General features: G+C 34.5%; 8 protein-coding genes and 1 long non-coding RNA gene across 12 annotated transcripts; 4 read left to right on the top strand and 5 right to left on the bottom strand.

Moving 5' to 3' along the window:
• Window positions 1–2,817: 2,817 nt before the first annotated feature.
• Window positions 2,818–6,464, top strand: LOC114176817 (sulfite exporter TauE/SafE family protein 3-like). Of its 2 annotated transcripts, none has more exons than XM_028061986.1 (12): window positions 2,818–3,073; window positions 3,265–3,424; window positions 4,186–4,386; window positions 4,478–4,542; window positions 4,645–4,672; window positions 4,778–4,839; window positions 4,922–5,008; window positions 5,119–5,169; window positions 5,268–5,489; window positions 5,577–5,670; window positions 5,861–6,001; window positions 6,083–6,464. In XM_028061986.1, exons 1-12 carry the CDS (start codon window positions 2,909–2,911, stop codon window positions 6,172–6,174), a joined length of 1,368 nt encoding a protein of 455 aa, XP_027917787.1. In that variant the 5' UTR covers window positions 2,818–2,908; the 3' UTR covers window positions 6,175–6,464. The 2 variants fall into 2 exon arrangements, with proteins under 2 accessions (XP_027917787.1, XP_027917786.1); XM_028061985.1 differs by having other exon boundaries at window positions 4,760–4,839.
• Window positions 6,465–9,545: 3,081 nt separating this feature from the next.
• LOC114178680 (sulfite exporter TauE/SafE family protein 3-like) lies at window positions 9,546–11,199 on the bottom strand. The gene is made up of 8 exons (XM_028064726.1): window positions 10,977–11,199; window positions 10,740–10,899; window positions 10,363–10,563; window positions 10,208–10,272; window positions 10,077–10,104; window positions 9,907–9,989; window positions 9,738–9,824; window positions 9,546–9,629 (listed from the first exon to the last, which is right to left on the bottom strand). The coding sequence occupies exons 1-8, from the start codon at window positions 11,145–11,147 to the stop codon at window positions 9,546–9,548; spliced, it is 879 nt and encodes a 292-aa protein (XP_027920527.1). The 5' UTR covers window positions 11,148–11,199.
• A 12,433-nt stretch (window positions 11,200–23,632) lies between these two features.
• Window positions 23,633–33,005, top strand: LOC114178101. The gene is made up of 3 exons (XR_003603265.1): window positions 23,633–23,979; window positions 32,548–32,591; window positions 32,734–33,005. It is a non-coding gene; the product is annotated as an uncharacterized LOC114178101 (long non-coding RNA).
• On the bottom strand, window positions 28,988–30,877 carry LOC114178099 (sulfite exporter TauE/SafE family protein 3-like). The gene is made up of 7 exons (XM_028063811.1): window positions 30,848–30,877; window positions 30,509–30,760; window positions 30,349–30,399; window positions 29,960–30,181; window positions 29,792–29,885; window positions 29,471–29,611; window positions 28,988–29,383 (listed from the first exon to the last, which is right to left on the bottom strand). Exons 2-7 carry the CDS (start codon window positions 30,599–30,601, stop codon window positions 29,292–29,294), a joined length of 693 nt encoding a protein of 230 aa, XP_027919612.1. The 5' UTR covers window positions 30,602–30,760; window positions 30,848–30,877; the 3' UTR covers window positions 28,988–29,291.
• Window positions 31,361–32,541, bottom strand: LOC114178100 (sulfite exporter TauE/SafE family protein 4-like). Its single transcript, XM_028063812.1, has 2 exons — window positions 31,777–32,541; window positions 31,361–31,699 (listed from the first exon to the last, which is right to left on the bottom strand). Exons 1-2 carry the CDS (start codon window positions 31,945–31,947, stop codon window positions 31,499–31,501), a joined length of 372 nt encoding a protein of 123 aa, XP_027919613.1. The 5' UTR covers window positions 31,948–32,541; the 3' UTR covers window positions 31,361–31,498.
• Window positions 33,006–35,864: 2,859 nt separating the features above from the next.
• LOC114178667 (sulfite exporter TauE/SafE family protein 3-like) lies at window positions 35,865–37,041 on the top strand. The gene is made up of 6 exons (XM_028064707.1): window positions 35,865–36,021; window positions 36,198–36,398; window positions 36,492–36,556; window positions 36,660–36,687; window positions 36,775–36,857; window positions 36,940–37,041. Exons 1-6 carry the CDS (start codon window positions 35,865–35,867, stop codon window positions 37,039–37,041), a joined length of 636 nt encoding a protein of 211 aa, XP_027920508.1.
• Window positions 37,042–37,102: 61 nt separating this feature from the next.
• Window positions 37,103–38,100, top strand: LOC114178660 (sulfite exporter TauE/SafE family protein 3-like). The gene is made up of 3 exons (XM_028064689.1): window positions 37,103–37,186; window positions 37,305–37,526; window positions 37,601–38,100. Exons 1-3 carry the CDS (start codon window positions 37,103–37,105, stop codon window positions 37,730–37,732), a joined length of 438 nt encoding a protein of 145 aa, XP_027920490.1. The 3' UTR covers window positions 37,733–38,100.
• Window positions 38,101–43,057: 4,957 nt separating this feature from the next.
• Window positions 43,058–47,873, bottom strand: LOC114178098 (sulfite exporter TauE/SafE family protein 3-like). The gene is made up of 12 exons (XM_028063810.1): window positions 47,607–47,873; window positions 47,247–47,406; window positions 45,042–45,242; window positions 44,887–44,951; window positions 44,758–44,785; window positions 44,581–44,660; window positions 44,412–44,498; window positions 44,272–44,322; window positions 43,962–44,183; window positions 43,794–43,887; window positions 43,485–43,625; window positions 43,058–43,402 (listed from the first exon to the last, which is right to left on the bottom strand). Exons 1-12 carry the CDS (start codon window positions 47,775–47,777, stop codon window positions 43,311–43,313), a joined length of 1,392 nt encoding a protein of 463 aa, XP_027919611.1. The 5' UTR covers window positions 47,778–47,873; the 3' UTR covers window positions 43,058–43,310.
• A 785-nt stretch (window positions 47,874–48,658) lies between these two features.
• LOC114179456 (sulfite exporter TauE/SafE family protein 3-like) lies at window positions 48,659–56,951 on the bottom strand. Of its 3 annotated transcripts, none has more exons than XM_028065803.1 (12): window positions 56,660–56,951; window positions 56,011–56,170; window positions 54,084–54,284; window positions 53,922–53,986; window positions 53,819–53,846; window positions 53,612–53,703; window positions 53,452–53,538; window positions 51,912–51,962; window positions 51,074–51,295; window positions 50,902–50,999; window positions 49,505–49,645; window positions 48,659–48,907 (listed from the first exon to the last, which is right to left on the bottom strand). In XM_028065803.1, exons 1-12 carry the CDS (start codon window positions 56,843–56,845, stop codon window positions 48,880–48,882), a joined length of 1,359 nt encoding a protein of 452 aa, XP_027921604.1. In that variant the 5' UTR covers window positions 56,846–56,951; the 3' UTR covers window positions 48,659–48,879. The 3 variants fall into 3 exon arrangements, with proteins under 3 accessions (XP_027921604.1, XP_027921602.1, XP_027921603.1); XM_028065801.1 differs by having other exon boundaries at window positions 50,902–50,995; XM_028065802.1 differs by having other exon boundaries at window positions 50,902–50,995; window positions 53,612–53,694.
• Window positions 56,952–57,714: the final 763 nt, after the last annotated feature.

Here is a 57,714-nt window from a genome sequence, read left to right as displayed (position 1 = left end):
TTTCAGAGTTGTAATGGCTAAGAAATTGTTGGGACCCACGTCAAACATACATGCATGCTGTATTTCTGTGGTTTGAACTTCGGAGTCCCACATCGCTTCTTTTTCTTCATGAGCAAGTTGGTCGGAAAATTGAAGAATATTGGAAAAGGAAAAAAATGACAAAACTAAAATTTTTGAATAATCAAATGATATTTTTTAATAGAACTCCATTGAATTGAAAATACAAGTTTATGATACTTAAAACTTAAGTCATTAATATGTAAATACAATGTACCATAAATTATAATTAATATCAATATTTACAGTACATACCGCCATAACCATGATTTGAATTAACAAATCTGTTAATGTAGAAATAATTTATATTATCATGATACATATTTTTGGAAATATGTGCAGATTGTATTTCCCATAAACGTCCACATTTTTTTCGGGAGGTGCAAAGAGGGAGGTGTTATTTGAAGAGAATAATATAAAGAAATTCACATTTTAGAAGGGGTTATTTGGTACATGCCAAAGAATGAAGTTCTCAAAAGTGAATGTATATAAAATATTCTCATATTATTTGACGTGTGGAAGAAATTATGAGGTAAAGAAAGTTGCAGCCTTAGCCTATAAACTAGGGTCACATTAGGTTATTACGTATGGATAATTGTCCATATTCATGTTGATTTATTTTTAACTATAGTAAAACAAATTTAATCACGTTTATCTCTTAATTAATCATCTCTTTTTCTTCCATAATGCAGTATATATGTAGTGATCAGAGTAACTTCGCCGCACCTTCGATCTCTGTCATATGACAGCAAAAGTAATGAGACAAAAAATTGATAACTAAATTAAGCAATTCAGCATCTCGATGTGCTGGTCTTTGCTGTTTTTTTTTTTCTTTTGATGTCCACTTGAGATTAATTTATGACCAGTCTCTATAGAGGATTCATGGTATATACACAATACTACTGATAATACAGTAATACTAATAAGATATGAGTTCAATTTCGAGATATCATTTTGATGTATGATTTGAAGATAATGAGTTTATCGGTTTTCTTCATGTTCAAGACTTAAACTTACACTTTGATTTCTAAGAACCTAAAACACTCATGATGTGCTGAAATCTTGAAACTGCTACATGATCATCAATTTATTTATTTATATGGTTTTCACGTGTATCGAGGATGATGACAATGTATCATGATTTTACTGATATAGTGTGAAGCTTGTAGATGCTTGTGATAGGTTATATATATTTCATATAGGTTATGGTCATGGTCATGGCATAGTTATGGTCATTGAGAGATTGTGGTTCTATATGGTTATATGACATTAGTCTTACACATATAAGACCTTAGACACCACTTTTACACCAAAACCTTAAGGCAATGTTGTTATGGGTCTTTATTCTTATATAGTGTTTAACTTTGTCTTTTCTATCCAATGTGGGACTTTTTGAAAGGGTGAGTCCCTTGTTTTATTTCTTTTTTTTCATCCTTCAGGTGTGTATGAGTGGTATATTTCCCTTCAGGTGTGTATGAGTGACCCCTTTGGTTATGGTTATGTGGTCAGTCACTTCGGTGACCCCTTTTTGGTTATGGTTATGCGGTCAGTCACTCCGAACCATCGGCTCTGATACCACTGATAGGTTATATATATTTTTTCATATATGGTTATGATTAGTCATTGTCATGGCATAGTTATGGTCATTGAGAGATTGTGGTTCTATATGGTTATATGACATTAGTCTTACACATATAAGACCTTAGACACCACTTTTACACCAAAACCTTAAGGCAATGTTGTTATGGGTCTTTATTCTTATATAGTGTTTAACTTTGTCTTTTCTATCCAATGTGGGACTTTTTGACTCACACTTGGACTATTCCCAACAGCTTGCACCCTTTCTTTTCATATTCTTAACTGTTATATTGCTCTTAAACTTTTCTTGTTCTGAAAAGCTTACTGATATATACTTTTTTATTTACTAAAGAAAAGCAATTGAGAATGCCGAGACACAGGAAACACAGAACGATGAAACAAGAGATGGAAGAAAATCAGAAGAGTTCTCACTCATCACATTCATCTTCATCATTACAGAAACACTGATAATTAGTCCTCTAAGAGTTCTCACTCACCATATGCTCCTTGCTTTTCATTAGTTCTTGTTTTGAGCCATAGAACAATGACCCCATCAGTTTAACATCAGAACAAAAATTAACATACGAGTTATACAATAAAGAGAAACAATCTTGGACTAGGCATCAAAATCATTAAAATGGGAGGGTTAGCATAAAAGGGGTGCCAAAAAATGTGTTGTTTGTTTTGGTAGAAGTACATGTTTGTCCATATGTATACTTGCAGAACAAAAAGACATTCTGAGATAGTGAAAAACAATGAAAATTCAAGGTTTTTTGACATATTGTTGTTTAATTCTATTCCAATGTTAAGCCAAAATAGTAGGTAACCACAAAAAGAAATATTTCAATGGAGGTATGGTAGAAATCACAGTACAATCCAAAATAAATAAAAAAAAAAAACACAATTATTAAAACCAGGATTCAGAATTTGAAGTACAAGAGATAAAAGACGAGATAGAGACCATTAAAAACATATCAGAGGCCTGCTTATTTTGACAGGAGATTTGTTTTGTTACACCTAAACTTCGATATAATTAAAAATAACATCATCAACCAGGGAAGCTCCTATCTGAAGTGAAGATTCTGAAAAAACCTATTTAACTGTCATGGTATCATCAACTAGGGAAGCTCCTATCTGAAGTGAAAATTTTGAAAAATTCTATTTAACTCTAATGGTGTTGCTCATTTGAAGCAAATTAAGCATAGTAACATCATAGTACTAAAAGGACTAAGATTTTGAATTTTGAAAAAATCTCAGTATCTGAAGAGACACAATGGGTGTCCATGATGTATCACAAAAATGGGTTTCTGGAAAGGTTCTCATTGCTATGCTTCTTCTTGTCACAGTCTCTGCTGAGAACATCACCTCACAATCCAATCACACTATAGGGGTTGATACCAATCATCATGCTCAAGTATTTTACCATCACACTTGGCCGGTAAGAGAGTTCACAAATACTTTGACAGCAACTTTCATAAAAAAATATGTTATTATAAAATCATGTCAAATTCAAATAATCACTATAGTAAAAACTTTATTCAGATCAATGCATGTGGCCTAGTGTTTGTATGTGAAGAACATTAAATTGGGATTAACTCTGTGTTGTTTTTACTTTTGTGTTGTGTGCAGAGTATGAAATTTGGATGGAGAATAATTGTAGGAAGCATAGTTGGATTCCTGGGATCAGCATTTGGGAATGTTGGAGGTGTTGGTGGGGGTGGCATCTTTGTGCCTATGCTTTCTCTCATTATAGGATTTGATGCAAAATCAGCAATAGCAATATCAAAATGTAAGAACTAGCATCATGTCTTCTTTATAAGTAAATATTAATATTTTCATGAAAATCTGACTGCAGAAAATCTGTTGATGTTATTAGTAACATAACATTTAAGTACTTGTGATTCCATTACGAATTTGTTTAGAAACACTTCATGATTCACCACACAAAAAGTGTTTGTACATTAATTTTCAAGAAGAGTTTAGATATGATGATCTTGACAGCGTCTATAAACTTCAAGTAGGAAGAAACAATCCCTATAAAACGTATATTTATCACATGATTTAAATGTTAATATTCATATGCATAGATAGTTATCTTTTCGTTATAAATATTTATCAGTGGCACTGACAGTGACAACATTCATTCCATTATGTGCCTTTAAGTTAGATTCAGGTCGTACTTCAAAACAGCATTGACATGACCACTTGGTTGAGATGATGATATATAATATTTTAAAACTTTCTAAACATACATAATAAACAACAAGACATTTTAAATTAAAATATTTTGCTGACATGACCTTGACATGCTATTGGTTAGTTAAGGTATATGTCCATTTAAATTCTGATATAGAAAAGTGGAATGGTTGAACTTTCTCATGAGTTCTCCATGACTCTTGACCTCTCCACCACAGGGGTGTTCTAAACATCAAAAACCACCTTGAAAAAGGCAAACTTGTCCATGTTGCTGTTTTGCTGTTTTTCAGATATTGTTTTGAATATAATTCTTTTCAAGCTGAATATATGTATGTTTTCGTTCTTTCGGTGAAGGCATGATTACTGGTGGAGCAACAGCAACTGTTTTGTACAATTTGAGGCAAAGACACCCCACACTTGATTTGCCCCTCATTGATTATGACTTAGCACTTCTCTTCCAACCCATGTTGATGCTTGGAATCAGTATTGGAGTTTCTTTCAATGTCATTTTTCCTGAGTGGATGCTAACAGTTCTGCTAATAATATTTTTCGTTGGTAAGAATTACTGCTCAAACTTCAAAATTGAGACACTACTTGATTTTCTCAATTAGTTTCTTTCATCTGATGTCATCTGAATGTAAAACAGGCATTTCAATTAAATCCTTCTTGAAGGGTGTTGATACATGGAAGAAAGAAACCATTATGAAGAAGGTTAATAAATTGTTTCATTCAACTTCACCATCTTTTATGTTTTAAATTTCTTTCAAGTTTTGCTTTATGATGCTTGTGCATGCACCCATGTTATGATTCCAGGAAGCTATGAAGAATTCACGGATTGATGGTAAGTGGTTTGGTATTATTTCTATTCTACCTTTCTGTATATAAAGTGTTTATCAGAAATGTCACGCTAGTTTTTCATTCTAATCAGCCATTGCAACTCCTGAAGGTGCTGCACATTATATTCAAACAGAAGACACTGTCAAAGATATTAATGAACCAAAGAAAAAGGTTGTACAAAATAGTGAAATTTATTGATTCCACATATGTGGAAAGTGTATTCTTCCTAATGAATTCTAAAACTGTCATGCAGGTTTCTTTAGTTGAGAACATTCGTTGGACGGAACTTGGTCTTCTTTTCGCTATCTGGATCATGATACTTGCATTAGAGATTGGAAAAGTTGGTATCCTATGAGTTTTTCTACTAAAAAATTGAGCTTTTCATTTCTTGCATAGTGGGTCATTGATCAACATAAAATGATGATAACATATGCCTGTGTTTTGCAACAGAGTTGCACAACAACTTGCTCTGGATCATATTGGTTATTGAATCTACTCCAGGTAGGAACCACTACAAGAGAATTCAATTTCTGGAAACCATTGTTGTCATTATCATGGTGAATGTTTAATTCACTTGTTTATTTATTGTTGTGATTTAGGTCCCTGTAACTTTGGGAATGAGTTCATACCAGGCCATGAGACTATACAAAGGACAGAGAACCATAGCATCAAAGGGTGATCAACAAACACATTGGCCAGTGTGCCAGTTAATTCTTTTTTGTAGTTGTGGTGTACTTGCTGGCACCATTGCTGGTTTGTTAGGCCTTGGTGGAGGATTCATCTTGGCACCCCTTTTCCTTGGAATTGGAATCCCTCCTCAGGTACCTTTCATTCTTCTTTCTTTTATCAACTTTTTTTCTATGTACATTTTTCTTGGAAACACTCTGATTGAGGAATTTTTGACAAAGGTGGCAAGTGCTACATCCATTTTGGCAATGTCATTTTCTGCATCTGTGGCTGTGGTGGAATATTACCTTCTCAAACGTTTTCCAATTCCTTATGGTAAGTATGCATGAATGAATGATTCAATGAATGAACAGTGTGGTAGATAACTAGTAATTTTGCCTAGTTCCAAGGGCATGTGCTCAGTACTATATATATAATTTTAATGGACTAAGAGAAGCTTAATGAAACAATAAGTTGTGATATTTTATGGAGATTTTAGTGTTAAAGTTTGGATATGGTGTTGCAGCCCTTTACTTGGTAGGTGTAGCCACTGCAGCTTCACTTGTTGGACAGCATTTGGTGAGAAAGGTGGTTGCCATATTGGGGAGAGCATCTGTGATCATTTTCATCTTAACCTTCACACTCTGTGTTAGTGCATTTTTACTAGGTAAGTGTAAGATGGTTTCATTTGCAGTTTGTGTTAGTGCAGTTTTATGAGAAAGTGTAAAATGCTGTTATTTGGTGACAGGTGGAGTAGGAGTTGCACACATGATTCAAAAGATTGAACACAAGGAGTACATGGGATTTGGAAACCTTTGCATGTACAAGGTTAAACACTAGGGTTCATCAGGCCTAGCTAATATTAAAGGGCAGTGCTCTTTAATGCAGTTTTGTGTTGTTTTTTGTTACGTTAGTGGCACAGTTTTGTATTGTTATGTTGGTGTATACTTCTAGTTCAGTTGAAAAACAAAAGCTCACTGTATTAGTTTTTAGATTTCAACAATTAATACGTTAGAAATATTTAGGCCAGAACATTGTTTTCTCTGTATATGTATAGATATATGTATTTCAGTATGTATCTGTATATGTATATGTTTAAAATTGAATCGATGCAATCTTTGATTTGTGTATGTTTTAAGAGCTTGCATGAAAAATGTTAGTTGTTACTTTAATTCTCTACCGTGGATCCTCTATGCAAGTTCGCAAATGAAGTTCCATTCTCTGCCGTTTTGGTTTCTTTTTTTTGCAAGTTTAGTTCTTTTTTAAGGACTTTGCCAAAGCTAACAAACCCTTCTTTAAGTTAATACACCTCCAATATGGTGTTGTCTTCTTACCTTATTAAAAAAAATATGTTTTAATGTTTTAAATAGTGTAATTTCGAATGAATTTTTTATTTTGTATTTTCGATTATAACATCTAGAATATAAAGTTATATTTTAGCATATATAATGTCAAATACAATATTGTGATCGTACATTCTCGAATCAAATTTGTTTTTGTGTAATTTATAATGTATTTTTTTATTTTGAATTTTAGATTTAATCTATAATACAATTATTATTTTTTATTTTTTATTTTATAATCCAAAATATTGATAATTTGAAATACAAATTTCCATGTATAGATCCATCTTGAGCACCGACTCGGACATCGCCCAACCTGTATAGGCTGTTGACCCTATCTAACCCATCTCGACCATCGGCTCGGGCTTACATGTCTCAATTGTCGACTCAGCTTGGCCATCCAATCCGGCTTGGCCGTTGGGGTAGACGAGTCTGTCTCGACCATCGGCTTGAGTTGACCCAACTTGTCTCAATTATTGGTTCGTCTCGATTGTCGGATCGACCTGACCCATCTAAATTGTGGGCCTTGAGCCGATCGATTTGTGTCATGGGTCCGGGTCAGCCCGTATCATTCACAGGCTCGAACCGACCTGTCTCGACAATTAGCCCGTCTTGACTATAGTCACGGCTCATCTGGGTTGTGTGCTTGGACCAACTCGTTTGGGTCGTGTGCTCAAACTAGATCAACTTTGTCGTCAAGCCGAGCCGACTCGTCTATGTTGTCGGACTAGGTAAGTTCGTGTCGACCTTTCGCTCGGGTAGGATCGTCTTGGCCGTCAGCCTAGGCCGACCCATCAATCTTGATCTTCGGTTCAGACATGTCCGAAAGGGTTTAGCTTGATCTTTGACACAGACTCGAGTACTATTTTTAGGTGGATCAAACCTAGCTTAGCCTTGGTCTTGACCCGTTTGAGAGTGGGCTTTGGAGGCCGAGATTTTTCTTTAATCCCCTCATTTGGGAGACCCCTAAAACGGACTTAATGAAGAGTCGGTTAGAGATAGTTCATTGACCATTGAACAAATTGACACCTCTAGTTATGTTGTCCCTCTCCACCAATATGTAATATGTCGGGTTAATAGACCAGAAATCAGAATCCCATAAGATATGACGCAACAAAGAAATTTATTCCTTAGCCACCAAGGTGACTTCACTCAAATTTAACCTAAAACACTTGAGTAAGAAATTCAAGTTGTTATTATTTATATAGACCGATATTAGTATTATATAACTGAACTTAGTAATATAAAACATTTGATGTAATATTAATAAATTTAATAGTTGTTTTATTATTCTCCAGCTCAAATCACAGGAAATGATTCATATTAGTCATGTCAATTTCTTTTGTAAGAATTTTTGCTTCTTCTTTTAAGAAATCTGCTAAAATATATCCTAGGACTCATATACTGCACCTTTGTCACAATAACAAAATATGGATAACCCTCGCATGCAATGCAACTTTTTTATTCTTTTCTCATACAGTTTCTTTTATTGTTTTCAAATTCTGGGAATTTAGATTTCGCTTAAACACATACATTTCTAAGAAATTAACATGCACTAAGGGACAAGATATTGACTACATACAGGCTCTTAAACATACAGAAATCAAAGACTGCTTCGATTGAATTTCAAGGATAAAGAAATGAAATAAATATACAAATACAGAGAAAAAACCTATTCTTCTGGCCAAAGCCGTGGCTCCCTGAGAATATGAACTCAAAATATTTCTACAGGATCAATTGTTGAAATTTGAGGACTAATACAATGAATTTTTGTGTTTCAAGTGAACTAAAAGTATACACCAACAAAAAAATACAAAAATGTGGCACTAACGTAACCAAAGACAATACAGACTGCATTAGAGAACCTGCACCTAAAATATTAGGCCTCATGATTTCTAATTTTTAGCAGTGTACATGCAAAGATTTCCAAATCCCATGTACTCCTTGCGTTCAATCTTTTGAATCATGTGATCAACTCCTACCCCACCTGTCATGTCACCAAATAAAACCATTTTACACTTTCCTCATAAAACTGCACTAACACACTCTGCAAATGAAACAATCTTACACTTACCTAGTAAAACTGCACTGACACAAAGTGTGAAGGTTAGGATGAAAATGATAACAGATGCTCTCCCCAATAAGGCAACCACCTTTCTCACCAAATACTGTCCAACAAGTGAAGCTACAGTCGCTACACCTACCAAGCAAAGGGCTGCAACACCATCCAAACTTTAACATTATAATCTCCATTAAATATCACAACTTATTGCTTCATTATAAGCTTCTCCTAGTCCATTCAAATTATCTGGTACTAAGCACATTCTCTTGGAAGTAGGCAAATTACTCTGTCATTCAGCACATTTTGCATTCATTCATTCGTGCATACTTACCGTAAGGAACAGGGAAACGTTTGAGAAGGTAATATTCCACCACAGCCATAGATGCAGAAAATGCCATTGCCAAAATGGATGTAGCACTTGCCACCTTTGTCAAAAATTCCCCAATCAGAGTGGTTTCCAATACACAAATTTGATGAGAGAAAGAAGAATGAAAGGTACCTGAGGAGGGATTCCTATTCCAAGGAAAAGGGGTGCCAAGATGAATCCTCCACCAAGGCCTAACAAACCAGCAAGTGTGCCAGCAAGTGTGCCACAACAACAGAATACAATTAACTTCCACACACTCCAACGTGGTTGTTGATCACCCTTTGATGCTATGCTTCTCTGCCCTTTGTATAGTCTCATCGCCTGGTATGCGCTCATTCCTACAGCTATTGGGATCTAAAGTACAAGAATAAACAAACAGTTTCAGAAATGACATTGATGGCTTACCACACTTTCAAATATATGATGACAACTATGGTTTTCAGAAATTGAATTCTCCTATAGTAGTTCCTACCTGGAGTAAATTCACTGCCCAATATGCTCCGGAGCAAGTTGTCGTGTAATTCTGTTCCAAAATAGAGGCATATACTATCATCATATTATGTGATCAATGAATCCCAATGCAAGAAATGAATAATTGAATTTTTGAGTGGATAGCTCATAGGGTACCAACTTTTCCAATCTCTAACGCAAGTATCATGAACCAAACAGCGAAAAGATGTCCAAGGTCCTTCCAACGAATGTTCTCAACCATAGAAACCTGCATCACAATTTTACATTTCGTTAAAATGACCAGACGTTGCACATATATGAAATAAATAACTTTCAGTATTTTGTACTACCTTTTTCTTTAGTTCATTAGTATCGATTTTGACAGGGGCTTCTGTCTGAATATAATGTGCACCATCTTCTGCAGTTGCAATGTCTGTCAAGATTAAAAAATAGCATGACACATCTGGTAAGCACTTATATATACAGAAATGTAGAATAGAAATAGTGTCAAACCACTTACCTTCAATCCGTGAATTCTTCTTAGCTTCCTGGAATTATAACATGAATGCACGCATGAGCATCAGAATGCAAAACTTGAAAGAAATTTTAAAACATAAAAGAGGATGAAGTTTAAAGAAGTAATTAATTAACCTTCTTCATAATGGTTTCTTTCTTCCATGTATCAACACCCTTCAAGAATGATTTGATTGAAAGGCCTGTTTAACATTCAGATCACATCAGAGGAAAGAAATGAATTTAGCAAATCATGAGTGTCTAAATTTTGAAGCTTGATCAGTAATTCTTACCAACGAAAAGTATTATCAGCAAAACTGTTAGCATCCACTCAGGAAAAATGACATTGAAATCAACTCCAATACTGATTCCAAGCATCAACATTGGTTGGAAGAGAAGTGCTAAGTCATAATCAATCACGGGCAAGTCAAGTGTGGGGTGTCTCTGCCTCAAATTGTAGAAAACTGTTGCAGTTGCTCCACCAGTAATCATGCCTAATTCATCAAACAAAGTTTCAAGAGAATTATATTCAAAACAGTAGCTGAAAATAGCAAAAGTACAAAGCAAATATTGTGATGTTACTAATAATATCAACAGATTTTGTGTTATCGGATTTTCATGAAAACGTATTAATGTCTAATTATAAAGAGGGCAGAATGGTAGTTCTTACATTTTGATATTGCTATTGCAGATTTTGTATCAAATCCAATAATGAGGGTAAGCATGGGCACAAAGATGCCACCGCCACCAACACCTCCAATGTTCCCAAATGCTGATCCTAGAAATCCAACTATGCTTCCTACTATTATTTTCCATCCAAATTTCATACTCTGCACACAACACAAAGTTAAATGTACTTGAAATGAAAACACTAATCCACATGCAGAGTATTTGTGAGTTGTCTTACCGGCCAAGTGTGGTGGTAGAATACTTTAGCATTGGTATCAACCCCTTCAGTGTGATTGGATTGTGAGTTGGTGTTCTCGGCGGAGACTGTAACAAGAAGAAGCACAGCAATGAGAACCTTTCCAGTAACCCATTTCACATCCCATCTTTGTGATACATCATGCACACCCATTATGGTTCTTTAGATACTTAGCTCTTCACCTCTCAAAATTCAAAATCTTACTCCTTTTAGAACTATGATGTTGCTATGCTTAATTTGCCTCCAATGAGCAACACCACAACACTTATATATATCTTTTCAAAATCTTCACTTCAAATACGAACTTCCCTAGTTGATCATGTTATTTTAATTCAATCAATATTTAGGTGCAAGAAAACAAATCTCAGGTCAAGGTATGCAGAATTTGGATTCTCTGTTATGCTTTTATTATTCTCTATCTCGTCTTTTATTTATGTCTTGTGCTTCAAAGTAAATGTTTTTTTTTTTTCATGTTTTGTATTATAATTTCTATTATGACTCCATTAGAATATTCCTTTTGTGGTTAGTACTGCTTGGGTTTAATATTGGAATAGAATACAAATAAGAATTTCAATAGCTAATATTTTTCTTTTCTCCAACATGTAAGACATTTTTTGGCACCTTTTTTATGCTAACCCTCTCACTCTATTGGTTTTGACGCCTAGTTAAAGAATGATTCTCTTAATTGTATTACTCGTACGCAGTTATTTCCTGATGGTAAGCAAGGAGCATATATTTGCCACTCATGAAATGCAAAAGGTCTTCATATATCCTTTACGATGCAAAACTTAGAATGAATAATTATCTCTTCTTCAACCCAAATATATTTGGAGAAAGAGATGATTAATTAAGTGTATAAATGGTATTAGATTTTTTTCACTAGTGTTAAAATTAAATCAAGATCAATTCAGACAAATTATACGTATGCAATGGACTCGTGTGATGTGACCCTTCTCACATAAAAGCTAAGACTGCGACTTTCTTCACCTCATAATTTACACTCCAAATAAAATGACAATATTTTTAGATCAACAGGAAAAACTTAATTTCAATGAGATGTAAATCCAACCTTCATAAGTGATTGATATTATCTGAAACCTCAAAATTTTAAAGTAACAAGTTTACGTGTTTTTTTTCTTATATATTACTCGATTTTCCTACTTTTACTCAAGATTTAAACTTACATTTGAACTTTCATTAGTTGAAAACTCTTCGCTTCTTCCTTAAGAATTTAAACCTACTACTAAGTGGAAAAGATTTGATTAACATGTCAACAGCTTGGTTTTCTGTATGGTGGTAAACCAAATTTGTATCGCCATTTTCTTTAACATTTCTTAAGTGAAATAATTCCAAATTAAAATGCTTGGTCTCCCATGAAACATAGAATTATGTGAAATTGAAATTGCTGTTTGGTTATCAACAAGAACTTCCATGCTTTTATCCTGCTTCATATTCAAGTATGTTAAAATATTCCTCAAGCAAATAACTTGATTTACAGCTCCCACAATTGCAATAAACCCACTTGGAGAAAATTGACCGAAAACATTGATATTGTGATTGGATGAGATAATTTAAGAGAGTAATTTATTTATTTGAAGAATTTAAAATTCTTTGAATTAAAATGACTTGTTTGGATAAAAAAAATTAAATGAAAATTGAATTGAAAAATTTTAAGAAAGTATTTCAAATATTTTAAACAATAGAATTTCAAATTCACTAAAAAAAAATAGGAAATTGAAATTCTACAAATTGTAGAATTTCCTCATTGGTTAGGATAAAAACAGTCCAAAAAATAGACTCATATTGACCTTCAGCTCAAACCCAGTCATCTCGACATCTAATCTGAGCCAACTCAACTCAACTATGTGTTTGGACTGACTTAGACTCGACCTTTAGTCAAAGTCAAAGGTCAAGTTGAATGGACTTAAGTCAAAAGTCGACTCAAGTTACCTGAAGGTTGAGTCTAGGGGTGATTATGGATTGGATTTTAATGATCCAATCCAGATCCATTTTGGATCCAAATAATTGGATTAGATTTTCGATCCAAATCCATTTTTTCAAAAAAAGTAGATTGGATTTTTAAAAATCCAGATCCAAATATTTAGATCAAGTTTAAATTCTTGTCTAAATATTTGGATCAAGTTCAAAATCCAAAATCTATTTTTCATAAAATAAATTCAAATTAAAATTTTAAAACTTGTGTCCATAAGGTTAACACCATAGAATTTGGTAGATTTTTTGTCGGGGCCAACGATGCCAAATTTCAACATGGGATGAACTTGGATGACTTTCGAACGAATTTCGGTCGGAGACAACGTGACCACATTTGGGCCAAGGTCGACTCGACAAAATTTCAGTCGAGATTGACTTGACTGGATTCGACTGAATTTCGGCCAGGGCCGATTTTGCCTAATACGACCAAATTTTGGCCAGAGCCGACTTGACCAAATATGGCCACATTTGGGTCAGGTCCTGACCAGTCAAATTTCGGTCAGGGTTGACTCCACTAAATTCGTCGTTCAGGACCAACTTGACTGAACATGGCCAATTTTCGATTACAACCGACTAAGTTAAATATAATCAAATTTCGTTCAGGACTTACTCGACCGAATACGGCTAAATTTGGGCTAGTGCCGACTCGACCAATAGCCTAAATTTTGGTCATGACCAACTCGACAGAATTTGGCCAAATTTAGGTTAGGACCGACTCGCCTAAATATGACCAAATTTCGGTCGCGATCGACTCTGCCGAATACGACCAAATTCAGGTCAGGACCAACTCAGTCAAATTTTTGTCGAGGCCAACACGACCGAATTTTGACCGGAGTCGACTTGACTAAATTCGGCCTAATTTCGATCGTGGCCGACTCAGTTGAATACGACCCAATTTTGATCGTGACCGACTTATTTGAATACGGCCAAATTTCATCCTAGGCCGTCTCAGCCGAATACGACCATATTTGGGTCAAGGCCGATTCGGCCAAATCTCAATCAGGGCCAACTCAATTGAATTCGACCGAATTTTGATTAGAGCCAACTAGGCTAAATATAGCCAAATTTTGGTCACGATTGTCTTAGCCAAATACGGTCAAATTTTGTCTAGGTCGACTCAGTCCAATGCAGTCAAATTTGGGTCGGGGTGAACTCAACTGAATACTTCCAAATTTTGTCCAGGAGCAGTTGGGCCAAATTTCGATCGGGAATGACTTGACAAAATTTGGCCTAATTCAGCCAAATTTTGTATAGGGTCACGCCAACTCAATCAAATATGACTAAATTTGGACTAGTCCGTCTCAACCTTTAGCCTAACCTAACCAAAAATATAAACTGAAAATTTGGATTGGATATTTTGGATTATCTATTTTGAAAATCTAGATTTAGAGTATGGATATACAATCCATAAAATATATAAAATATAGATCAGATTGATATCCAAATCCAATAAAATGGATTGAATTTTTAATAAAATGAATATTAAATGGATTGGATCATAGCAAAAATGGATTGGATCATGAAAATTAGATTTTTTGTCCATCCTTAGTTTAACTTTTCAAATCATCCTCTGCTTCCTTTTGCTCATTTAAGAGTTCAGTAAATATAAATTATTGGTTTTATCCTCATAATTTTTATTTTTATGTGTTAAATAAAAATTAATTATTACGTTTACCCTCATATTTTTATTCTTTCAATTTTATATGTATTTAAGCTCTTTTTATTAATACATTTTTTTACAAGAGTATAATTTAAATTTGTTAGCACAAATTTATGGATACATTAACAATTCTTTTATTAAACTTCTAAAATTTTCAATTTGTTGAGAATAAAGAAAATAGGGATTGAGATTAATCTCCCTTGTGTATAAACCACACATAGGATAATCTATTTACAATAGAGAGAGGTACAAGTAAAAAGAGTAACTGAAAATAAAAAGATTAAATAGAAGATATTGTTTGATATTATGGTTATCAATATCTAACAATATCTTAATAATATCAAACAATATCTAACACTCCCCCTCAAGCTGGAACATACAAATCGTATGTGCCAAGCTTGTTACAAATATAATCAATTCTAGGCCCTCGTAAAGACTTAGTAAAAATATCTGCTAACTGATCACTTGAGTTAACAAATTCAGTCTTGATGTTTCCAGACAAAACCTTTTCTCGAATGAAATGACAATCAATCTCAATGTGTTTGGTCCTCTCATGAAAGACAGGATTAGAGCTAATATGAAGAGCAGCTTGATTGTCACACACAAGTGTCATTTGAGTAACATCTCCAAATTGTAACTCTTGAAGCAATTGCTTGAGCCAAACAAGTTCACAGGCAGCTGAGGCCATAGCTCTATATTCTGCTTCTGCACTGGATCTTGCTACAACACTCTGTTTCTTACTTTTCCACGAGATCAAGTTACCACCAATGGAGACACAATACCCAGATGTAGATCTTCTATCAGAAGGAGATCCTGCCCAATCAGCATCTGAATAGCAAACAACTCTTGAATGGTTATTAGAACCATATAACAATCCTTTTCCAGGGGATCTTTTAATATACTTCAAGATACGAATGATTGCATTCCAATGATCTTCACATGGGGAATTAAGAAATTGGCTTACCACACTGACTGCAAAAGAAATGTCATGACGAGTAATGGTAAGATAATTTAATTTTCCAACTAATCTTCTATACTGCTCAAGATCATATATAGGCTCCCCCTGATTTGGTAGAAGTTTAGTATTGGGATCCATGGGTGTATCAATAGACTTTGAACTCACCAACCCAGTTTCCTCCAGAATATCCATGGCATACTTTCTTTGAGATATAACAATACCATCATTGGACTGTGCCACCTCAATACCCAAGAAATATCTGAGTTTGCCAAGATCTTTTGTCTGAAAATGGTGACAGATATGTTGTTTCAACTGAGAGATGCCATGGTTGTTACTCCCTGTAAGAACGATGTCATCAACATATACTATCAAGTAAACACATCCAGCACTCGTGTGTTGATAAAAAACAGAATGATCTGTTTCACACCGAGTCATACCAAACTGTTGAACAACATTGCTAAACTTTCCAAACCGACCCTAGGAGATTGTTTTAGGCCATATAGTGATTTGCGAAGACGACATACCATCCCAGAAGACTCCCCCTGAGCAACAAACCCTGGAGGTTGCTCCATATAGATTTCTTCTTGCAAATCACCATTGAGGAAAACATTTTTAACATCCAGTTGATAAAGAGGCCATTGTTGAAGAGCAGCCATGGCGATAAATAAATGAACAGAAGCCATCTTTGCCACGGGGAAAAAAGTATCTCCATAATCCAAACCAAAAATTTGAGTATAACCTTTGGCCACAAGACGAGCTTTGAGGCGATCAATAGTACCATCAGGTCCAACTTTGATAGCAAACATCCACCTGCAACCAACAACAGATTTCCCAGACGGTAACGGGACCAGATCCCAAGTTCCACTGTTATGAAGAGCATTTAGTTCATCTGTCATGGCCTGACGCCAACCAGGATGGGCTAAAGCTTCACGGACAGTTTTTGGAATGGTCACAGAAGAAAGAAAGGAAAGACATGTATAAAAAGGTAATGACAAGCGATGATAACTCAAAGCAATATAATGGGGAGAGGGATTACGGGTAGAACGCATACCTTTTCGGAGGGCAATGGGAAGGTCAGACTCAGGTGTCAGAGCCAGAGGAGACAGAGCAGTTGGCACTTGAGTGGAGTCACATGGTGGTAGTTGTGATCGGTTTCGGCGACTATAAACTTGAAGAGGTGGTGGAGAAACGGACTGTGGAGCAGGAACCGATGGTGACGAAGACACAGTAAGAGGGTCACAAACAAGAGGAACATTAAAGGTATTAGAAGAGGTGTCAGGACTAGATGGAGGTAGAGGTGAAGTTTGACTCTTAAAATAAAGGGAGAACTCATCAAAGGTGACATCTGTAGACACAAAATAACGATTAAGAAAAGGAGAAAAACATTTGTATCCTTTTTGTGATCTTGTAAATCCTGAGAAAATACACTTATGTGATCTAGGAGAAAGCTTGTCAAGACCAGGACTGAAATTATGAACAAAACATATAGACCCGAAAACTCTTAGAGGTAAGGGATGAAGAGGGTCATGAGGAAATAAAATGGAATGAGGGATGTTATTCTTTAAAACCGAAGAAGGCATGCGATTAATAAGATAACATGCAGTAAGAATAGCATCACTCCAAAAATGTTCAGGAACCGCTCCATGAATTAAAAGAGTGCGAGTGGTTTCAATAAGATGTCTATTTTTACGTTCAGCTACACCATTTTGTTGAGGGGTATAAGCACAAGAAGTTTGATGCAGAATACCGTGAGAAGCCATAAATTGTTTAAAAGAATGAGAAAGATATTCACGGTCATTATCACTGCGCAAAACTCTAATAGAAACACCGAACTGAGTTTTAATTTCATGAAAAAAAGATTGAAAGATATGAAATAATTCCGAACGATGCTTCATTAAAAATAACCAAGTACATCTAGAATAATCATCAATGAAAGTAACAAAATATTGAAAACCTAAAATAGACTTAACGCGGCTAGGACCCCAAATGTCAGAGTGAACCAAGGCAAAAGGGGATGAAGCACCACGTGTGACACTACGAGCAAAGGAAGTACAACTATGTTTGCCTAATTGGCATGACTCACACACCAAATGAGATAATTTGGACAAGGCAGGGACAAGCTGGTGTAACTTAGCAAGGCTTAGATGACCTAACTGAGCATGAAGAAAAGAGGGAGACTCCATAACTGCACCAACTTGTGTAGAAGGACGGAGATGATAAAGACCATGAGACTCACATCCTATGCCAATCACCTGTTACGAACTCCGGTCCTGTAAACACACAGAATTGTGGTAAAAGAAACAACACAATCAAGAGAACGAGTTAGACGACTAATGGACAACAGGTTAAAAGGAGACCCAGGGACATAAAGAACATTATCAATGGTTAAAGAAGGGAAAAGTTTAACAGTGCCAACACCATGAGATGAGACTCTAGAACCATCAGCCAGTGTAACAAAAGGTAAATGATTAGGAGAGGATAAAGAAGAGAACAAAGATTTGTTACCAGTAATATGATCAGTGGCTCCTGAATCAAACACCCAAGGACCAAGAGAAGAAGATCGAGTCAGACCAACAAAAGATGTACCTGTGTGAGCGATAGATGCAGTGGAACTAGAAGACTCATGATCCTTATACCATTTGAGAAATTTGTTGAACATAGCAGGTGTATCAGGTGAAACAGAAGGAGGATCCCCAGTAGAGGAAGGTGGGGAAAGGTTGGTCTGAACAGTTGCAGCAGAGCGAGGAGGACGTCCATGCAATGCATAACACCTGTCACTCTTGTGACCTGGCTTGCCACAATGTTCACACTCATGTAATGCATAACACTTGTCAATCTTGTGACCGAGCTTGCCACAATGGTCACACTTAGGACGCCCTTTTCCCTGTTTGCGAGGGCGAGTCCGGTCATCACGATGAGATACCAATACAGAAGAATCATCAACAGAAGCAGGTGTATCAGTGTTAGGTTGTTCTGGTACACGCAAAAGAGTAGAGCATGTTGAAGTTAAGGTGGGGACAACCGGGGAATCCAAAATTTGATCACGAATATGTGAATATTTATCAGCAAGCCCATGTAATGCTCCGAGCATGAAGAACTTTGAGCGTTGTTCGATCTCCGTGGTAAGGTCGGGGGAAGGAGGCAATAATTCATTGAATTCATGAAATAGAGCATGAATTTTGCCCATATAATCAGTCATAGAGTCTTGATGTTTAGAGGAAATAAGCATTGCAAATTTAGAACAGACACCATAGAGATGTTGAGTATCATTGGTGTATAATAACTTGGCATGCTCCCAGATTTGAGCACACGTTTCGTAGGAACGAAAAAGTTGCTTTAACGAAGGATCAAGAGTACCCTTAATAACCACACATAATTAAGCATCAATGGTTTCCCAACGGTCGTTCTCAGCAGGAGTGAGAGTAGATGCTTTCGGGGCAAGATGATCAAGATACCTCTGACTCTTAAGTCATAAGCGGACGTCTGATGACCATGTGGCATAATTATGGCCAGTTAACTTGTCAATGGATAAGTGTACATTAACATAGTTCGTGTAGATGGACGGGTCAGACACACTAGAAGAGTTTTCAGAATGGGAAGAGGCAGCGGAAGACGCCATGGAGGAGGCACGGCTTCAAGGTTGCCGGTCAGAATTGGCACTCCAGCAACAGAGGTCCGACAAAGGTCTGGCAAGGTCCGACGGAGGTCGAGCGGAGGTCCGACAAAGGTCCGGCGAAGGTCCGACAACGATCCGGCGGTGCTCCGACGACGACAGAGGCAGAGGCATCGACGACGAAAAGAAAAGATACCTTAAGCTTTGGATACCATGTTGAGAATAAAGAAAATAGGGATTGAGATTAATCTCCCTTGTGTATAAACCACACATAGGATAATCTATTTATAATAGAGAGAGGTACAAGTAAAAAGAGTAACTGAAAATAAAAAGATTAAATAGAAGATATTGTTTGATATTGTGGTTATCAATATCTAACAATATCTTAATAATATCAAACAATATCTAACACAATTAAAGTGTAAGCTTTAAAGTTTATGAATATAAATGTCAAAGTTTAGTGTTTACGGACATCTCACGTCGCACATCGCACGTTGCATGTCTCTTACGTCTCACGTCCAACGTTTCACGTCCTACGTCTCTCACGTCTCACGTGTCACATCTCACGTCTCACGTCCTACATCCCATGTCCCACGTCCCACGTTCCACGTCCCATGCCGCACGTCCCACGTCGCACGTCGCACGTCGCACGTCCCACGTCTCACGTCCCACGTATCACGTCCCATGTCTCACATTTCACGTCCTACGTATAACGTCCCACGGCCTACGGTCCACGTCTCATGTCTTATATCCCACGTCTCACATCTCACGGTTTACGTCTCATGTCTTACGTCTCACGTTCCACGTCTCACGTCCCACCTCCCACCTCCCACCTCCCACATCCCACATCCCACCTCCCACCTCCCATCTCCCATCTCCCATCTCCCACGTCTCACGTCTCATGTCCCACGTCCCACGTTCCACGTCTCAATATGCTAAAAGATGTGTCACAAAATTCTAATCAAGGGTGGGCAAAAAATCTATTTTTTATAATTCAATCTATTTTTTCTATGATCTAATCCATTTAATATCTATTTTATTAAAAATTCAATCCATTTAAAGTCTATTTTATTGGATATAGATATCAATCTGATATACATTTTATGAATTGGATATCCATTATTTAAATCTAGATTTTCAAAATGGATAATCCAAAATATTCAATCCAAATTTTTAGTTTATATTTTTTGTTAGGTTAGGCTAAAAGTTGAGACCGACTAGTCCAAATTTAGTCGTATTTGATTGAGTTGGTGTGACCCTATACAAAATTTGGCCAAATTCTGTCAAGTTGGTCTCGATCAAAATTTGGCCCAGTTGGTCCTGGACAAAATTTGGAAGTATTCGGTTGAGTTCACCTCGACCCAAATTTGACTACATTAGGCTGAGTCGACATAGACAAAATTTACCGTATTTGACCGAGACAACCGCGACCAAAATTTTGTTGTATTCAGCCTAATTGGCTCCAGTCAAAATTTGGTCGAATTCAATCGAGTTGGCCCCGATTGAGATTTGGCCAAGTCGATCCTGATCCAAATTTGGTCGTATTTGGCTGAGATGGCTTAGGGTAAAATTTGGCCATATTCAAATGAGTCGATCACGATCGACTTGAAAATTTGTTCCACGTTTCATATCGCACGTCGCACGTCCCACGTCGCACGTCTCACGTCCCATGTGTCATGACTCACGTCTCTCGTCTCTCGTCTCACATCGCACGTCCCTTATCCAACCTTATACGTCTCATGTCTCACATCTCACGTCCCACGTGTCACGTCCCACGTTTCATGTTTCACGTCTTATTTCTCACGTCCCATGTCGCACGTCCTACGTTCGCACATCCCACGTTCCGCGTCTCACTTCACACATTTCACGTATCAAGTCCCACATCTCAAATCTTAGTTCTCACGTCCCACGTCCCACGTTACACGTTCCACGTCACCCGTCCCACGTCTCACGTCTCACGTAGCACGTCTCACGTCTCACATTCAACGTCTCAAGTCTCACGTCCCACGTCATACGTCTTTCACGTATCTCACGTCTCTCGTCTCATGTCCCACGTAGCATGTCTCACGTTCCATGTCTCACTTCTCACGTCCCACGTCATACGTATCTCACGTCCCACGTCCCACGTGTCACATCTCACGTCCTACGTCTCATGTCCCACGTCCCACGTCCCACGTCCCACGTCCCACGTCCCACGTCCCACGTGTCATGACTCACGTCTCTCGTCTCACGTTGCACGTCCCTTGTCCAACCTTATACGTCCCATGTCTCACGTCTCACATCCCACGTTCCACGTGTCACGTTCCATGTTCAACGTTTCACATCTTATTTCTCGCGTCCCATGTCACACATCTCACATTCTACGTCCCACGTATCAAGTCCCACATCTCACGTCTTAGTTCTCACGTTCCACGTCCCACATCTCACGTCACACGTCTCACGTCTCACGTTCCAGTCTCACGTCTCACGTCTTACGTCTCATGTCCCACATCATACGTCTTTCACGTATCTCAAGTCTCTCGTCTCATGTCCCACTTAGCACGTCTCACGTTTCATGTCTCACGTCTCATGTCCCACGTCATACGTATCTCACGTCTCACGTGTCACAGCTCACGTCCTACGTCTCACATCCCATGTCGCACGTCTCATATTATTGTACTAAAATACTTGATTCTTTCATAAAATAACGATTTTTTGATTTACTGCTTGCAATATAACTAAGGGTCTTCTTTGTTGTTTATCCTTCTTCAAGTTTCTTATTGATCGAAAGAAGAGAAAGAACATTATTTTACAGGAAATAGGAAAGCTAACCTTATGCAACAACAATAATTTGAAGTTTTTTCTGATGTTTACTATCATTACATGGATGATTTTAGAAAAATGTTTAGATGTTGGCCGTATTCAAATGAGTCGGTCACGATCGAAATTTGGCCATATTCAACTGAGTCGGCCATGACCGAAATTCGGCCAAATTCAATTGAGTCGGCTCAGGTCAAAATTCGGTCATGTTGGCCTCGACCAAAATTTGACCGAGTTGATCATGGCCTGAATTTGGTCGTATTCGCAATAGTCGATCGCGACCGAAATTTGGTCATATTTAGTCGAGTCGGTCCTAACCTAAATTTGGCCAAATTCAGTCGAGTTAATCATGACCAAAATTTGGTCAAGTCGACACTTGCCCAAATTTAGCCGTATTCGGTCGACTAAGTCCCGAACAAAGTTTGACTATATTCAACTTAGTCGACTATGATCGAAAATTAGCCATATTCAGTCAAGTCGGTCCTAGCCGACAACTTTAATGGAGTTAACCATGACCGAAATTTGACTGATCATGACCTGATCCAAATGTGGCCATATTTGTCCAAGTCGGCTCTGGCCAAAATTTGGTCGTATTAGGCAAAATCGGCTCTGGCGAAAATTCAGTCGAATCCAATTAAGTCGATCTCGACTGAAATTTTGTCGAGTCGACCTTAGCCCAAATTTGGTCACATCGTCCCCGATCGAAATTCGTTTGAAAGTCATCCAAGTTCATCCTATGTTGAAATTTGGCCTCGTTTGCCTCGACAAAAAATCTGTCAAATTCTATGGTATCAACCCTATCGAAAATCTAATCCACATCCATTTTGAATCCAAATAATGGATGTGGATCCAAATTTGTGTCCATATGGCTGACACCAAAGAATTTGACAGATTTAGTCGAATACTTCCAAATTTTGTCCGGGACCAACTGGGTCAAATCTCGATCGGGACCAACTTGACAGAATTTGGCCTAATTCGTCCAAATTCATCCAACTGGGCCTAACTCGATCGGGCCTAATTTTGTCCTAAGATGATTATTTTAATTGTGTAAAATTAATATAATTTTTAAATACTTTTTTTTTCAAATATCTAACACAAATAACTTTTATTACCTTTTCATTAAAAACTATTTATAAAAAAAATATTTGAATTTATACTTTTTCATATTTTCATTCATAATAAAAATCAAAGTTAGAGAATATTTTTTTGATTTGTTGATATTTTGTAGTTTTGAAACTCTTCACATATCTTTTTTTTGAAATTTAATACTTTTATAATTCACGTTTAGGATATAATTTGATATCTAATAATCAGACAATAAGTAAAAAATAGTATTAAATTATACATCAATACTGTAAATTGTTGCTTGACTTTTAAAGGAAAAATATCTTTTAATTTTGATGGGAATAGGATACCAAATATAAAATGATGCAATACATATATTCAAATTATTGCTTTTAGATTGGAACAACTGTTTTCAGATGATGCAATCTTACAGACATATGAAATTAATAAAACTAGATTAATTTTAAAATTCGGATAGATATTGCAAATGGGTTCAAATTCAAAAAAGGAAAGCCTTACGGGGGAATTTAACAAAAAAGTGTTGCATTCAGAAAAGCTTAAAAAAGAATCCTTAAAGGTGTCTTTAGAAGAAAATAGGGTATGCTCAGAAATCTTGAGATGAATTTAGAAGAAATAGAAGGTGCTCGCTGAAAAGAAGCTCAACCACCAACAGCAGGTGAAGTTAGAAGAACATGGGTGCACACAGAGACCCAGCCCAAAGTCGCAGGTGCAGTAAGAAGAAAATGAAATGTGGTGCAGAACCCACCGGAACTGGTGCCGGCGGCGAGCTCCATGGAGTTACAACAAGAGGCGTGTGGCTGCCGGAAGCGCCTGGTTTGACGACGGGTGCGGCCATGGGTCTAGCATCGGCGGCAAGACTTGCAAAATGAAATTGAGTGTTAGCACTATTATTATTTTGCATATTTTTATTTGCAAACAAGAATCGCATTCGTATTTTTAATGATTTTCATGTCAAAAAAAGATCAAGGTTAGTCATCTTGAAGACATTCTTCGAATCTTGTTTGAATTTATTAATTAGTGATATATAGGATTTTAGGAGAAAGAAGTAGAGTGGTACGGAGAGAGAATTCAATGTATTCTCATTATTAGAAACGTTATACAGAAGCTGTATTATATACAGAAAACAAGAGATCTAGAAACAGAAAAGTAAAAAAGTAGTTATGACAGGTGTGGGTGTTATAACAGATGACAATAACAAAACGCTACACTTGGCTTATATTCTAATACACCTCCTTAAGCCAAAACATCACCCAAACTTTATAACACCAATCAGGTTCTTAAGTCCTTGAATCTGTCCTGTTTCAAAGCTTTAGTGAGTATGTCTGCTAACTGCATTTCTGATCTGCAATGTATAAGATCAAGCCTCCCTTTATTCACTTGCTCACTTATAAAGTGGTACTTTGTTTCGATGTGCTTGCTTCTCCCATGAGAAGCAGGATGATTTGCCGGATTAATGGCTGACTTGTTGTCAACAAGTAGCCTTACTCTTACACCTAAATCAAACTTCAGTCCCTCCATTAATGAACTCAACCATGCTGCTTGACAACTAGCTTCACAGGCAGCAATATACTCAGCCTCACAAGATGACAAAGCCACCACTGATTCTTTAGTTGAACTCCATGAGATGGGTGAGTCTCCAAGGAAGAAGATGTACCTAGCTGTACTTTTCCTATCACACTTGTCCCCACACCAGTCTGCATCTGAATATGCAGTTAAACTCAACCCAGGTTCAGCCTCAACTTTCGGGAAAAGAATTCCAAAATCACAAGTGTCCTGCAAGTACCGCAACACTCTTTTTGCAGCATTTAAGTGTGACTGGCGCGGGTTCTGCATGTACCTACTGATCAGTCCAACACTAAAACATAGATCAGGCCTTGTATTACATAAGTATCTCAAACTCCCAACTATCTTCCTATATCCAGTAGGATCTACACTCATCTCCTCGGGTTCTTTCTCCAGATGCAAACCCATTTCAGCTGGTGTGTTGGCTGAATTGCTTTGATGCATTTCAAACTTCCTCAAAACCTCCCTTGCATACCTTGACTGATGCATGACCAGACCAGATTGAGTTTCTGTAAATTCTATGCCCAAAAAGTAATTCAGCCTACCCAAGTCACTCATTTCAAATTCATTTAACATTTCACCTTTGAATTTTGAAATCAACTCCTCACTGCTGCCCGTGATGAGTAAATCATCAACATACAAGCAGATTATCAACTTATCAGTTTTTCCATCCTTGTGACTAATCCTGACATAAACACCGTGTTCAGACGCACACTTTCCAAATCCAATACTACTCATGAAGCTATCAATTCTCTGGTTCCAGGCCCTTGGAGCCTGCTTGAGTCCATAAAGAGCTTTCCTCAACCTATACACCTTGTTTATATGCTCTTTAACCTCAAAACCTTGTGGCTGTACTACATAGACTTCTTCCTCAAGATTACCATTCAAGAAAGCAGACTTTACATCAAGTTGATGTAGTGACTAGTGAAAATGTACAGCAAGAGAGACTACTAATCGGATAGTCTCAATCCTAGCCACTGGTGCAAACACTTCACCATAATCAACTCCAGCTTGCTATAAAAATCCTTTGGCCACAAGCCTGGCCTTGTGCCTTGTAACGACTCCCTGTGGGTTTACCTTTGACTTGTAGACCCACTTCAAAGCTATTGGCCTCTTCCCAGATGGAAGCTCAGTTAACTCCCATGTGTGGTTCTTTTCAATTGCTTCAATTTCCTCTTTCATGGCCTTCCACCACCTTTCATCAGACACAGCCTCCTCATAACTCAGTGGCTCAGACTCATCTATGAGAGCATAGTGCACAAAATCTCCATCTGAGGTCACAGCTGCTTCATAAGACAAATCATAATCCCTTAGATGGGATGGTACCTGAGTGGTTCTGGATGATTTTCTAACATTCACATCATCATTCCCAGAACCAGAGTTTTTATCTGCACCATCTTCATTTATCACAATAGTCGGTTGTGCTTGCTGACTAGTCTTCTCATCCCATTTAGTAGCTTCATCTACTACCACATCTCTACTCACTATTGCTTTCCCTGTGTTGGGATCAAACAATTTGTATTCACCAGTAGAGTGGAAACCAATCAGCAGCAACGCTACACTTTTATCATCTAACTTTCTCCTTAGTTGATCTGGCACATGTTTGTAGCAAACAAAACCAAACACTCTCAAATGTTCCACACTTGGTTTAACACCAGTCCATGCTTCCTCTACTGTTATATTCTTCAACCTCTTTGTGGGAGATCGATTAAGAATATATGTTGCTGTAATAACTGCTTCTCCCCATAGAAACTTTGGAAGATTTTTGCTCTTGAGCATGCAACGTACCATATTCAGCAGTGTCCTGTTCTTTCTCTCTGCAGTTCCATTGTGTTCAGGAGTGTAAGGAGGTGTGACCTCATGAACAATACCCTCATCCTCACAAAACTTCTTAAAATCAGTAGATGTGTACTCTCCACCCCCATCTAATCTAAGACATTTGATTTTCTCACCACTTTGTCTTTCAACTAAGGCCTTGAAACATTTAAACACCTCGAGTACTTCACTCTTCTGCTTAACAAGATATGTCCAAGCCTTCCTTGTTAAATCATCAACAAAAAGCACAAAGTACCTGTTGCCTCCAGGAGTTTCTGTTTGCATGGGACCACACACATCCGAGTGCACTACTTCAAGTTTGCTTGTTGTCTTTTGTGGCAGATATTTCGAAAAACTTCCCCTTGTTTGTTTACATTGAACACACTCTCTGCACACATTTTCAGGCACTTTAACCAGCGGAAGCCCTTTAACCATTGAGTCTTTACTCAAACGAGATAGGTCCTTGAAATTCAAGTGACCAAAACGCATGTGCCATAACCATTCTGCATCCTTTTCTGAAAGAGCAAAGCATTGATGATTGACAACACTCATTATAACACGAAAAGTCCTATTTTGGGAAAGTTTTGCTTTAATGGTTAACCTCCCATTCTGATCAAACACACTGAGGTAATTGTCCTCCATCTGCATCGTGAAACCTTTTTGTAAAAGTTGTCCCAGGCTTAGCAAATTCGTTTTTAACCCAAGGACATATAATACCTCTTCAATCACCACTTCCTTTCCACTACTATCCCGCAAAACAACCTTTCCAGAACCCTCTGCAGTCAAGCTTCTGTTATTTGCAAACTTGATCTTTCCATTAGCAACTTCCTTCATCTTCACGAAACACTCCTTTCGGCCAGTCATGTGGGTTGAACACCTCGAATCCAAATACCAGGAACTGCACTCTGCCTCATCTTCATCAGTCTTAGCCATTAACATGACTGGTTCAGAATCTAACGTTTCAGAATCTGACGTTTCATCTTGCGCCAGGTGTGCTTGGTTTTTCGGTTTGTTCTTAGCTCCATCTCCCTTCCAACACTCCTTGGCAAAATGACCCAACTTTTGACAATTAAAGCATCTCACCTTCCGTTTGTCGAACTTCCAATTCTGTTCTCCATCAGAACCTTGATCTGTCTTGTGATCTTTACGTCTTTCTTGATCACTCGAGTCTTTCTTGTGTTGTTCTTGAGTTTCTTTACGCTTATCATTCTTCTTGTTGTACTTCTTGGACCCTTTTTCTTTTCCACGATACTGAGATCGAGCCTGCAGAACTTGATCTTGAAACTGTCTGCGCTCATTTAGCCTGTGTTCATGTGACTCCAACGTATGCTGCAACTCTTCCAACCCCATGGTTTCCATATCTCGTGTTTCTTCAATAGCCACCACTATGTGATCGTATCTCGGTGGAAGTGACCTTAGAATCTTATCAGCAACATATTGATCAGTGATTGTGTCCCGACACGCACGCATAGCATTCACATGCTCTTGCACTTTATCAAAGTAGTATGCCATAGTATCATTATCCTCCATGGCCAAGCACTCAAATTGCCTTCGTAGAGTTTGCATTTTCACCTTCTTACTTCGATCACCATCACCATAGGTCTTGACTAAGATCTCCCATATTTCTCTGGCTGTTTCAGCCTTTGAAATCCTATGAAACACCTTTGGACCCACGCATTGGTAAAGAAGATAACGAGCCTTATTGTCAAGTTTCTGCTGGACTTTGTAATTTTTCTTCTCTTCGTCAGTTGCCTTTGCTCCCAATTCAGGCAATCCATCAAGCACAACATCTGCAACATCTTGGAAGCCAAAGATGGCTTGCATCTTGATGTGCCAGTCATCGAACGACTTTCCGTCAAACACCGGCAACGCTCCCTGCATCATTCCTCCTACTCCAGCCATGGCAGTTTCTTGATCGATAAACCCACGTGCCCCCTTTTAACAATCGTAAGTAACTCTAGATACCATATAGGATTTTAGGAGAAAGAAGTAGAGTGGTACAGAGAGAGAGAATTCAATGTATTCTCATTATTAGAAACGTTATATAGAAGCTGTATTATATACAGAAAACAAGAGATCTAGAAACAGAAAAGTAAAAAAGTAGTTATGACAGGTGTGGGTGTTATAACAGATGGCAACAACAAAACGTTACACTTGGCTTATATTCTAATATGATAAACTGTTCCTCTCACCAAAAGATCATCAACTCACAAAGATATGATTAAAATATCAGCATCGATATAGATTAGCTTTTTTGAAAGTCCAAACTTTACAAATGATCATTTATTACAATATGATGGCAATTTGGACACCGAAAACGATATAACGTGATAGTGATTTTGTGCACAACATGAATTTTATTCATGTAGATTCTACAGAGCATCATATTCGTTGACAATGCAAGAGATTTATGAAAAGACTTAAAAGAAAGATTCCCGAAGAATTGTCTTTTTCGTATCTTAGATATTCTTCAAGAAATCAACTACATTAAACAATGAATTGTATCATATTAGTACACAGATTCCAAAATATCTTGGTAAGAGCTTGAATCACCAAGGCTAATCCCCACATGCCTTTGTAGCACTAAGTGCAGTTGTGGCCTAAGCCCTGGCTTTTTAGTAAAATGTGAAAACAATATTTGTACAGGATCCTTAGTTGAAATTTGAGGACAAATACAATGAATTTTGGTGTTTCAAGTGAACTAGAAGTATACACCAACAAAAAAATACAAAAATGTGGCACTAATGTAACCAAAGACAATACAAAACTGCAGTAGAGAACCTGCATCTAAAATATTAGGCCTCATGAACCCTAATTTTTAGCAGTGTACATGCAAAGATTTCCAAATCCCATGTACTCCTTGCGTTCAATCTTTTGAATCATGTGATCAACTCCTACTCCACCTGTCATGTCACCAAATAAAACCATTTTACACTTTCCTCATAAAACTGCACTAACACACTCTGCAAATGAAACAATCTTACACTTACCTAGTAAAACTGCACTGACACAAAGTGTGAAGGTTAGAATGAAAATGATAACAGATGCTCTCCCCAATAAGGCAACCACCTTTCTCACCAAATACTGTCCAACAAGTGAAGCTACAGTCGCTACACCTACCAAGCAAAGGGCTGCAACACCATATCCAAACTTTAACATTATAATCTCCATTAAATATCACAACTTATTGCTTCATTATAAGCTTCTCCTAGTCCATTCAAATTATATGGTACTAAGCACATTCTCTTGGAAGTAGGCAATTTACTCTGTCATTCAGCACATTTTGCATTCATTCATTCGTGCATACTTACCATAAGGAACAGGGAAACGTTTGAGAAGGTAATATTCCACCACAGCCATAGATGCAGAAAATGCCATTGCCAAAATGGATGTAGCACTTGCCACCTTTGTCAAAAATTCCCCAATCAGAGTGGTTTCCAATACACAAATTTGATGAGAGAAAGAAGAATGAAAGGGACCTGAGGAGGGATTCCTATTCCAAGGAAAAGGGGTGCCAAGATGAATCCTCCACCAAGGCCTAACAAACCAGCAAGTGTGCCAGCAACTGTGCCACAACAACAGAATACAATTAACTTCCACACACTCCAACGTGGTTGTTGATCACCCTTTGATGCTATGCTTCTCTGCCCTTTGTATAGTCTCATCGCCTGGTATGCGCTCATTCCTACAGCTATGGGGATCTAAATCACAACAATAAACAAACAGTGAATTTTCGCTATGATAATGACATTGATGGCTTACCACACATTCAACAATGATGCCATATTAGCTTCATCAAAGAGAACTAAAAAATATAAGATGACAACTGGGGTTTTACGAAATTGAATTCTCCAATAGTAGTTGGTACCTGGAGTAGATTCACGGCCCAATATGCTCCAGAGCAAGTTGTAGTGTAATTCTGTTCCAAAACAGAGGCATATATTATCATCATAATAACTTGATCAATGAATCCCAGTGCAAGAAATGAGAAACTGAATTTTTGAGTGAATAGCTCATAGGGTACCAACTTTTCCAATCTCTAACGCAAGTATCATAAACCAGACAGCAAAAAGATGTCCAAGGTCCTTCCAACGAATGTTCTCAACCATAGAAACCTGCATCACAGTTTTACATTTCGTTAAAATGAATAGAAGTTGCACATATATGAAATCAATAGGTTTAAATATTTTGTACTACCTTTTTCTTTAGTTCCTTTGTATCATCTTTGACAAGGTCTTCTGTTTGAATATAATGTGCAGCATCTTCTGCAGTTGCAATGTCTGATAAGATTAAAAAACAGCATCACATATCTGATAATCATTTATATATACAGAAATGTAGAACAGAAATAATACCAAACAACTTACCATCAATCCTTGAATTCTTCTTAGCTTCCTGGCATTATAACATAAATGCACGCATAAGCATCAGATTGCAAAACTTGAAAGAAATTTAAGACATAAAAGAGGGTGATGTTTAAAGAAGCAATTAATTAACCTTCTTCATTATTGTTTCTTGCTTCCATGTATCAACACCCTTAAGGAAGGATTTAATAGAAAGACCTGTTTAACATTCGGATCACATCAGAGGAAAGAAATCAATTGAGCAAATCAAGAGTGTCTAAATTTTAGAGGTTGATCAGTAATTCTTACCAACGAAAAGTATAATTAGCAAAACTGTTAGCATCCACTCAGGAAAAATGACATTGAAATCAACTCCAATGCTGATTCCAAGCATCAACATCGGTTGGAAGAGAAGTGCCAAGTCATAATCAATCACGGGCAAGTCAAGTGTGGGGTGTCTTTGCCTCAAATTGTAGAAAACTGTTGCTGTTGCTCCACCGGTAATCATGCCTTCACCAAAAAAACAAAAATGTAGATATATACTCCACCCATGTAAGTTTCAAAAGAGTTATAATAGAAACAGTAGCTGAAAAATAACAAAAGTACAGAGCAAATAATGTGATGCTACTAATAATATCAACAGATTTTGTGTTATCGGATTTTCATGAAAGCGTATTAATATCGAATAATAAAGGGGGCAGAATGGTAGTTCTTACATTTTGATATTGCTATTGCAGATTTTGTATCAAATCCAATAATGAGGGTAAGCATGGGCACAAAGATGCCACCCCCACCAACACCTCCAATATTCCCAAATGCTGATCCTAGGAATCCAACTATGCTTCCTACTATTATTTTCCATCCAAATTTCATACTCTGCACACAACACAAAGTTAAATGTACTTGAAATGAAAACACTAATCCACATGCAGAGTATTTGTGAATTGTTTTACCGGCCAAGTGTGGTGGTAGAATACTTTAGCATTGGTATCATCCCCTACTGTGTGATTGGACTGTGAGCTCGTGTTCTCGGCGGAGACTGTGACAAGAAGAAGCATAGCAATGAGAAGCTTTCCAGAAACCCTTTTCGCATCCCACCTTTGTGATACATCATGCACACCCATTATGCCTCTTTAGATGCTTAGCTGTTCAGTTCTCAAAATTCAAAATCTTATTCCTTTTAGTACTACGATGTTGCTATGATTAATTTGCCTCAAATGAGCAACACCATAACTGTTATATAGATCTTTTCAAAATCTTCACTTCAAATAGGATCATGTTATGGTTTTAGGTGCAAGAAAACAAATCCTAGATCAAAATAAGCAGGCCTTTGTTATGCTTTTCTTATTCTCTTTATCGTCTCTTATGCCTTGTGCTTCAAAATAGTTGTGTATTTCTGTTTCTTCTATTTTTTGGTGGTTTGTACTATGATTTCTGTCATAACTCATTTGGAATATTCCTTTTGTAGTTACAATCGCTTCGGCTCAATATTGGAATATAATATAAATAACAATTTGGTCAAAATACCTTGACTTTTCAATAGCTAACATTTTTCACATTTACCCAAACAAGCAAGACATTTTTTGGCGCCCCTGTAGATTGATTCTCTTATTCTCTTAATTGTATTACTCTTATCTTAGTTATTTTCTAATGTTAAACTGCTGGGAACAAGAATTAATGGTAAGAAAGGTCTTAATATTGCCTTTTCAATGAAAAACTATCAGGATGAATAATTATCAGCGTATCTCTAATGATGAAGATGAATGTGGTTAGTGACAACTCTTCAAATTTCTTTCATCTCTTGTTTCACAGTTCTTTGTTTCCTTTTTAATAAAAGAATTAGTTTGTCTCATTTCCTTAACCAAGTTGTCAATCTTTTGTCTCATTCCTTTTGTTTTGTCATATGACAGCTTGAACGAGGACCGAAATTACACTGATCACAACATTGTGGATGTTTATCTCTTCTTCAACCCAAATGCATTTGGAGCAAGAGATGATTAATTAAGTGTATAAATGTGATTACATTTGTTTTCTAGTGTTAAAATTAAATCAACATCAATTTAGACAATTATCTTGTGACCCTTTTTTCATAGGCTAAGGCTGCGACTTTTTCACAGCTGCTACAACTGTAATAAACTCAACTTTAGGAGTTGACTGAACTACAACCTCTTGCTTCTTTGAAAACGCATATAAGAAAAAATATATAATTTGAATTCTTGTACATGTTAGTATTTAACTCCATAGTTGATGGTCCCTTTGATGTATCTAACAACCATTTTGTTGCCTTCAAGTGAATCTCATTGGCATAATGCATCAATCTTGATACCATGGTATTGTAAATGTAAGATACACTAGACACATCCAACAAAATTTCTAAAATGTGCTTCATCAACTTTATCAGCTACATCCTCTATAACAATTATCTCCTTTTGAATCATAGGAGTTGTCATTTTCTTTGCATTCATGTAGCTGAAACCTTTTCAGGATCTCCTTTGAATATTTTTGTTGACAAAGAAAAATCTCATTCTTGTTTTAAATGATTCCATGTCCAGAAAATGGGTCATAAGACCAATGTTAGATTGTTCCTGCCATCAACATACAAAGAATTGGTTAAAATATCAACATCATGCTTGACATGCAATGTAGCTTTAGACTGTAATATTCCGTGGACTTGCTTTAGGGCATAAATAACCTCCACTAGATGATGAAAATTTTGACTCCGGAAAATGATGTCATGTGATGGGGATTTTTATTGGATCGCAAGAGAGTATATATCAAAATCGCACATAATATGAAGAAAAAAATAACCGAATTTTTTGGACAGATTTTTTTCATCTGTAAGTTAACTGTTTCTGGTAGTGAGCAAGTAAATAATACTGATTTATCTTGGATCGGTGACACATGAACCACACTTCTTTTACAAAATGTTTGTCAAATTCAAAATAATGATTTCTTTGAAGATGATGGACAAGCCAGTTTTCAATATGGTCTAGGTTTTATACCATAGGTTCAAACTCGAGACATTGAATTCATTACAAGACTCTAATACTATTGTTACGAAAAGGTTAACCTGTTCGTACAAGGATACAAAATCCCTTAACAAATATAATCTCAATTAGGACATCCTTCTAGCAAGGTTCTCGATTACGTTAAACAAAGTTTTTCTCATATACATTATGATAAAAGTAGAACATGTTATTCTTGTCACATAGCCAAACACATATTACCCTTTCCTTTAAGCATTACATTTACTACATGCATTGAAACTCTCCAACAAAGCTTTGTTGTTGAAAGAAAACATCACGTATTGAATGTTTCTCGTTGTCTCTTGCATTAATCCCTTCTACCCAAAGTGTTATGGTCATACATTGTGACTCACGCCATTTATCTAATAAAAAGGCTTCCTTCTCCTATTATTAACAATAAAAGTCCTTTTCATATTTGCATTGTCATAACTTGATTTGACTGACTTAAAAAGTTTCTGGACGCATCTATTTTGCATCAACCATTGAAGAGAACAGAAACAAATTTGATTTGAGAGCAAGCAACTGTGTTTTACTTGAAGGCAGCAAAAATGAGTTGCGAGATAACTGAATTTATTAAGGTCATTTATACACTTCATTAATCGGGTTGAAGAAGAGATAAACATCCACAATGCAGACTGTTGTGATAGTTAGAAATTTTGAGTCTAAATTTCAAAATTTCACATCGAATAAAAACGACAAAGTTGAGCACACTTATAAACTCGTTGTTTTAAAATTTTCGATTGAAAATGTTGTTAATTCTTTACGTGAATTGAGCTTAAATCATATTTATGTAACCTCTCTCTGAGTGTGGATTCAATCCCCTTATTAGATAGAAATGAAAAAGTGAACACCTTACAAGAAAAAAATATCCATTCATGCTGTTTTTGGTAACAAAACAAAAGGAATGAGACACTAATTATTATATAAAAAAAGGAAAGCAATTGTGAATGTCGACAGATAGGAAACAAAGAACTGTGAAACAAGAGATGAACGAAATTTGAAGGGTTGTGAGTCACTGCCCACATTCATCTTCATCATTAGAGATACACTGATAATTATTCATCCTAATAGTTTTTCATTGAAAAGGCAATATGAAGAACTTTTGTATTTCATGAGTGCCAAATATATGCTCCTTGCTTACCATTAATTCTGGTTTTGAGCCATACTAACATTTGAAAATAACTAACATTCGAGTAATACAATTAAGAGAATCGATCTTGAACTAGGCGTCAAAACCAATAAAAATGGAGGGTTAGCATAAAAGGGGTGCCAAAAAATGTCTTGCTTGTTTGGGTAAATGTGCATGTTGCAGTAAAGAAAAATCTCACCTATTGAAAATTCAAGGTATTTTGACAAAATTCCTATTTATATTCTGTAATATTCCAATATTAAGCCCAAACAGTGGTAACTACAAAAGAAACATTCCAATGGAGTTATGATAGAAACCATAGTACCAAAAAAAAAAAAATTCACAATTATTTTGAAGCACAATACATAAAAGACGAGATAGAGAATAAAAAAAGCGTAACAGAGACCTGCATACTTTGACCTGAGATTTGTTTTCTTGCACCTAAATTTTGATTGAATTAAAATAACATGATCAACTAGGGAAGTTCCTATTTGAAGTAAAGATTTTGAAGAGATATATATAAGTGTTGTGGTGTTGCTCATTGGAGGCAAATTAAGCATAGCAACATCATAGTACTAAAAGGAGTAAGATTTTGAATTTTGAGAGGTGAAGAGCTAAGTATCTAAAGAACCATAATGGGTGTGCATGATGTATCACAAAGATGGGATGTGAAATGGGTTACTGGAAAGGTTCTCATTGCTGTGCTTCTTCTTGTTACAGTCTCCGCCGAGAACACCAACTCACAATCCAATCACACTGAAGGGGTTGACACCAATGCTAAAGTATTCTACCACCACACTTGGCCGGTAAGACAACTCACAAATACTCTGCATGTGGATTAGTGTTTTCATTTCAAGTACATTTAACTTTGTGTTGTGTGCAGAGTATGAAATTTGGATGGAAAATAATAGTAGGAAGCATAGTTGGATTTCTAGGATCAGCATTTGGGAACATTGGAGGTGTTGGTGGCGGTGGCATCTTTGTGCCCATGCTTACCCTCATTATTGGATTTGATACAAAATCTGCAATAGCAATATCAAAATGTAAGAACTACCATTCTGCCCTCTTTATAATTAGACATTAATACGTTTTCATGAAAATCCGATAACACAAAATCTGTTGATATTATTAGTAACATCACAATATTTGCTTTGTACTTTTGCTATTTTCAGCTACTGTTTTGAATATAATTCTCTTGAAACTTTGTTTGATGAATTAGGCATGATTACTGGTGGAGCAACTGCAACAGTTTTCTACAATTTGAGGCAGAGACACCCCACACTTGACTTGCCCGTGATTGATTATGACTTAGCACTTCTCTTCCAACCAATGTTGATGCTTGGAATCAGTATCGGAGTTGATTTCAATGTCATTTTTCCTGAGTGGATGCTAACAGTTTTGCTGATAATACTTTTCGTTGGTAAGAATTACTGATCATCAAGCTTCAAAATTTAGACACTCATGATTTGCTAAATTCATTTCTTTCCTCTGATGTGATCTGAATGTTAAACAGGCCTTTCAATCAAATCATTCTTGAAGGGTGTTGATACATGGAAGAAAGAAACCATTATGAAGAAGGTTAATTAATTACTTCTTTAAACTTCATCCTCTTTTATGTTTTAGAATTTCTTTCAAGTTATGCATTCTGATGCTCATGCGTGCATTCATGTTATAATTCCAGGAAGCTAAGAAGAATTCACGGATTGAAGGTAAGTGGTTTGACACTATTTCTATTCTACATTTCTGTATATATAAGTGCTTACCAGATGTGTCATGCTATTTTTTAATCTTGTCAGACATTGCAACTGCAGAAGATGGTGCACATTATATTCAGACAGAAGCCCCTGTCAAAATCGATACTAATGAACTAAAGAAAAAAGTAGTACAAAATACTGAAAGTTATTGATTTCATATATGTGCAACGTCTGTTCATTTTAACGAATTGTAAAACTGTGATGCAGGTTTCTATGGTTGAGAACATTCGTTGGAAGGACCTTGGACATCTTTTCGCTGTTTGGTTCATGATACTTGCGTTAGAGATTGGAAAAGTTGGTACCCTATGAGCTATTCACTCAAAAATTCAGTTTTTCATTTCTTGCATTGGGATTCATTGATCAACATAATATGACGATAGTATATGCCTCTATTTTGGAACAGAATTACACGACAACATGCTCCGGAGCATATTGGGCAGTGAATTTACTCCAGGTAGGAACTACTATAGGAGAATTCAATTTCTGAAAACCATAGTTGTCATCATATATTTGAAAGTGTGGTAAGCCATCAATGTCATTTCTGAAACTGTTTGTTTATTGTTGTGATTTAGATCCCAATAGCTGTAGGAATGAGCGCATACCAGGCGATGAGACTATACAAAGGGCAGAGAAGCATAGCATCAAAGGGTGATCAACAACCACGTTGGAGTGTGTGGAAGTTAATTGTATTCTGTTGTTGTGGCACAGTTGCTGGCACACTTGCTGGTTTGTTAGGCCTTGGTGGAGGATTCATCTTGGCACCCCTTTTCCTTGGAATAGGAATCCCTCCTCAGGTACCTTTCATTCTTCTTTCTCTCATCAAATTTGTGTAGTGGAAACCACTCTGATTGGGGAATTTTTGACAAAGGTGGCAAGTGCTACATCCATTTTGGCAATGGCATTTTCTGCATCTATGGCTGTGGTGGAATATTACCTTCTCAAACGTTTCCCTGTTCCTTACGGTAAGTATGCACGAATGAATGAATGCAAAATGTGCTGAATGACAGAGTAATTTGCCTACTTCCAAGAGAATGTGCTTAGTACCATATAATTTGAATGGACTAGGAGAAGCTTATAATGAAGCAATAAGTTGTGATATTTAATGGAGATTATAATGTTAAAGTTTGGATATGGTGTTGCAGCCCTTTGCTTGGTAGGTGTAGCGACTGTAGCTTCACTTGTTGGACAGTATTTGGTGAGAAAGGTGGTTGCCTTATTGGGGAGAGCATCTGTTATCATTTTCATTCTAACCTTCACACTTTGTGTCAGTGCAGTTTTACTAGGTAAGTGTAAGATTGTTTCATTTGCAGAGTGTGTTAGTGCAGTTTTATGAGGAAAGTGTAAAATGGTTTTATTTGGTGACATGACAGGTGGGGTAGGAGTTGATCACATGATTCAAAAGATTGAACGCAAGGAGTACATGGGATTTGGAAATCTTTGCATGTACACTGCTAAAAATTAGAAATCATGAGGCCTAATATTTTAGGTGCAGGTTCTCTAATGCAGTCTGTATTGTCTTTGGTTACGTTAGTGCCACATTTTTGTATTTTTTTGTTGGTGTATACTTTTAGTTCACTTGAAACACAAAAATTCATTGTATTAGTCCTCAAATTTCAACAATTGATCATGTAGAAATATTTTGAGTTCATATTCTCAGGGAGCCACGGCTTTGGCCAGAAGAATAGGTTTTTTCTCTGTATTTGTATATTTATTTCATTTCTTTATCCTTCAAATTCAATCGAAGCAGTCTTTGATTTCTGTATGTTTAAGAGCCTGTATGTAGTCAATATCTCGTCCCTTAGTGCATGTTAATTTCTTAGAAATGTATGTGTTTAAGTGAAATCTAAATTCCCAGAATTTGAAAACAATAAAAGAAGAAACTGTATGAAAAAAGAATAAAAAAGTTGCATTGCATGCGAGGGTTATTCATATTTTGTTATTGCGACAAAGGTGCAGTGTATGAGTCCTACTATAGGCAATGAAAAAGGATTTTTGACAATTGACCGTTAATAATTTTATAAGAGTAAAATAGTATTAGAAAAAGTTAACTTTTATATTTTGAGAAAGAAGAGTAACTAAATATTAAGAAGAGAAAATATCAAATGCTAATAAAAAAATGTGCCGTCAAAGTACAAGTGTCCGGTAAGGAGAAAGGATTTCTGAACTTTTTTTATTAATCAAGTTTGTGGTGTTTTATGACCGCAAAATCAAATCGTGACGTCACCCTAATTGGAATAGGATAATGATACAATGCCTCAGTTATTTGACTTTAATTTTACCCGTTTACGTGGCATTCATTATTTTAATATTTTTTAATATGAGAAGAGCAGTGACGCGTGAGAGAAGTTCGAGTGAATATTGAGGTTGGGATACACGCGCTGCAGAGGAAAAGTAAGAAAAAAAGAACTGAACGTTGCGGTTTAAACTAAAGGCGAGAGTGCGGTTTAGGGAAAAGCGAGAGCGAGAATGCGATTTTGGGAAAGAATAACAGAGGTGGATCACTGTCATAGCTTCGTCGACAATTGGAAGCCCTAATTTTTGTGTTCTTCTTCTCCAAATCAAAGGGCAATTTGGTATGTTTTACTACCCCTATCTTGGTCGAGCGGGGTGAATCTGAAATTAGAAGTTTGCATACAACCACAGTATTAGGACCACTAAGAACGACTTGATTGATATGCTTGCTCCTGATCAAGGTACCAAATTTGGTGTTAAGGTCCTGATCGGCAAAAAACAAAAAAAAATAAGTATTAGGTTTCCTAATTTATGTGAGGTTAACGTGTGCTTAATGAATATTTAAAACTTGACATATACCAGATGAGACCCTCGAGTTTGATATTTGGTCAACCTCACACAAAATATTGTTTCATGAAACTCAGTGGCGGCATGGCGCAAATACCTCTGCATGCTAAGTGTCCTTTTGCAATTCCATAAATGTCTTTTTACGCTGAACTTTTTGTACAGACAGTACTGGAACTGCTTTTCAAGTGTATTATAACATGAAATCTGGTTTGGACACAATCCAAAGGCCATACAAATATTTCCATCACCATGAATCATCACCGAACAACTTAAATAACTAATTGGAATTGAAGATTGAAATAAAAACCAAATTTTCTGGTTCCTTAATCAAGTGTCCTTTTGTAATTCCATAAGTGTCTTTTTACATTGTACTTTTTGTACAGGCAGTACTGCAACTGCTTTTCAAGTGTATTTTTACATAATTTCTGGTTTGGACACAATCCAAAGGTCATCCAAATAATTCCATCACCATGAATCATCACCACACATCTCAAACAAGTCATTGGAATTGAACATTGAAATAAAAACCAACTTTTCTGGTTCGAGAATCAAATGTCCTTTTATGATTCCATAAGTGTCTTTTTACATTGTACTTTTTGTACAGGCAGTACTGCAACTGCTTCTCAAGTGTATTTTTACATAATTTCTGGTTTGGATACAATCCAAAGGCCATCCAAATAATTCCATGAGACCATGAATCATCACCACACAACTTAAATAACTAATTGGAATTGAAGATTGAGTTAAAAACCAACTTTTCTGGTTAGACAATCAAGTGTCCTTTTATGATTCCATAAGTGTCTTTTTACATTGTACTTTTTGTACACGCAGTACTGCAACTGCTTTTCAAGTGTATTTTTACATAATTTCTGGTTTGGACACAATCCAAAGGCCATCCAAATAATTCCATCACCATGAATCATCACCACACATCTCAAACAAGTCATTGGAATTGAACATTGAAATAAAAACCAACTTTTCTGGTTCGAGAATCAAGTGTCCTTTTATGATTTCATAAGTGTCCTTTTAGATTGTACTTTTTGTACAGACAGTACTGCAACTGCTTTTCAATTGTATTTTTACATAATTTGTGGTTTGGACACAATTCAAAGGCCATACAAATATTTCCATCACCATGAATCATCACCAAACCACTTAAATAACTAATTGGAATTGAAGATTAAATTAAAAATCAATTTTTCTGGTTCGAGAATCAAGTGTCCTTTTATGATTCCATAAGTGTCTTTTTACACTCAACTTTTTGTACAGGCAGTACTGCAACTGCTTTTCAAGTGTATTTTTACATGACATCTAGTTTGGACACAATCCAAAGGCCATCCAAATAATTCCATCTCCATGAATCATCACCAAACAACTTAAATAACTAATTGGAATTGAAGATTGAATTAAAAACCAACTTTTCTGGTTTCAGAATCAAGTGTCCTTTTGTAATTCCATAAGTGTCTTTTTACACTCAACTTTTTGTACAAGCAGTACTGCAACTGTTTTTCCAGTGTATTTTTACATGACATCTGGTTTGGACACAATCCAAAGGCCATCCAAATAATTTCATCTTCATGAATCATCACCAAACAACTTAGATAACTAATTGGAATTGAAGATTGAATTAAAAACCAACTTTTCTGGTTCCAAAATCAAGTGTCCTTTTGTAATTCCATAAGTGTCTTTTTACACTTAACTTTTTGTACAGGTAGTATTGCAACTTCTTTTCAAGTGTATTTTCACATCAAATCTGGTTTGGACACAATCAAAAGGTCATCCAAATAATTCCATCTCCATGTATCATCACCAAACAACTTAAATAACTAATTGAAATTGAAGATTGAATTAAAAACCAACTTTTTTGGTTCCAGAATCAAGTGTCCTTTTGTAATTCCATAAGTGTCTTTTTACATTGTACTTTTTGTACAGGCAGTACTGCAACTGCTTTTCAAGTGTATTTTTACATAATTTCTGGTTTGGACACAATCCAAAGGCCATACAAATATTTCCATCACCATGAATCATCACCAAACAACTTTAACAAGCTATTGGAACTGAAGATTGAAAATAAAAACCAATTTTTTTGGTACGATAATGAAGTCTACTTTTCTAATTTCATAACTGTCTTTTTATACTCAACTTTTTGTACAGGCAGTACTAGAACACCTTTTCAAGTTTACTGATACAATCAAAAATAGCACAATTGCCTTCCTAAAATTAAGTATATTGATGGTTAGATTACCATCAAATCATGAATATATCTATCAATGTACAAACTACATATTAACTCCAACAAATGATTCAACAATATATACAATTGTGCCAACATAAGTGGCTTTTTCAATCACACTTTTACTTCTAAGACTGCATAACACATTGCAAGTTAAATAACATATTCCAATGTATCAATTCCTATTTCATCCAACTTTCCAAAATACATATACAATGACTATTCATTATCCTTCGTCTACCTCAATCTAAGTATCCCTATCTAAAATTATCTCAAAAATCATGTTATGGCAATGTTCGTTGTGTGAATGGCCTTTAATAAACCAACAACTACACCAACAAGAGTGCGCCCAAGCAATGCACCGAACGGTACCCACCACTTTCCGTCGAACCCGCCGCCTCCAACAACCCAAACCACTCTCGAGAACTCTGCTATCTGTTTCCACTGCGACCCACAACACCAACCTTTATGGAAGGATAGCCTTTTGGGGAAGAAGAAACTCTTGCGATACAAATGCCTCTGTGCTTGTGTGACCTGCTCGAAGAAGAAACTTGCGAGGAAGGAGAAGGACGAGGGAAAACGAACCAACGCACTGTGTTTTTTTGAAATGTTTCTCCAATTCACCGCGCGTGCACATGACGCAAACTTACCTGGGACGCTGCCTCCAATTACCGTTTCATTTAAAAATATTAAAATAATAGATACCACGTAGGCGAGTAAGATTGGAGTCAAATAACTGAGGCATTGTATCATTATCCATTGAAATATAAGAATATTTTGAATATAGAAAAAAAAAAACTCACTTAAAAATTTATATATTTATGAAATGCTTAAAACTTAATCAATCGGTTTTGTTATTTTTCATGTAAGTATGCAAAAACAATAACAATGCAAAGTAACCCTATATCACCCAAGAATTCAATTGAAAAAATATATTAATATTGAGTATTCGATAAAAGGAAATTTTTTAATAAAGATTTAATTCAGAATACTCAAATTTATCAAAGATTTAAAATTTAATCAGGCTAAAATTATATTAAAAAATTCTATATAATTTTTTTAAGATTTTAATATTTAAAAAAAATAAAAAAATGTTTATTGTATTGTGAGTTTGTTTTATAAATTTAGTTTTTAATATTAATAGGAAATAACATTCAAATGAAATTCGTATTAAGCTATTTATATATGTATGTTTAATTTAATTTAATTTTATGAAATCTATTTTTTCTATTAGAAGATCAACCCAATAGAACTTGACCTGTTTTCATAGTTTTGGATTAATTTTGTATCGACTTTCATAAATTTCTATAGCTTTTTATTAACTAAACATATAGTTCTACAATAAATACCATCCATCAGGAACCTTAGAACATTGATATATCAACATTTTATCATTGTAAACATTCATTTGACACTCTCAAATTCTCTTCATCCCTCTCTCTCTTTTCACATTAATCATTTATTACATTCTTCATTTCTCTCTCTCTAATCTGGTCTTTGTAGATAGATATGAGATTCTGAATGTTCACCAACCTTTCCCTGAACATCATTTGTGGACCCTGTACGTGCAAAGGTCCCCAAATCCCATGTACTCGTTATGTTCAATCTTTTGAATCATGTGTACAACTCCTACTCCACCTGTGACCAAACAAAACCATTTTACACTTTCCTCATAAAACTGCACTATCACACTCTGCGAACAAAACCATCTTACACTTACCTAGTAAAACTGCACTAACAGAGAGTGTCAAGGTTAGGATGAAAATGATCACAGATGCTCTTCCTAGTATGGCAATGGCCTTTTTCACTAAATGCTGTCCAACTAGTGCTGCAGCAGTGGCTATGCTTACGAAGAAAAGAGCTGCAACATGATATTCAAAGTTCAACATCAAAATTTTCTCTGTAACAAGTTGGTGTTTCATTAACTCAATAATAACTATTTTATGTTATAGAGAAATTGATTAAGTTTTTCTCTAATTATCCGGTAAAAATCTTATGGAAAGAGTGGTGTTTGTTCATCCAAACTTACCATAAGGAACGGGGAAACGTTTAAGAAGGTAATATTCCACCACTGCCATAGATGCAGAAAAAGCCATTACCAAAGTGGATGTAGCACTTGCAACCTGTGTGGAAAACTCCTCAGTTAGAGTGAATTCCATGTAAAATCTGCATAGAGTTTAAGGCAAAAAAAAGGTACCTGAGGAGGAATTCCTAGACCAAGGAAAAGGGGTCCCAAGATGAATCCTCCACCAAGGCCTAGCAAACCAGCAATCATGCCAGCAAGTGTGCCACAAGCACAGAATAGAACCAACTGCAGCACACAAAAATGTGTTTGTTGATCTCCCTTGGATGCTATGATTCTCTTCCCTTTGTATAGACGCACAGCTTCATATGAACTCGTTCCTACAGCTATGGGAACCTGAAAGTAAATAAATAAGTAAAATGATCTGCAATCACCATGATAATGATTGTAATGGTTCATTAAATTCTCCTAGAGTAGTTTATACCTGAAGTAGATTCATTAACCAATATAACCTTGAGCAAGTTGTTGTGTGTTTCTGTTGATTTCAAAACAGAGGCATCTGTTATCATCACATTATGTTTAACAGAAAATGAAAAACTCAAATTTTGAGTCATGGATACCAACTTTTGCAATCTCTAATCCAAGAATCATGATCCAGCCAGAAAAAAGAAGTCCAAGTTCCTTCCAACGAATGTTCTCAACTAGAGAAACCTACATGACAGTTTTAGATTTCATTAGAAAGAATAGATGTTGCACATATATGGAGTCAACAACTTTCAGTATTTTGTTCAACCTTTTTCTTTGGTTCATTAATATCTTTGGCAGGGTCTTCTGTTTGAATATAATGTGCAGCATCTTCAGGAGTTCCAATATCTGATTACATAAAAAATATAAAAAAAATAGCATAACATGTCTGATAAACACTTTTATATGCAAAAAGGTGGAATGGAAATATTATCAAACAGCTCACCGTCAATCCGTGAATTCTTCTTAGCTTCCTGGAATCATAACATGGATGCAAGCACAAGCATCAGAATGCAAAACTTGAAAAAAATTTAAAACATAAAGAGGGTGATGTTTAAGGAAGCAATTAATTAACCTTCTTCATAATGGTTTCTTTCTTCCATGTATCAACACCCTTCAGGAAGGATTTAATTGAAATGCCTGTTTAACATTCAGATCACATCAGAGGAAAGAAATTAACTGAGCAAATCAAGAGTGTCTAAATTTTGAAGCTTGACCAGTAATTCTTACCAACGAAAAATATAATCAGCAAAACTGTTAGCATCCACTCAGGAAAAATGACATTGAAAGCAACTCCAATACTGATTCCAAGCATCAACATTGGTTGGAAAAGAAGTGCTAAGTCATAATCAATCACGGGCAAATCAAGTGTGGGGTGTCTTTGCCTCAAATTATAGAAAACTGTTGCTGTTGCTCCACCAGTAATCATGCCTAATTCCATTCATGTGTAAATTTCCAAAGAAGAACATTCAATTCAAAACAAAGCTTAATAATGTGAAGTATGACCCTAATCTAACTCAAAAAGAGAATGATGTATCACTGTTTAGTTAGAGTTAAATCACATTTAATTTAATAAGAGTAATCGGTGGCTTGTATAAGCACATCAAGAACAAAATTGTCATAATCATAACCAAGACACCACCAAGTGTTACTATTAAAAAAGGGATTATATATTCCTTGAGTACTAAATTTGTTGCTAAAACAGTTAACATGTAGATTAAAAGTTGGTTGATTTTTTATATTGATGTAATCTATATTTATGATAAGAAAATACCAAAAAAGCATAATTAAAATTGTTGTCTTATAATTTATTTGTTTTATTTTAATATATAAGTTATGATTTATTTGTTCAAAAATGTATCTCTTTATTTAATTTGTTTAATTATATTTTGTGTACAATTAGATTTTGCTGATATATTACATCAAAATGCGATGGTGAATTATTTTGCAGCGTAAAGTTACTTTTAGTATAAAAGAAGTTTATATTTATTTTTGTATAACTTTAAAGTATAGTTAAAAATAAAATAGAAATAAGAGATGTGTATATAAATATAAAAAAATGTTATTATATATTGAAATAAATTATTGATAATTCAATTATTTCTTTTTTTCTTACACGTTACTGTTTTCTCTTTCATGTTCATGATACTCACTCTTGCCTCACAAATTATATTCTGATTAGAATAAATTTTTTCATACGTTGTTTTTTTTTCAGATAATATTATATTTATATTAAATTAATTAAGCGTACAATTGACTTCTAAAATACGGAAAAAAATTCCATTACATATCCATAAAAACTACTAATGAAAAATATTAACATATAAACTATATGAATATACGATTATATGAAAAAAAAATCAAGTTATATTTTAAAAAATAAATTTAAATTATTTCCATAGTTTATTTTCTTTTAATCAAACTATCAAATATAAATTACCTATTACGATCGTCAAAACATGAGATTGGATTAGATGAAGAAAAAAAATTCTTACAAAACCATTTGCAAATATATCTAGTGTTATTATTGGAAAAATAAAAAGTTCAAATTTAAATATTTTTAACAACTAAACCAAAAAAATATAACTTTTTTAAATATTCCTAGGAAGTAGTCATGTATGTATATGTTAAAAGAATACAGAGTCATAACAGATGAAAAGAAAACTGGGAAAACGATATTTTGATTAAAAATGTATGCATTCGTAAGGTCTAAAAGAAAAATAAATTATTCAGAATACTATAAAGAACATGTTTCATTAAAATATTGGCACTGAGATTTGGACAATGAAATCAACCTAGTACCACTCCCACATGTTTGGTATCAATGTCCCACAGAGATCTAGTAATTAACCCATCCCAAATGCTATATTAATTTTTTTTATACCAATCGTACCTTTATAATTATACATTTTCAACCAAAAATTGTTCTTTCTTATCTATATTTTTTAAATTTTCAAAGTAACATAACTTTTTTTAATTACACTCTTAATGTAATCAATATGGAAAAAGAAAAATTAAAAATATAACGACATGAAAAAAAAATCTTAAACCTCTATTATCAAGGAAAAGAAGATGGAATCTTAATTTGTTAGAGAAAATAATATATATATATATATATATATATATATATATATATATATATATATATGTTGAGAATAATCCAAGTGTGAGTCAAAAGTTTCATATTGGATAGAATAGACAAAGTTAAACACTATATAAAAATAAAGACCCATCACATCTTTATCTTAAGATTTTGGTGTAAAAGTGGTGTCAAGTATATCTTATATGTGTAAGACTCATATCATATAAATATATAAAATCATAATCTCTCGATGACTATAATCATATATGTAAAATATATAAACCCAACAATAAATATATATATATATATATATATATATATATATATATATATATATATATATAAGTTCTTACATTTTGAAATTGCTGTTGCTGATTTTTGATCAAATCCAACAATAAGAGTAAGCATGGGCACAAAGATGCCACCACCACCAACACCTCCAACAGTTCCAAATGCTGATCCTAGAAATCCAACTATGCTTCCTACTATTAGTCTCCACCCAAATTTCATACTCTGCACACAACACCAAAACAAAAATGAAAAAGCTTTATCCATGTAATCCAACTTAACGCAAAAAAAAAAAAATATCCACACATGCATGCACGCATGCATGGACTGAAAAATTTTGGAGTATAACAGAACTTTGTTCATTGAAACTTTTCTTTTTTTTATTTGTGATGAAAAGTTACTGTAAAATGAACATTATTTCTTACCGGCCAATGGTGCTTGTAAAACACTTTGGCATGATAATCAACCCCTACACTTCCATTTGATGGTGTTTTGTTGTCTGCATTATTCTGATGAGAAGAAGGAGTTGCTGCTGAGACCGAAACAAGAAGAACAAAAGCAATGAAAGCCTTTGCAGCAACCCATTTCACAGCCATTGATAATGTTACTCTCTTCAGAAACAGACCAGTTTTTCTGAGCTGAAAATCTTAGTCCTTTCAGAACTAAGATGCTGTACTTTGCTTCAAAATGAAACCATGAGGACCATATATATAGAAATTTTAAGAAAGTGTTGTTCATCACTTCAAAGTGTACACTTGTACGGTAATATTGTTGATAATGGGTTTTAGTATTCAATCAAAATTTAGGTACAAGAAAACAACATGTTCGGTCAGAGTAGTATTGATAACAACATGGTCTCTATTCTCTGTGTTCATTGGTTTCATTCATCTTTTATATCTTTTATACAATTACACATACTTTTTTGGCTGTTTGTGGACAGTGTACACCCACTTACTTTGGCCTAATAAACTGATTAGTGCTTCAAATATGCCACATGCACTACGCTTTGTGGAGCTTCCAAAACCAAATGTTCTAATGTTTAAAATCTCTCAAATTCAGATCAACATTTCAAAATATTATACTTTTAGGAATTAAAAATTATATGTATTTATGTAAATGATCACTGTTCGTACGAATTTGGATTCTTTGTTGGGTCTTTTTGTATTGTTTTTCTATTGTGTTTCCATAATATACTAATTACCACTAATTTTGACGTTTTAAAATATATGAAAAAAATATTTAAAATGTCAACACAGAATATTTTTAATGCTCAACAGAACATTGTACAAAAAAGAAATCAGTAGAAGATCTGGACTTGTGTTCGTACGTACACAGCCTTTTTTGAATATTCCTTTCATTTAATTAATTAATTGCGGAAAACATATATAACGTCTATGGAAAACGTGATTTTATTTAAAAACTCGTACTTCAGAATATAATTGACCACAAAAGAATTTATTCCGTCTGTGCAGAAAAAGAAACATTTTATTTTGTCAATACTGAAAACGTTTTACACAAACATTAATTGTACATAAACTATTCAAATGCTGATGCAGCTTTTAAATTAAATAGTTGTATTCTTAACACAACCCATTAAAGGATAATATTGTGAAGAGCTTCACATTTTTCTATCTTTAACTTCTAACCCTGTAAGAGCAAAGATCTCCAAAATCCATGTTCTCCTTTTTTTCAATCCTCTTAATCAGGTTTGCTATGCCTACTCCTCCTGCAATAAAAGAAAACGTTAAGTCATTTGTAATTTGTAATTTATTACTAATTGGAAGTATCAAAGCATAATCATATGAATAAATTTTCTGTAATTTTTCTAAACTATATATATTGATTGAATATAAAAATGCATTGTATTGACTGTTTAAATAATAAAAGTGTATCTTTATGAGAATCCATTGTGATGATGGTGTAAACACTTTAATCCTATCAGGATATTCCAACTGATTCCAACTTTTGAATGAATAAATAAGCATATCTTTTACTCTCTCTGCAACTTAAAGCACGACAAGTTGTTGATATATGTGTTAATAAAATAAGATATGGGTGAACAAGAACCACTAGTTATTACTAACATTAGTATAGTGTGTGTGGTACTGATATGGTACTACTCTCCTAAAAAGGAAGAAGAATAAAAAAAGAACGAAAATGATTTTTTCACTATTAAATTTTTGACAACTTTCTCTTACAATTTTAGGTGTTATCTTCTAAGTGATTTTTTCTCTTACACATCATATTGTAAGAGAAAGTTATTAAAATTTAGTAGTCAAAATAGTATTGTTGTTTAAAAAGGAATGGTGCAAAATGCACTTGCCTAGTGATATTCCACTCACGAAAACAGTGAGTGCAAGGATGAAAATTATCAGAGACGTTCTCCCAAGTATGGCAATAACCTTTCTCACCAAATGCTGCCCAACCAGTGCAGCAGCAGTGGCTACTGCTACAAAGTAAAGTGCTGCACAAAAATCAGACATTAAACATTGAAAGCTGCATATTATCAAGTAACTTTGTACTTTTAGGTAAGAAAAGTTATCTTTTACTCTTAGTTAAATATACTGTGCAGATATTGATAAACAATTAATTGTTAAATACAAAGCTGTATACGTACGTTCCACTTCTTATTTCATATTCATATAACTTTTAATATAAATTTTTTATGTTACATAGTGTTTTGGTTATGCATGTTCTTTTTAGGGGTTATGTTAAATTTACTAATTGTTTAGAGTTATGTTAAATAGTATTTCTAGCACTCTCCTACTTAGATCAGCAACCCTTTCTCTCGATTTATGCATTCACTTGTACTATAGAGAAAGTTTTTATCTATACCTACCTATTTGAGAAAGTAATTTCATCACTCAAGAAATGAAACACTTTTTATCCATTGGGAAAAAAAATGTACATAATATGTACAAACACGACAAAATCAACACTCATCCTCGTGTCAAAGTATATACATCATAAGTGTATCATAAGTGTAACATGTTATTTGGTTCAAAAACAAAAGTTTAAGCCAATCTCCCAAATTATAAAATTAATTTATAAAATAAGGTTTGCCTCCGCTTACATATACTATAAACTTTTTTATTGATGTGGTATCTCCAACATACACCTACTTATTATAAAATAATGATATTTTAATTACTAAATTTTAACAACTTTCTTTTACAATATGAGGTGTCATCTTCTAAGTGGTTTTGGAATATTGAGAATGAGAAAATAAAAAACTACTAAATCACTTAAAAAATGTCACCTAAGGTTGTAAGAAAAAATTGTCAAAATTTAGTAATAAAAAATCATTTTCCCTTATTATATTATTATTATTATTGCCCAACTATGAAAGTTATAAATTTATTAAACTAGTTATATATATTATAAATTTATTTTATTTTTAGTGGACGTGGTATCTCCCACATATATCTATTTATTAATTAATTTATTTATTATTATTATATATTAACAAACTAATTAATCATCATCTCAAAGTGATAAATCTATTACACTACACGTCCTCTCAAATACTGTCATAGTTCCTTTAACATGCAAGTTTTCAATATGAACGTTGATTTTAAGTGTATTATATTGATAAAAAGTCAATAAAGTGATGATGACACGAAAGAGGAATGAGTGGGCATGATATAATGGTTAACTTATTGATAACCTCTTTAATTGATGATGCTTCATCCATAAACAAATATATATAAATATAGTTACCATAAGGAACAGGAAAACGTTTGAGAAGGTAATACTCCACCACAGACATGGATGCAGAAAACGTCATGGCAAAAGTGGAGGTAGCACTGGAGACCTAGCTGGGTGGAAAGTTGGTGGTGAATGAGAGTGAATTCCAAGTGGAGCAACATGAGCAGAGAAGATAAAAACGTACCTGAGGAGGAATTCCTAGGCCAATGAAAAGTGGCCCCAAGATGAATCCTCCACCAAGACCTAGTAATCCACCAATTATGCCTGCGACCAACCCACACGTACAATAAACCATTAACTTCCCCACATGCAAACGTGTGTGTTCATCGCCCTTTGATGCTATCACTCTCTTCCCCTTGTACAGAAGCACTGCCTCGTAAAAAGTTGTTCCCACTGTCACAGGGACCTGATATCAACAACAAGATAATCACCACTACAATATCTTCCTGTGCTTCATTCATTCTAAGACTAAAGTTTACGTTATTAACACGTAGTGGGTTGCACAATTGTCTCGAGACGGATGTTAGGTGAACCAAGTCACAATTGAAGTAAGATTTTTAGTAGGACAATTGTTGAGGTAGGGTGCTACTCTTTTTACTTAAGAGTGTAACAGTCTAAGCGTCATGATTCAATTGTGACCCGACTAATTTAGTCTCTGTCACGGGACAATTGATGTCACCTGCAACAATCTCTTTTTCAACAATTATCCTAGTAGGAATCTCACTTGGATTATGACTTGACCCACCTGATCTCCGTCACAGGAAAATTGTGCAATCCACAACAATGTGGAAATTATTGCAGGTAACATCAATTGTCATGTAACAGAGGTCAAGTGAATCAAGTCACAATCGAATCGTGACGTTTGAAGTGTTACATTTTTAAATAAAAAGAGTTCCGCCCTAACTAATAACTATAGTTTTTGATGTAATGGTAAACACTCGATCTAGCAATCAATAAAAAGCATAACAACAAACTTTTGTTTTCTGCACTAGTATTCAATATAGTTTATACGTGATTTGTACCTGCAGGAGATTCAATACCCAATATAGCGCTGAGCAATTTGCCGTGTAATTCTGCATGTGTGTATATATTAGCATACAGCAAAGTAAACTCAGTTGATGGACTAAAAAAACAAATATAAGGAATGCAAAAATGTACCAACATGAAATAATACATGTATGAATTTTTTGTAGAAGCTATATTGAGACTATATATGTGCATAATTTGAATTTGAATGATTAGGTTTGTTGTGTTAGAAATTTTAGGATTCACATCAATTTTTTATTTAGACTTTTGGAAATTATTAGTTTAATTTTAAAATTAAAATAGTTTTAGTATTTGAATTTCGTTGTCTTATTTTATTTTGTTCTACGAAGTTTTTATACATGATATATTTATTCATTTGAAACTATTTGGTTTAATTAATAATTTAATTCATATGTTTAGGATTATTATTCACTTTTTATATATATTTGTTTCTATTTCTGGAATCTCTTTTACTTAACTCGATACCATTTATTGGACAATTCAGTTGGAGAAAATAATTGAGAGATTTTGACCAATGGGTAGCTAACAACGTATAAGGGAGGATATTACTCAACTCATACTTAAGACTTCAACTTTCACTTAAACTCCTAACAATTTTTAAATGTGGTCTTCTTCACATATTAGTTGTCATGTACATAACTTAGACAAAGTTACAAGATTATCTAACTTGAATAAACAACTTATTGTGTTTCTAACAAGTATAAATACATAGCCAATATAATAGATTTTTTATAAAGATCACTTGGAAAAATTCAAATTAACATAGTTTGTAACAACTAATTATTCTTCAAAACATAACACAATATTTGATGTTTTTTATGTATTTAAGAATAAAAAGGAAAAATTAAATTTAAAACTTTAAAATTGAATATCACTTAATGGATATTGAAGTAACAACCGGAGTTGAAAATCTATGCATAAACTTGTAATTTGAATTTGAACAATTTGGTTTTTGCTGGTTTAAAGTTTCAAAATATTTGTTTGGTAAAAATAAGAAGAGTTAAATATATTTTTGATCTCTCAAGTTTTAATAAAATTTGAACTTAGTTCTTCTTTCAAACGTTTAACCAATTTAGTCATTCATTTAGAAATGCATATGAATTTAGTCCTTTTTTTAACCAAATTTTATTAAATTTATCTGATATTTCAAACACATTTCATGATAGTATTTGAATTGTTTACATCGTTTGATACATTTTTGCTTCAATGTTAACTCAAAAATTATCATAAAATGCGTTTGAAACGTCAAATAAATTTAACAAAATTTGGTTAAAAAGACTAAATTCACACATTTATAAAGTTTGGGAACTAAATTAAACTAAAGTTTTGAAAAATAAGAATATAAACTTATTAATTAAATTTAGGAAGTTTATCTTAATTTTAAGACGGAGATGGTTTTGGCATTTAAATTTTGTTATAATTTTATTCTACAAGTAAAATATTCATAAAACTATTCACATAAGACATCTCTTCATGATTCAAAAATGTGTTTCTTCATAAAAACAAGACACTCACCTTTCCTATCTGTAATGCAAGTATCAAGATCCACACAGATACAAGAATTCCAAGTTCCTTCCAACAAATATTTTCAATAACAGAAACCTGCACAGAAGTTTCAGATTTATCAGAAACGATAGATGTTGGACATGAAAACAACAGCAGCAACTTTTACTACTTTTTTCCTCGTTTGATTGGTATTTATATGACTTTCATTGACCATCTCTTCTGTTTGAGGATCATCAGCATCATTACTGGTTCCTGCAGTATCTGATAAAACTAAAAGTTAGCATATAACATGTTTGATAAATGTTCTCTCCTTTAACTAGTTACTACAAGAACAGATGCAAGGCTATAGCAGAAAACCATATAAATTTCCACTTACCATTTAACCGTACATTCTGTCTAGCCTCCTGAAATAATAACAGGGATGAAAAATGATTCAGTACACAATTTAAGTTTAATAGAAAAAGATGTGTTGAAACAACCTTCTTAAGAATGGTTTCTTTTTTCCATGTTTGAACACCCTTAAGGAATGCATTGATTGAAAGGCCTGATTCACAATCAAACTACTTCAAAAGGGAAACAAAGAAAAACAAAAAATAGAGCAGAAATTCATGTATTTTGAAGCAATATATATTGGTACCTACCAATGAAAACAACAATTAACAAAGCTGTTATCAACCAGTCAGGAAAAATGACATTGAAAGCAACACCAACACTGATTCCAAGCATCAACATTGGTTGAAAAAGAAGTGCTAGGTCATAGTCAATCACAGGCATGTCAAGAGTTGGGTGCCTTTGCTTCAAATTGTAGAAAACCGTTGCTGCTGCTCCACCCGTAATCATGCCTTAACCAACCAAAACAATACAAAATTTCACCCTTATCAAAGATACGTACACTCATAATACAAAGTTTATATATAACATGCTTTTATTCCCAAAGCAAGTTTTCTATGTACGTGTTTAGAAAACTTGTTAAAATAGAATTCTAATCTTCTGCTACGAGTATTATGCGTATTATGATGTTATTCTCTCTTGAACATTAAAAATATATTATGTTAGTACTTTAAAAATATTTTTAATATATTAGTATATTATAGAGATTATTTGTCTCATTTAAACAACTTAACACACTCTCTTTTGCAACAATTTTCGTAGAAAGTGAGAAGAAGAAAACTTTTCAGAGAATTAGAGTTTTATTCGCCATCAAGCTACTTTCATAGAATCAAATGCGTCCAACTCTCACCCAATATCATATATGAATTCAAGTTAGTATTAAGTAAATTTTAAATATTAATCCATACTATTACATATTTTAATTATAATAATCTTGAGTATATACATGTTATTTTATATTGTCAATGAGGTAGACCAAGTGCGGTGTTTAAATAGTATTCAGTATTTATAGATAATATGTTTCTTTAATTAAGACTATTTAATATGCTTAGAATTATATGTAGTGTTATACCTCTCTATTTACCACTTCATTAATTTTGAATATTCATAATTTTTACATTATAAGTTGGTGATTAATTTTTTTCGCTTTTAGATATGGTTTCTGTTAAATTTTCAACTTTACTAATCATATATTTTCTTATATATTTTTTATAACTTTATGTTAGACATCTTTATCAGGAAGTTTTTTTTTCCTTTTGCTTCTTTACATACCTATACTTCTTAGAAGACTTTAAAAAATTTTGTGTAGTTTCTTCACACCAAATAGTGATTTATATGTCAAAGCTTAACATATTAGATGATCCACGCTTTCATGTTCAAATTTTTTTTAATTTATCTTTTGTATATTGATGTCATTTGTGTTTGATGTATGTAGAACAATATTAAGTTTAAATCATTTAAATTTTAAAAAAAAATGTCAAAAATTTATGTTAAACCTTACTGAGTAAAACATAAATTTATGTCGGTAAATATGTACTTCAACCTAAATTTATGTAGAAGAAAAAATTCTTCCTAAATTTTCATTTCTCGCTTCTAACTCCTAACCGACATTGAACTCCTAACAGACATACTTAATCTTAAATATTTGACTTTGACGTAAAAGTTGTACCAATTAAGAGCTTTGTACATTTGTTTAGTATTCAACTTTATTGATTCAAATCGAACCAACCTCCTGTTAAATAGATTGGATTAACTCAAATAAAAAAAATTGATAAATTAATCCATGTTAACAAAATTAATTAGTTTTAATTTTATTTTTCTTTGAAGTCCGTGAAAACGAACCAGTGAGCAGGAGAAAAAAAAAATAACCAGTGAAAATTTCTAAAATCCTTTATGCGTAGTTAAAAAAATAATAAATTCCGCTGTAAATCATAGATCTGTATTTAATTCATCTTGTGGATGAAACATTTAAAAAAATTAAAGTTTAAAATTAGTAAAATAATTAATCTTTTTCCCCCAGGTACTTGCACACCAAAACATGCAAATAATTGAATCTCTAGTTAAAAAGTTGGCATTGAGCATGGAGTAATAAGGAAGCAACCCTCATGCCATGAATCTCATAACCCATTGAGCAAGTTTTAGAAAATTGAAGAAATAAAAAATAGTACTAGTTCTTACATTTTGATATTGCTGTTGCTGATTTTGCATCAAATCCAACAATTAGGGTAAGCATGGGTACAAAGATACCACCCCCACCAACACCTCCAACAGTCCCAAATGATGATCCTAGGAATCCAATTATGCTTCCCACTATTATTTTCCACCCAAATTTCATCCTCTACAACCAAAAACAAAAAGATAATCACAATTCTATATATGAATACAACAAGTTTTTTAGTTTCTATTAGTGAAAATATCTAAAAAAACATTGTATCCAAGAAAGATTCTGCTACATATTTGGTCTATTTTTTTCAGCAAAGAATAAATAAATTAAAGAAGAACACTTATGGAATGCTCTAACTTTTTTACAAAAAGATCAATAATCTGTGCAAAAGGATGCAAAAACTTGACATCGAAACCTTACAAAACATGATAGCCAATAACTAGAGATCCATCAAAGATTAAAAAGAAGATGCACATGGAACTAAAGCAGTAGCCATAAATTTGTTCTGCTACTCCAAAATACACAATCAAAAACAGAAACAGAAAGATCCTACACATTAATAAATACAGACAAAGCGTATAAATGATGCATTCAAAGATCTAAAAACTTATATATGTAGTTTACTTGCAATTGACTCAAAGTATGCATAGCAAGCACTCTTACCGGCCAAGTGTGTTTGTAAAATACTTTAGCATCATGATCATTAGTCTGAACCCTTTTGGTGACATGGAATTCTGATGAGACTGTTTTCTGATCTGTGTTTTGATGAGAAGATGTAACATAAAGCGGAAGAAGAAGAAGAAGAAGAAGAAGTATGAGAACCCTAGGAACCCATTTCATAGCCTTCATACTATAGACAAAGAGGAGTTTTCAAAACTATGACTTTCTTTTATATATATGTTGCTTCAGAATACAGAGAAACTCGCCAATTGTTGATGCTGCTATCGTGCTTAACCGAAATTTTGGACTAGGGTTAACATGAATGTGTTTTTCTGTTCATTTATCATATATCATGAACCCTAGAGGCTTCTTCACCACACTTTTATCATTATTATTGTTATTAGCATTATCATCAAGTGATTTGACGTTTTGCAGAAAAAAAAAAAACTATTATTTCTCATTATCATTTCTCTTTCTCGTTATATTAAATAATTTTTTTTATTTGTATAGCATGGCTCACTTCTCCTGAAAAAGGAATGAGGTTTAAAATAAGCATGAGTGATGATAAAACAATAAATGGTTGATGTAGTTAAAGAAATGGTAAGAAAGTGTTTGATTATTTGAATGGATATATTCTTTGTTTACATATTTTTTATAAATAAATGGGAAGAGGAACTTCTTTTAATTGTATTTTGACTTAATTCGATTTTTATTTATATTTTCTTTACTTATCCTAAATTTATCTTCTTATATATTAAAACTAAGGTTTGTAGTTGGAACCAAATAAATTCTTTTTATTCTTTGCTCATGAACTTGGAGGATGTAAGCATCTGAAATGAAATAAAATAACTGTTTTCAGAAATATTTGTGAAATATTAGTTTTAAAATGATTTTCTTTTACGTTATAAGATTACATTTCGAACGTGTATATATATATATATATATATATATATATATATATATATATATATATATATATATATATATATATATATATATATAGACACGTAGTGGTCTTTTCAAGTTCTTTTTCTTTTTATTTGTGAAGGTCTTTGCTT

Source organism: Vigna unguiculata, chromosome 3, assembly GCF_004118075.2.
Source record: "Vigna unguiculata cultivar IT97K-499-35 chromosome 3, ASM411807v1, whole genome shotgun sequence".
Classification (NCBI taxonomy): domain Eukaryota; kingdom Viridiplantae; phylum Streptophyta; class Magnoliopsida; order Fabales; family Fabaceae; genus Vigna; species Vigna unguiculata.
Note: the sequence above shows the minus strand (reverse complement) of the source record. Positions and strands in the feature narration are given on the sequence as shown.

Excerpts from the sequence above, each read along its gene's own strand:
- LOC114176817 (XM_028061985.1), top strand. The coding sequence starts at position 2,909 with ATGGGTGTCCATGATGTATCACAAAAATGGGTTTCTGGAAAGGTTCTC. Across the intron at positions 5,009-5,118 it reads TTGCATTAGAGATTGGAAAA|AGTTGCACAACAACTTGCTC; the intron begins GTTGGTATCCTA and ends GTTTTGCAACAG. Across the intron at positions 6,002-6,082 it reads TGTTAGTGCATTTTTACTAG|GTGGAGTAGGAGTTGCACAC; the intron begins GTAAGTGTAAGA and ends ATTTGGTGACAG.
- LOC114178680 (XM_028064726.1), bottom strand. The coding sequence starts at position 11,147 with ATGGGTGTGCATGATGTATCACAAAGATGGGATGTGAAATGGGTTACT. Across the intron at positions 10,564-10,739 it reads TGCAATAGCAATATCAAAAT|GCATGATTACTGGTGGAGCA; the intron begins GTAAGAACTACC and ends TTGATGAATTAG. Across the intron at positions 10,105-10,207 it reads AAGAAACCATTATGAAGAAG|GAAGCTAAGAAGAATTCACG; the intron begins GTTAATTAATTA and ends TTATAATTCCAG.
- LOC114178099 (XM_028063811.1), bottom strand. The coding sequence starts at position 30,601 with ATGCAGGTTTCTATGGTTGAGAACATTCGTTGGAAGGACCTTGGACAT. Across the intron at positions 30,182-30,348 it reads GGGCCGTGAATCTACTCCAG|ATCCCCATAGCTGTAGGAAT; the intron begins GTACCAACTACT and ends GTTGTGATTTAG. Across the intron at positions 29,612-29,791 it reads ACGTTTCCCTGTTCCTTATG|CCCTTTGCTTGGTAGGTGTA; the intron begins GTAAGTATGCAC and ends ATGGTGTTGCAG.
- LOC114178100 (XM_028063812.1), bottom strand. The coding sequence starts at position 31,947 with ATGGGTGTGCATGATGTATCACAAAGGTGGGATGCGAAAAGGGTTTCT. Across the intron at positions 31,700-31,776 it reads TCTACCACCACACTTGGCCG|AGTATGAAATTTGGATGGAA; the intron begins GTAAAACAATTC and ends TGTTGTGTGCAG.
- LOC114178667 (XM_028064707.1), top strand. The coding sequence starts at position 35,865 with ATGAAATTTGGATGGAAAATAATAGTAGGAAGCATAGTTGGATTTCTA. Across the intron at positions 36,022-36,197 it reads TGCAATAGCAATATCAAAAT|GCATGATTACTGGTGGAGCA; the intron begins GTAAGAACTACC and ends TTGATGAATTAG. Across the intron at positions 36,557-36,659 it reads AAGAAACCATTATGAAGAAG|GAAGCTAAGAAGAATTCACG; the intron begins GTTAATTAATTA and ends TTATAATTCCAG.
- LOC114178660 (XM_028064689.1), top strand. The coding sequence starts at position 37,103 with ATGACGATAGTATATGCCTCTATTTTGGAACAGAATTACACGACAACA. Across the intron at positions 37,187-37,304 it reads GGGCAGTGAATTTACTCCAG|ATCCCAATAGCTGTAGGAAT; the intron begins GTAGGAACTACT and ends GTTGTGATTTAG. Across the intron at positions 37,527-37,600 it reads GAATAGGAATCCCTCCTCAG|GTGGCAAGTGCTACATCCAT; the intron begins GTACCTTTCATT and ends TTTTTGACAAAG.
- LOC114178098 (XM_028063810.1), bottom strand. The coding sequence starts at position 47,777 with ATGGCTGTGAAATGGGTTGCTGCAAAGGCTTTCATTGCTTTTGTTCTT. Across the intron at positions 44,786-44,886 it reads AAGAAACCATTATGAAGAAG|GAAGCTAAGAAGAATTCACG; the intron begins GTTAATTAATTG and ends TTATGATTCCAG. Across the intron at positions 43,888-43,961 it reads GTCTAGGAATTCCTCCTCAG|GTTGCAAGTGCTACATCCAC; the intron begins GTACCTTTTTTT and ends TTTTCCACACAG.
- LOC114179456 (XM_028065801.1), bottom strand. The coding sequence starts at position 56,845 with ATGAAGGCTATGAAATGGGTTCCTAGGGTTCTCATACTTCTTCTTCTT. Across the intron at positions 53,847-53,921 it reads AAGAAACCATTCTTAAGAAG|GAGGCTAGACAGAATGTACG; the intron begins GTTGTTTCAACA and ends TTATTATTTCAG. Across the intron at positions 50,996-51,073 it reads GCCTAGGAATTCCTCCTCAG|GTCTCCAGTGCTACCTCCAC; the intron begins GTACGTTTTTAT and ends CCACCCAGCTAG.